At 46.6% G+C, this 72089-nt stretch overlaps 1 protein-coding gene across 1 annotated transcript; it reads left to right on the forward strand.

The window, feature by feature from the left end:
- The first annotated feature begins 19360 nt into the window (after positions 1 to 19360).
- On the forward strand, positions 19361 to 55582 carry efhd2 (EF-hand domain family, member D2). The gene is made up of 4 exons (XM_060851867.1): positions 19361 to 19702; positions 42574 to 42721; positions 46470 to 46604; positions 50394 to 55582. Exons 1-4 carry the CDS (start codon positions 19413 to 19415, stop codon positions 50523 to 50525), a joined length of 705 nt encoding a protein of 234 aa, XP_060707850.1. The 5' UTR covers positions 19361 to 19412; the 3' UTR covers positions 50526 to 55582.
- Positions 55583 to 72089: the final 16507 nt, after the last annotated feature.

Consider the following 72089-nt stretch of genomic DNA (forward strand, 5'->3'; position numbering starts at 1 on the left):
CTGCGACTCTACTTTCAAGGCACTGCAAGGACTCTTTGTTCAGTAACACTCCCTAGGACATTACCATTAAGTATATAAGCCTTGCTAAGATTTGCTTTCCCAAAATGCAGCACCTCGTATTTATCTAAATGAAACTCCATCTGCCACTCCTCAACCCATTGGCCCCTCCAATCAAAGTCCCATTGTAATCTGAGGTAACCTTCTTCGCTGTCCACTAAACCTCCAATTTTGGTGTCATCAGCAAACTTACTAACTATACCTCTTATGCTCACATCCAAATAAATTATGTAAATGACGAAAAGTAGTGGATCCAGCACTGATCCTTGTGGCACTCCACTGGTCACAGGCCTCCAGCCTGAAAAACTACCCTCCACCATCAGTTCTCCCACTATTCATAAGAACTAACCTTGCTAACCAGTCCCCCATGGGGAACCTTATCGAACACCTGATTGAAGTCTATATAGGTCACGTCCACTGCTCTGCCCTCATCAATTCTTTTTGTAACTTTTACAAAAAACTCAATCAAGTTTGTGAGACATGATTTCCCACGCACAAAGCCATGTTGACTATCCCTACTCAGTCCTTGCCTTTCCAAATACATGTACATCCTGTCCCTCAGCATTCCCTCCAACAACTTGCCCACCACCGACGTCAGGCTCACTGAATTACAGTTCCCTGGCTTATCCTTACCACCTTTCTGAAATAGTGGCACCACGTTAGCCAACCTCCAGTCTTCTGGCACCACATCTGTGACTATCAATGATACAAATATCTCAGCAAAGGGCCCAGCAATCACTTGCCTAGCTTCCCACAGAGTTCTAGAGTACATCTGATCAGGTCCTGGGGATTTATCCACCTTAATGCATTTCAAGACATCCAGCACTTCCTCCTCTGTAATCTGGACATTTTTCAAGATGTCACCGTCTATTATCTTCCATGTCCTTCTCCACAGTAAACACTGATGCAAAATACTCATTTAGTGTCTCCCCCAATCTCCTGCAGCTCCACACAAAGGTCACCTTGCCTATCCTTGAGGGGACCTATTCTGTCCCTAATTACCTCTTTGTTCTTAATATATTTGTAAATATCCTTTGGATTCTCCTTAACCCTATTTGCCAAAGCTATCTCATGTCCCCTTTTGCCCTCCTGATTTCCCTATTAAGTACACTCCTACTTCCTTTGTACTCTTCAAAGGATTCACTCAAACTCTCCTGTTATACCTGACATATGCTTCCTTCTTTTTCTTAACCAAACCCTCAATTTTCTAGTCATCCAGCATTTCCTATACCTACCAGCTTTTCCTTTCACCCTAACAGGAATATACTGTCTCTGGACTCTCATTATCTCATTTTTGAAGGCTTCCCACTTTCCAGCCGTCCCTTTACCTGGGAACATCTGCCCACAATCAGCTTTTGAAAGTTCATGCCTAATACCATCAAAATTAGCCTTCCTCCAATTTAGAACTTCAACGTTTAGATCTGGTCTATCCTTTTCCATCACTATTTTAAAATTAATAGAATTGTGGTTGCTGGCCCTAAAGTGCTCCCCCACTAACACCTCAGTCACCTGCCCTGCCTTATTTCCCAAGAGTAGGTCAGGTTTTGCACCTTCTCTAGTAGGTACATCCACATACTGAATCAGAAAATTTTCTTGTACACACTTAAGAAATTCCTCTCCATCTAAACCCTTAACACTATGGCAGTCCCAGTCTATGTTTGGAAAGTTAAAATTCCCTACTATAACCACTCTATTATTCATACAGATAACAGAAATCTCATAGAGTCACAGAGTCATAGAGATATACAGCACGGAAACAGACCCTTCAGTCCAACTCGTCCAAGCCAACCAAATATCCCAACCCAATCTAGTCCCACCTGCCAGCATCTGGCCCATGTCCTTCCAAACCCTTCCTATTCAGATACCCATCCAGATGCCTTTTAAATGTTGCAAGTGTACCAACCTCCGCCACTTCTTCTGGCAGTTCATTTCATACATGCACCACCCTCTGAATGATAAAGTTGCTCCTTAGGTCCCAATTATATCTTTCCCCTCAACCTAAACCTATGCCCTCCAGTTCTGGACTCCCTGACCCCAGGGAAAAGACTTTGTCTATATATCCTATCCTTGCCCCTCATGATTTTATAAACCTCTATAAGGTCACCCCTCAGCCTCTGACACTCCAGAGAAAACAGCCCCAGCCTGTTCAGCCTCTCCCTATAGCTCAAATCCTCCAACCCTGGCAACATCTTTGTAAATCTTTTCTGAACCCTTTCAGGTTTCACAACATCTTTCCAATAAGGAGGAGACCAGAATTGCACACAATATTCCAACTGTGGCCGTACCATTTGTTTCTCAATCTCCTGCTGACTGTTAGGGGTCTGTATCCAATCCCAATAAGGTGATCATCCCTTCCTTATTTCTCAGTTCCACCCAAATACCATCCCTGGATGTATTTCTGGGAATATCCTCCCTAAATGCAGCTGTAACGCTATCCCTTATCAAAAACGCCATTCCCCCCTCCTCTCTTGCCTCCCTTTCTATCCTGTGTGGCATTTGTATCCTGGAACATTAAGCTGCCAGTCCTGTCCATCCCTGAGCCATGTTTCTGTAATTGCTATGATATCCCAGTCCCATGTTCCTAACCATGCCCTCAGTTCATCTACCTTCCCTGTTAGGCCCCTTGCATTGAAATAAATGCAATTTAATTTATCAGTCCTACATTGTTCTCTGCTTTGTTCCTGCCTGCTCTGAGTGTTTGACTCACTCCTTTTCTCAACTGTACCAGTGTCAGATTGATCTCTTTTCTCTCTATCTCCCTGGGTTCCAACCCCCCACATTACTAGTTTAAATCCTCCCGAGCAGCTCTAGCAAATCTCCCTGTCAGTATATTAGTCCCCTTCAAATTCAGGTACAATACGTCCTTCTTGTACCGTCACTTCTGTCTCAGAACAGATTCCAATGATCAAAAATGTGAATCCTCCTCCCACACACCAGCTTCTCAGCCATGCATACATCTGCTCTATCCTCCTATTCCTACCCTCACTAGCTCGTAGTATCGGGAGCAATCCAGGTATTACTACCCTCGAGGACCTCCTTTTTAAATTCCTGCCTATCTCTCTATATTCCTTTCTATATCGTTGGTTCAAATGTTTACAATGACATCCTGATGCTCCCTCTCCCCTGTGAGAACACTCTGCACCCTCTCTGAGACATCCTTGATCCTGGCACCAGGGAAGCAATGCACAATTTTGATTTTTTGTTGCTGGCCACAGAAACATCTGTCTGTGCCTCTGATGAGAGAGTTCCTATCACAAGTGATCACTTGGAACCCGATGTACCCCTTACTCCATTAGAGCCTGCCTTGATGCATGATGCACGACTGTTCATGCTATATTCCCCTGAGAATCAATCACCCCGTACATTTTCCAAAACAGCATAGTTGTTTGAAATGGGGATAGCCACAGAAGACTCCTGCACTGCCTCCCTACCCCTCCTACCTTTCCTAGAGTTAACCCATCTTCCTGACTGTATCTGCAGCTTTTCTCCCTTCCTATAACTGCCATCCATCACACCCCCTAGCTCTTGTAAATTCTTCATTGCCTCTAACTGTCACTCTAACTAATCCATTCAAATTTGGTAGGATTCGCAACCAGTGACATTTATTGCAGATATAATCCCCAGTAACACATAAACTCTCTTGAAACTCCCACATCCAACAAGAAGAGCAAATGACTCTATTAAAGGCTATTTTTCTCCTTCCAATCTGCAGACCCAGAAAATAACACGGTCTTATTGCTCTACAAAACACTGCTCCAGGCTAACTTATGGCTTATATTTTTAAAATTTAATCAAGAGACAGATCTCAATAAAACATATAATCAATGAAGACCCCACTCTACTCACCATTGTAGATTTACAGCAAGGCTATACTTAAATTCATACACTTCTCCATTTCTGTGCTATGACCTCTCCCAAACAGGTTCCTCCAAGATCAGTTGTGAATTTTGCTGTTTGTTAAGTTTTCCTAGACCCACTCCAATGTCCAGCAGTATATGAATACAAACATAAAAGGCAGTAACTGTGCAGATCCCTTAACAGATTAACGTAAAAAAAAGTAAAAGTTTTTTTCTGGGTCTTATTTGGACAGCATTCATACGAAGGGGTGGTCCCTTTTATTTTTTATTAGATTACTTACAGTGTGGAAACAGGCCCTTCGGCCCAACAAGTCCACACCGACCTGTCACCCACCCAGATCCATTCCCTTACATTTACCCCTGCACCTAACACTATGGGCAATTTAACATGGTCAATTCACCTAACCTGCACATTTTTGGATTGTGGGATTGATAAGGAATTTGGAGAAAGATCTTTGTTAATGTGAAATGGTTCCACAGAAAGGGTGTGGACAGTGTCCCAGATGGATTTCCTCGTATTTCTGACTGTGATGTAGGAATTGTGTTGCCCCTTCCATATTAAGGGTTTTCATTTCTAATCTTTTTAATCTCTCTTTCATTCCCTGGCTGCTTTGTTGCCTTTGCTTTCGGTCCTATTCCCAAAGTTTCCAATGATCATTATTCCCGCTGTGCCCTGCAGCATTTTTTTGAATTCCAGAATGGCTCATGTTGAAGCATTCAATGTCCTAATTTAGTATCTGGAATACTTTCATCAGTAAAACTTGTTGATGTTCAACTCTCCTGATGAGTTGGTTATCTGCGCGTAATGATTGACTCTTTGGCCCCTGCAGTTCTTGTTGCCTGATTTATCCCTGTAAATGATAAAAGATTTATTTTAAACAAAATCTGAATGTCTCTGTGAAGTAGACACAGAAATTCCTCCTACCCAAAAGGGTACAGATTGCCCCAGTTTCACAGTGTACATTACAGAAAGGGATACTGGGCTCTGTGGTCCACGCACTTTCATGATTCAAGAGTTGCACTTTGAACCTGTCGAAGTGAAGGTGGTTCTCCGGAGACGAATGCAGGAGCTATTTTCAATCTTGCATGAGCTGCTACTTTAAAATCTGGGTTGTGTTGCAGAATGGCAGCTGGATGGGACATGTGCTGTCCAACCTGTGACACTAGCTTAATAGTTCCTTGTGATTAAAAATCTGGGTGCTCAAACTTTGCAGAACCATTTTCCCATGTTGATTTTTGTAAGCTGAAAACTCAACTGAATAACTTGGAAGGAATTGAAAGCGTGAATATTGCTGAATTGAATTTTACAGGGGATTTATTTTATTTCCTTTATACTTTGCATTATTTCTTGAAGTTATAAGGAGTATGAGTCATCAATGCGTTTTGGGGAGACAGTGGTTGAATGAATAATAATAGACAAAACTGTGTTCTTTGTGGTTTGTATATTAGTAGCATATATCTTTATTTGAGTAGAGCATTAGTAGAATATACTCAATTAAGAACTAATCTCTGAAGCTGAGCTGTCCTGGATACAGTGTTCATATCTTGCTGACATATTTGAATGTGCTTCATCCAAAAACCCTGGAGAAAACATGTTCCATTTCTGCATTTCATCTGATTTTCAAACTTTCTTTTAATGATGCTGGCTATTTATTTATTTTTATTCCTGCATAATTCTGGCATAATTTTTAAAAACTCACTTCATTTCGTAAAGAAATCGAACGCACAGCAATTATTTTATAGAAAGTTCTGGAAGCATTATGACAGCAAGTGGCTTCATAAGAAAGTGACCCCAGATTTCTGAGTGTGAAGATGTGTAGGCTGTGGTGGGGGGGAAGCATCCAACCCCACTCTCACTGCCATCCCTCCAAATAACCCCACTTTTCAAACCCCCTCCCGTGGAGGGCAAGGTGAAGGCATCCATCCAGAGTGGAGTCTGTCAGCATCAAATGTCCCTCTCCCAGAAACATAGAAGGTAGGAGCAGGAGGGGGCTATTTAGCCCATTGAGCCTGCACTGCCCTTCATTATGATCATTGATAACCTAATCCATCCCTCCCCCTTCATATCCCTTGATCCCTTTAACCACAAGAGAAAATCTAGCTCCTTCTCGAAAACAAACAATGTTTTGGCCACAACCATTTTCTGTGGCAATGAATTCCACAGGCTCATCAATGGTTGGGTGAAGAAATTTCTCTCATCTCAATCCTAAAAGGTTTACTCCTTATCCTTAAGTTATGATTCTTGGTCCTGGACTCTCCCCACCATTGGGTACATCTTTCCTACAACTAACCCATCTAGACCTGTTAGAATTTTATAGGTTTCTATCAGAACCCCCTCATTCTCCCAAACTGCAGTGAATACAATCTTAACTGACTCAATGTCTCCTCGTACATCAGCCCCACCATCCCAGGAATCAAACCTTCATTATATTCCCTCTCTGGCAAGAACATCCTTCCTCAGATAAGGAGCCCTGTATAATTGCAGTAAGACATCTCTGTTCCTGGACCTGAAACCTCTCACTACGGAGGACAACATACAGCTTGTCTTCTTTATTCACTTTCAGCAAATGGTACATCCAGGTCTCGTTGACCATTCCCCTCTCTCAATTTATAGCCATTCAATTAATAATCTGACTTCCTATTTTTTTCTACCAAAGTGGATAACCTCACATTTATCCACATTGTACTGCCTCTACCATGCATGGGCCCACTCACTCGACCTGCCCAAATCACACTGCAAAATCCTCCTCACAGCCCACACTTTGTGTCATCTGCAAATTTTGAGATATTACATTTAGTTCCATCATCTAAACCATTAACATATATTGTGAATAGCTGGGATCCTGGTACTGATCACTGCAGTACCCCACTAGTCACTACCTGCCATTAGGTTTAAGACCTATTTATTCCTAATCTTGGCTTCCTGTCCACTAACCAATTTTCTCTCCATCTCAGCACATTACACCCAATCTCAAGCACTTTAATTTCACACAATGGTCTCTTCTGTGGGACTTTGTTGAAAGCCCTATAGTGTTGAGAGATGTGAAGGCGAGGTGGATTAGCCATGGTAAATGTGGGGTTATGGTGATTGGGGGGAATGCTATTCAGAGGGTCGGTGCAAATTTAATTGGCTGAATGGCCTTTTTCCACACTGTAGGGATTCTGTGATTCTAAGTCCAAATAAACCACATCCACTGGCTCCCCTAATAAATTCCATTAGTTACAGAAGAATTCCAGTAGATTTGTCAAGCATGATTTCCCTTTTGTAAATCCATGCTGACTCTATATAATTCTAACATTGTTTTCTTGGTGCTGTGCTATAAAATCCTTGATAATGGACTCTAGCATTTTCCCCGCTATCGATGTCATATTCATGGTATTTAAATCCCTGTTTTCTCTCTACCTCCCTTTTAAAATAGTGGAGTTATTTTAGCTAACTCCAATCTGTAGGAGTTTGTAGAATAATAGACAGTGTGGAAACAGGCCATTTTGCCTGACAAGTCCACACTGACCCTCTGAAGAGTATCCCACCCAGACCCATTTGCCTACCTTATTACTTTTACATTTCCCCTGACTAATACACCTAACCTACACATTCCTGAACACCAGGGGCAATTTAGCATGGCCAATTGAACTAACCTGCATATCTTTGGGAGGAAACCGGAACACCTAGAGGAAACCCACGCAGACACAAGGACAATGTGCGAGCTTCACACAGACAGTCGCCCGAGACTGAAATCAAACCAGTATCCCTGGCGCTGTGAGGCAGCAGTGCTAACCACTGAGCCACCATGTTGCCCATGATTCCAGAATCTAAAGAATCTTGAAAGGTGAACAGCAATATATCCACTATTTCTAGGCCCATTCCTAAAGTACTCTAGAATATAGATTATCAGATCCTGAGGATTTATCAGCTTTCAATCCCATCAATTTCTCCAGCAGCTTTCCCCACTAACAGATTTTCTTCAGTTCCTCCCTCTCACTAAACCTTGAATTCCCCATCATTTCCAGTGCATTATCCATGTCCTCCTTTGTGAAGACAGAAGCAAAGTATGTGTTCAGACCATCAACCACTTCTTTGTTCCCAGTTATAAAATCTCCCATTACCGACTCCATTAGTATTCACCAATCTTTTTCTCTTTACATACTTATAGAAACATTTAGTCAGTTCTTAATTTGCACACAACTTACTCTCATACTCTAGTTTCTCCTTTATAATCAATCCCTTGGTCTGCTTTAACTGACCTCTACACTGTGCCCAAACATCAGCATTACTGTTTTCTTCTTGCCAATTTGTATATTTGATTTGCATCTATCTCTAATTTCCTTCATAAGCCATGATTTAGCCACTGTTCTCTTTGCACTCAAGCACCAGACAAAATCAAACAATTTGCCCTTGGAATATTTGCCATTGACACTGACATTCCTTTCAGTCCTTGACTTCCAATCTCTCACAGCCAACTGTTGAGAAGTTGTGTACCTTAAAGAAAGTTGAAAAGCTGGCAAGGATTTAGTGGACACACAGTGTACTGGAAAATTTAAAATGTTACATTTGATCAAACCAGCTAGCAGTAGCTGGGTTGCTATGAGACAAATATGAATTCAAATTCGGCCAATCAGTTTAAATTATGCCCCAAGATACCAAACTCCAATCAAGTTTGAATGTAGTATTTTGATAATATTAAAACCAATGAAACGATCCAATGTTTTGGGGTATACATATCAGGCATTTTGAACAGGTAGTGAGAGCAAAGAACTGCCAAGGCACCAACCAGTACAGACTGCCAGCAGGACAGCTCTCTGAGAAGTACCTGGCTAAACGTTTGTGCAGCAGAGCATCAAAGCCGACCTGGAGAGAGAATCTACAAAGGAACATCTATAGCAGACACTCGGCAAAGCTGACTGGGTTTGCAACGTTTTTTTTGTGTAAATCGTAATCGGGATTTTTTTATCAGATTAATATTGAAGAGTGGAAGGTAAAAGATAAGGTTAAGAGAAGGGAGTTGTTAATAGTTGTTAGTTAATATTTTCTCTTAGACTTAAAGAATAAAGTTCTTAAAATCTTTACTTTAAATGGTGACTTTTGGGATAGTTCATTGCCTCTCAAATTTTCACAGATTACAGCACGGGGTGAATCTTTTCTGTGTGGCTAGTTTAGATTAGCAGAGTGGTTTACCCTGTGCCATAACACGACTCATATTTCATACCATCACAGTTTCGCTTATTAAGATTCAGGACCCTAATCTGAGAATTAACTACCTCACTCTCCATCTTGATGAAGAATTATATCCTGTTATGATTGATCATCTCCAGGTGGCTTTCTTTTCTCGTTGTGTTATAGCTGAAAATGTGTTGCTGGAAAAGCGCAGCAGGTCAGGCAGCATCCAAAGAGCAGGAGAATCGACGTTTCAGACATCCTGAAGAAGGGCTCATGCCCGAAACGTCGATTCTCCTGCTCTTTGGATGCTGCCTGACCTGCTGCGCTTTTCCAGCAACACATTTTCAGCTCTGATCTCCAGCATCTGCAGTCCTCACTTTTTCCTCGTTGTATTATACCCAATCTAAGATGGTGTCTTCTCTAGATGGTTCAGAAAAACATTCTGTATATACTCTCAGAATTCCTTCTCTACAGTATTGTGATTGATTTGATTTTTGCAATCTATATACAGATTAAAGTTACCCACAATTACAGATGTTCCTGTTTAATGCTGTCCCCAAAATCACTAGTACAGTTTGGTGGTCTACACACCACTCCCACTAATATTTTTTTGCCTCATGGTATTTCTCAATTCAATCCACACAGATTCTACACAGCCTGAGCTGATACTTTTCCTCAATATTGTGTTTATATCCTCTTTAACCAGTAATGCTTTTCCTTTTTGTCTGTCCTTCCTAAATACTGAATACCTCTGGCTGTTTAGTTCCCTTCCCTGGTCACCCTGCAGCCATGTTTTCATAATCCCAACTATATCATTCCCACTCCCTGCATTAGAATACAAAGTTTTAATGTTTCTCTCTCTCTTTCTCTCCCTTTCTCTCTCTGCCACCATCAGCCAGAAGTTTGCCATTTTTATCCAGCACCAAAAACGATGGTGGTGAGCTGCTTCCTTGGGCTGTCCTTGTCATGTAGATACACCCATCGTGCTGTTAGGAAAGGGATTCTAGGAGTTTGACCCATTAACAGTGTTCTGCAGTTGCACCTCGCTGTTCTTGACCTGAAGTGTTTGATAGAGCAGCACAAAGAGTGCTTTCTTCAATATCTACTCATTTACCTTACCTGGACTGGAGAGTTCTGAATAGGGCAGCTTCAAGCAGGTTCCAGTCTAAGTTTTGCTGTACCTGAGCTGGGAATCCTTAATGTCTTAGAACCAAGGAAGCCCTCCTCCCTATTAACTATCTGAGTTCGCAATACTCAGTGCTGACATTAGGTATCCTTCTTCATTGACCTCTCTCTCTCTCTAATAAGCTTAGAGTGGTATTTAATGGAGGAAATGGGCATCTCGTCTAACAGCTGGAGTCTGTAAGATCCCTACATTGTGGGGGAAGGCCCACTGAATTAAGTCCCACTGTATACACTTACTGGTCACTGATGGACATAACCATAGGATCAACAACCCAGTCAAGAACCTACCTACCTCCATCTTAAATACACTCAGTGAGTAGGTCTCCATATCCTCCTGCAGCAATGAGTTCCACACACTCACTGTCCTCTGCTGAAGTACTTCCTCTTCACTGCGGTTCTAAAGGGCTATCCCTTCAGGTTCTAGTCTTCCTATTGGTCTCCTCCATATCCACTCTATTCAGGCCTCTCATTTGTATTCTGTAAGTTTCAATCAGATCCTCCCTCATCCGTCTAAAGTCCATCACGTCCAGACCCAGACTCCTGAACTGCTCCTCATTGACAAGTCCTTCATCCCCAGGGTCATTTTTGTAAACCTCCTCTGGATCCTCTCCAATGCCAGTGCGTCCTTTCTTAGATACGGGGCCCAGAAGTGCCCACAATATTCCCAATGCAGTCTGACCATAGCAGCATACAGCCTCAGCAGTGTGTCACGGCTGTTATACTCTAGTCCTCTTAAACCAAATGCTAACATGATATTTGACTTCCTAATTGCCAATTGAACCTGCATGTTAACCTTAAGAGAATCCTGACCTAGGAGTCCTAAGTCCTGTGGTGCTTCAGAAATCTAAAAGCTTTCCCCCCATTTAGAAATTAGTCTATACTCCAATCTTTCTACCAATGTGCATATCCTCACACTTTCCCACATTGTATTCTAGCTGCCATTTCTTTCCCACTCTCCTAGCCTGTGCAAGTTCTTCTGCAGCCTCCTCACTTCCTCAACACTACCTGCCCCTCCACCTGCAAATGTAGCAACAATGCCCTCAGTTCCTTCATCCAGGAATATATATATTTTTATACCCCCACACTACTGCCATACAGCAGTACTGCTTATTCCACACCCCTCCTCCCCACCATCATAACACCCATGTTGTGTGTGTTGTCCAGAGACCCAATGAAATCATCAGTTGTGTAAATAATTTTATTCAATATTCCAGGGAACCAGTGTCAGACAGAGCTTTATGTGAAAGTAAAAGTGAAAGGGGACGACAAGGATCAAATCAAAATAGAATTGGAGGGGGAAATAAAGCACTTCAATCCCTTCCCACCCCCATCCCATGGTGTCCACCTCTCTCCCTAAAGGCCTCGAGAGTGTTGATGGGCACCATCTGCTCCCTCTCCAGGGTCACCAGGGCTCAGACATAACCGAGAAGGGGGGCAGGCAATCAGCTGTAATGACCCTCTCCAAGGCCCATTCCCTGGAACAGTTTATGGCCAGTTTGGCCAGGCCCTGGAGCAGATCCACGAGTAGATCCTCAGACCTGCCCATTCCCCTCCGCACCAGGTGCCCAAAGATCAGGAGCATGGGACTGAAGTACAACCAAAAACATAAAAGAAGGTTCTTAAGGTAACTAAAAAGGGAGTGAAAATGCCCACACCCCATATATACATGGTCCACGGACTCCACAGCACCACAGAACAAGCAATTAGGCTGGGTATCCATGAAACACCGCAATCTGTGGTTACAGGGGACTGCTGCAGGCACCTCCCTCCACCCGAGACCCCCGAGGGAAAGGGGGAGGATCCACATGTAGAGAGCCCTCCACTGGGGATCCCCGCCACCAGGCAGTAAATAGATACACCAAGGTGTGTCTGGGCGATGGATTACAGAGAGGAGATGGAAGTTGTCCTGCAACAGTTTGTACAGGACCCATAGTTTAGCATCTTTAAAGGACACGCTGCACATATTTCAGAAGCAGATTCAGTTGTGGGGCACAGGCTCCCAGGGGAGGAATGGGATCCTGGGGCCGATGTGAAAGTCAGTCCAAGTAGGGGTACACACCGATGCAAAATTCAGACTGCGGCAATGAACTGCGACCAGAACAGGAATGCCCACAAGGTCCCGAGCAGATCCTTATGATCAACCCTGTCAAATACCTTCTCCTGATCGAGGGACAGGTAGGCGCTGGACAGAGCAATCCTCTGATGAAGGTGGATCAGGCCCTGGACCAGATGGACATTGTCATGAATCCTCCGGCCCTGGACATTACACAGCTGGTCGGGGTTGATCATGTGGTCCAGCACAGAGGCCAGTCGAGAAGCCAACTCCCTGGTGAAAACTATGCCGAGGATAGAGATCAGACACCAATTCTTGAGAGAACGAAGGTACCCTTTACTGGCATGATGACCGCCCTGCGCCAAGAAAGGGGCAGCTCTCCAGCCGAAGACAGGAATGAAGAATGTATAACATGAATCATTGCGCCCCAACATAGACTCCTGCAGAACTCCACTAGTCACCTGCTGACAACTGAAAAAGACCCCTTTATCCATACTAGCTGCCTTCTGCCAGTCAGCCAATTCTCTAGCCATGCCAACACCTTACCCCTAACACCATGGGGTACCCTCCTGTGTAGCACCTTGTCAAACGCTTTCAGGAAATCCAACTAGATCACGTCTACTGGCTCTCCTTTGTCTAACTTGCTCCTCAAAGAATTCTAACAAGTTTGTCAGGCAGGACCATCCTTGTCAATGCCATACTGACTCAGCCCTATTTGACCATACACTTCCAAATACTCAACAATCTCATCCTTAATAATGGACTCTCAAATCTTACCACCAGCCAAGGTCAGGCTAACTGGCCTATTGTTTCTTGCTTTCTGCCTCCCTCCCTTTATAAACAGGGGTGTTACGTTAGCCATTTTCAAATCCTCTGGCACCTCCCTGACTCCAGTGATTCCAGAAAGATTACCACCAATATCTCCACAAGCTCCTCAGTTATCCTCCTTCAGAACTCTGGGATGTAGTCCATCTGGTACAAATGATTCATCCACCTTCAGACCTTTCAGGTTCCCTGGCAGCTTGTCCTTAGTGATAACCACTACACTCAGCTCTGCCCCTGACTTCTCTTGAAGTTCTTGGTATGCTGCTGGTGTCTTCCATCAGACAAAGGAGAAGTCAGGCCTTTCAGCCCATTGAGTCTGCTCTGCCATTCAATCATAGCTGATAAGTTTCTCAACTCCATTCTCTCGCTTTCTCCCCTGGCCTCCACAGACTTTACCAGTCTCTGACTGAAGAAGTTTCTCCTTATTTCCATTCTGAAAGGTTTTTTCTTTTACTCCAAGACTGTATCGTCTGGTTCTAGCCTCTCCTACCAATGAAAACATTTTTCTAAAGTCCACTCTATCCAGGCCATTCAGTATTCTGTATGTTTCAACTGGATCCCCCTTCATCCTTCTGAACTCCATCAAGCATAGACCCAGAGTCCTCAAATTTTCCTGATATGATAAGATTTCCGTTCTTGGGATTATTCACCCGAGCCTCCTCTGAACGCAGTCCAGAGCCAGTACATCCTTCCTGAGATATGGGGCCCAAACCTGCACACTTTATTCCAAACATGGTCTGACTTAAGCCATGTAGATTTAAGCCATGAGCCTCAGAAGTAGATCCCTGCTTTTATATTCAAGTCCTCTCAAAATAAATGCCATCATTGCATTTGCCTTCCTAACTGCTGACTTAACCTGCAAGTTTACCTTGACAGAATCCTGAACTAGAACTCCCAAGTTTCCTTGCACTTCAGACTTCTGAATGTTCTCCCCATTTAGAAAACAGTCCATGTCTCTATTCTTCCTGTCAAAGTGCATGACCTCACACTTTCCCAAGTTGTACTCCATCTGCCATTTCTTTGCCCACTCTCCTAACCTGTCAAAATTCTTCTGCAGCCTCCCTGCCTCCTCAATGCTACCTGTCCCTCTACCTATTTTTGTATTGTTTGCAAACTTAGTCAGAATGCCCTCAGTTCCACTGTGAAAACTGATGCAAACTACCTATTCAGTTCTTGCGCCAATGCCCTCCTGAATGCTTAAATTGAATCTGCTTTCACCACATTTCCCAGTGTTGCATTCCATGCCCTAACTCCTCATGGACTATGTCACTCTATAGTGGCACAACCCCTGCCAATCCTGGGCCACCTAACCCTGCAGACAAACAATAACGGCAACTGCTCTTTCTCTCACTAGGCTGAGCATTCATTCCTGACCTGATACCTAATTTAGTGTCCTTGCATCATCAAACTCGCAATGTGGAATGGAATAAATTTCCACCCTCAAAATTCAGAAAACTGTTTGAATTTATTCAGCCAGGTCAGAATAATGAAGTGTGTGGGGTCCTACAGATTAGCAGCCATTGCTAATCAAGTGGGAAGCAGTAATACAAGAGTTAGAACAAGACCGTAAAGATCCATGCTGAGTACAGTGAACAGTTCTGATCCCCTGTTAAATCAATGGCTGGAAGGACTCTCATCGCTGCTCAATGTCCACACTGAATCTTCAGGACAAAATTAATTCTAAACTCTGACACATTTTTGATGAATTAGGTGTCACTGACAATTAGCATCCATGATAATGCTCGCTGAGTAGAGATTGGAGTTTAGTCGTTGAAAACCTAAATAAAAGGGGTTTGCATTGAACTCGATCAGATTGAAATAAATACATTGACCCAATCCTGTTACTGTGATTAATGTGCATAATTTAATCTCCTTGAGAAGCAGGACACTGCTACTATATATTGTTCTTCAAGGGATTGCGTGATTCCTTCTGTCACCTGTATCTCATGAGCAGTCTGAACACTAAATAGGTCAACATTTTGTTGCATAGCATCATAAATCTCCATAATGGCAGGACGTGGAAGTACACTATGTACCATGTTGTTTAATAACAAGTAAGTGTTCCTTATCCATTCCTAAAACAGACACTGTTGTGTACACATGCAAAATAGGAGCTTACTTCAAGTCCCCAACAGCATTTAAGACTCCCAGCACTAGCTGTCTCATAGATTACTGAATCATCCTGATCGCTGATGCTCTCAGTCCTCAGATCTCTGACATCTAATCTCCTGGTTCCTTGATTCTGTTCTGTTCCTTATCCAATGATCATGATACCACTGGCAACCTGAGGCCTCCCTAGTTCCCATCTCCTTCCTCCAAATGTGTGTCCAAGGACTACTGCTGTACCAAGGGATGCTCAAAGGTAGATGCTTGTAAATTTAGGCCCCCCTTTTCTCTAAAGAAGAAGATTAATGAAAAATCTGATGGTTAGACATCTGCTGGATTAATCTATATTAAACCTGTATTAAATTAACATAGATAATGGCTACTTTGAGCTCAGCACAGATGATGAGCTGCAGACAGCTCACTCTGCCCCTTGGGATGTGACTCTCCACTGTTCCAATATCTAATAAGACTCAGAGGTACTAGGGTAATTTTAATTTTACACAATGTCTAGATGTCAAGAATTAACACTTATAGAGACATCGAGTCAAAGAGCTGTACAGTCCAACTTGTCCATGCCGACCAGATATCCTAACCTAATCTAGTCCCATTTGCCAGTACCTGGCCCATGTCCCTCTATACCCTTCCTATGGGGAGAGCTATCGGGTGAAGCTAAATGGCCACATTTTCCCTGGCGTGTCAGAGGCTGAGTGGTGATCTTATAGAGGTTTATAAAACCATGAAGGGCATGGATAGGATAAATGGACAAGGCCTTTTTCCTGAGGTGGGGGAGTCCAGAACTAAGAGCATAGGTTTAGGGTGAGAGGGGAAAGATTTAAAAGGGATGTAAGGGACAACATTTTCACACAGAGGGTGGTGGGTGTGTGGAATGAGCTGCCAGAGGAAGTGGTGGAGGCTGGTACAATTACAACATTTAAAAAACATGTGAATGGGTACATGAATAGGAAGGGTTTCGAAGGATATGGGACATGTGCTGGCAAATAGGAGTAGATTAATTTAGAATATTTGTTTGGCATGGATGAGTTGGACCAGAAGATCTGTTTCTGTGCTGTATATCTGTATGAATCTTTGACTCTATCCAGCCTCAAACTTTGCATTCCCAGCAACATCCTGGTAAATCTCTTCTGAACCGTTTCCAGCTTAATAATATCCTTCCCATAACTGGACGACCAGAACTGGAATAATACTCCAGAAGAGGTCTCACCAACATCTTGCACAATCTCAGTATAATGTCCCACTCCTATACTCAAAGGTCTGAGCAATGGAGGAATATGCACTAAACATCTTCTTAATCACCCCGGAAGAAAGTGAGGACTGCAGATGCTGGAGGTCAGTCAAAAGGTGTGGCACTGGAGAAGCACAGCCAATGAGGCAGCATCCAAGGATCTGCCTGACCACCTTTAGATTAGATTAGATTAGATTACTTAGAGTGTGGAAACAGGCCCTTCGGCCCAACAAGTCCACACCGACCCGCCGAAGCACAACCCACCCATACCCCTACATTTACCCCTTACCCAACAGTACGGGCAATTTAGCATGGCCAATTCACCTGACCTGCACATCTTTGGACTGTGGGAGGAAACCGGAGCACCCGGAGGAAACCCACGCAGACACGGGGAGAACGTGCAAACTCCACACAGTCAGTCGCCTGAGTCGGGAATTGAACCCGGGTCTCAGGCGCTGTGAGGCAGCAGTGCTAACCACCGTGCCACCGTGCCACCCGCATGGCCCTGGATAACCTGTGCTTATCCAGGGCCATGCGTTTTGACTTCTTAATCACTCTGTCTACCTGTGAGGCAAATGCCAAATAATTATGTAGCTGAACCCCTCGGTCCCTCTGTTCTACAACAATAGCCAAGGTCCTACGATTAATTGCATAAATCCGACCTTTGTTTGTTTTACAGATCAACCACCAGATGAAGGAGCAATGCTCCAAAAGCCAGTGCTTCCAAATAAACCTGTCGGACTATAACCTGGTGCTGTGTAATTATTTTTAACATTCTGCACCAATATTGATATTCAGACAATCACTTTTACAGACGATTCAGTGGTGTACAATGGGCCAACTGCCCTCTCCCCCAACCCCTATGCAGCACTTTACCAGCCACATTTCCCTGAGGTGTGACCAGGGCCAGGTGAGGTGAGGCGGAGCCTGTAACCTGTAACCTGAGCTGTGAGGAGCTGCTGGGGAGGGTCAGGGTGAATGTGAGGTGGGCACTCCATGAACACACAGTGGATGGAGACAACCCAAGGACTGGACACGCTGTGGGCGGGGCCTGTGCGGATAGGCGGGGCCTGTGCGGATAGGCGGGGCCTGTGGGGATAGGCGGGGCCTGTGCGGATAGGCGGGGCCTGTGCGGATAGGCGGGGCCTGTGGGGATAGCGGGGCCTCTGGGGATAGCGGGGCCTGTGGGGATAGGCGGGGCCTGTGGGGACAGGCGGGGCCCTTGGGGACAGGCGGGGCCTGTGGGGATAGGCGGGGCCTGTGGGGATAGGCGGGGCCTGTGGAGTTAGGCGGGGCCCTTGGGGATAGGCGGGGCCTGTGGGGACAGGCGGGGCCCTTGGGGATAGGCGGGGCCTGTGGGGATAGGCGGGGCCTGTGTGGATAGGCGGGGCCTGTGGAGTTAGGCGGGGCCCTTGGGGATAGGCGGGGCCTGTGGGGACAGGCGGGGCCCTTGGGGATAGGCGGGGCCTGTGGGGACAGGCGGGGCCCTTGGGGATAGGCGGGGCCTGTGGGGATAGGCGGGGCCTGTGTGGATAGGCGGGGCCTGTGGAGTTAGGCGGGGCCTGTGGGGACAGGCGGGGCCTGTGGAGTTAGGCGGGGCCTGTGTGGATAGGCGGGGCCTGTGGAGTTAGGCGGGGCCCTTGGGGATAGGCGGGGCCTGTGGGGACAGGTGTGGCCGTTAGGTTATGTGTAGTGGGGTCTACTTTCATAGGCAGGGCCTACGGGAGAGGGCAGGGCTGCTTCAGAGGGCGGGTCCTTTGTGGGCGGGGACTGTAGGAGCAGACTGGGTTGCTATTGGCGAGACCAGGCCTGTGGTCGGGGTCGGGTCCGTGGGTGGGGACAGTGTTGGTCGGCGGGATGGGCGGAGACCGGCGGGGCTCTTATTGGCTGGGCCATGTTTGGTGGGGGACAGTGGAGGCAGGTGGAGCTAACCCGTCAGGGCGGAGGTGGGCAGGACTCGCCTTAGGCGCGGGGACCGTGTGTGGTTGATGGGGCCTGCTCGGTGGGTGGGGACAGTATGGGTGGGCCGGGCCTGCCCCATGGTGTGGATGGGCGGGTGTGCCCTGCGGTGGGGCGTGGTCTGTTGTGATGGGCGGGATCAGCCCGGTGGGTGTGGGGTGGGCGGGGTCTCTCCGGGGAGTGGGGCGGGCGGGATCTCCGGTGGGTGTGGGGCGGGCGGGATCTCCGGTGGGTGTGGGGTGGGCGCGGTTTACCAGATGAGTGAGTTGTGGGGTGGGCGGGGGCTCCGGTGGGTGGGGTGTAGGGTGGGCGGGGTCTCCCCAGGGAGTGGGCGTGGTCTCCGCGGAGTGAGTTGTGGAGTGGGCGGGGTCTCTCCGGTGTGTGGGGTGGGCGGGATCTCCGGTGGGTGTGGGGTGGGCGGGGTCTCTCCGGGGAGTGGGGTGGGCGGGATCTCCGGTGCGTGTGGGGTGGGCGGGGTCTCTCCGGGGAGTGGGGTGGGCGGGATCTCCGGTGGGTGTGGAGTGGGCGGGGTCTCTCCGTTGGGTGGGTGGGCGGGGTCTCCGGTGGGTGAGTTGTGGGGTGGGCGTGGTCTCTGTAGGTGGGGTATGGGGTGGGCGGGGTCTCTCCGGGGAGTGGGCGGGGTCTCTCCGTCGAGTGAGTCGTGGGGTGGGCGGGGCCTCTCCGGTGTGTGGGGTGGGCGGGGTCTCTCCGGGGAGTGGGTGAGTGGGCGGGGTTTCCGGTGGGTGAGTTGTGGGGGTGGGCGTGGTCTCTGTAGGTGGGGTAAGGGGTGGGCGGGGTCTCTCCGGTGTGAGGGGTGGGCGGGGTCCCCGGTGGGTGAGTTGTGTGGTGGGCGTGGTCTCTCCTGGGAGTGGGCGGGGTCTGTGGGGGTGGGCGGGTCCCCTGTCCCCCTCACTCCCTGCCTGAGCGCCGGGGAGATCAGAGCGGGGCAGGGCTGCGCTGTCACTGGGAATGGCTTCGGATGAATTAGCCGCGAAGCTGCAGCGGCGGCTGGATATCGGGGACCAGCCGCCCGGCTCTGAGCCCGAGTGCGGCTCCGGCTGTGAACAAGGCGCCGCCGAGGAGAAGCCGACGACCGCAGCGGCGGACAATGAGCTCTCGGCCAAGCTGCTCCGCCGCGGGGAGCTGAACGATGGCTCCGCCGAGCCGCAGCAACCGAGCCTCCGCATCTTTAACCCGTACACCGAGTTCAAGGAGTTCTCCCGCAAGCAGATCCGAGACATGGAGAGCATGTTCCGGCGGTGAGTGAGCGATCGGAGGGCAGTGTCCAGGTGGAGGGAGGCGACAAGCCGGGTCCTATCCCAGCTCCTCAGCACTGACCATGGGATCACATTCTCCACACCCTCCACCTTCAATCTCTCACCCCCTCAGCCCTCAATCCCTCCGCCCTCAATCTCTCAATCCCTCAGCCCTCAATCCCTCACTCACCCTCAATCCACCCCCCTCAATCTACTCCCCCAACCCTCAATCCACTCACCCAGCCCTCAATCCTTCCACCCCTCTCAGCCCTCAATCCATTCCCCCTCAGCCCTCACCTCCCACCCCCAGCACTCAATCCACCCCCCTCAGCTCTCAATCCCCTCACCCTAGCCCTCCATTCACCCCCCTCAGCCCTCAATCCACCCCGCTCAGCCCTCAATCCACCTCCCCTCAGCCCTCAATTCACCCCCCCATTCCTCAGTCCTAGGATCAAACCCCAATCCCAGGACCATCACCACCTCATCACAGGCTCATCCCTATCCCCAGATCACACCCACATCCAAGCATCATTACACCCTTCATTCCAGGATCATCACTGGCTTAACCTCATCCCGGGATCACTCTAAATCAAGGTCCTCCTTCCCCATCCCAGGATCACACTCATCCCAGCTTCACCCCTACAATCTCAGGATCGCCTCCACAATTCCTGGAATAACTAACCCTCCACTCCCAGATTCACCATTTCCAAATCTTGGGAATGCCCCCTACCCATTGCTGACCAACTCCCCCCCCGATTTCTCCCTCTCACCACCCTAACCCGCTGGGTATAGGGTCCTGGATGCATTATTTCCCCCGCCCCCCCCCCCCCTCACTATAAAAGGGAAGAAGGTGTAGGTCCCTTCTCTAATGAACTGCATTTTTTAAGGGGGGGTTTCCCTATAAACTGTGACACTCCAGGAACTCCTGTCGATTTCAGTGACAGTGAGACCCCTTAATAGTCCCCCTGGTCCCGGGTGTTAACTTTATGAATGGAAGCCTCATTCCCCACAGAGTGTCTGACACTATCATTTACAAACCCATTGACAGAAAGTGTTCATTGACAAAAACCAACAGTGAGTAAACTCACAAATATACTGAACCGACAGGACTGAGATCTCCTCCTTTTGGAGATTAATCTTTAAACTATGCAGCTGATGAGTTTGGTGACCTCTGCTGGGTTCTAGCACTCCACTGGTCTTCCTGGTGTAATTATTAGCAAAGTGTACACAGGCATTGGCTCAATGCCTTTCCTTTCCCCTTTCATCTTAAAAAACATTGTGTTTGCAGTGGATTATTCTTTGCTGCTACAAAATGGAAGCTCGCTGCCAACACGATGGGCTGCATTTGTTGGAAATGGGAGTCTGTCCTGTGGCTCCTTCTTCGACATCCCTTCATACAGTTTACCCCAAACTGTGCGTCCACTCAGACTGTGAACCACACCGAACTCTCGATTGTGCGCCATTCAAACTTGGGTTTGTGTTTCAAGGACCGTTTTGAGATCCCTAATCCCAAGGAGAGTCCCTGGTGGGCAACGCTCAGTGATTGACACTTGATATAACAAGGGGAATAAAAGGCAGTCCCATAAGGAGGCGGATGAGGGGTGTTCTAACAAACATACACAATACTGAACGGCCTGGGCAGAGTAGATGTCAGGAAGATGTTTCCATTGGTCAGAGACTAGGACCTGACGGAGCAAGACAGGGGAGAGCTTTCAGAACAGAGAGAAGGAGAAACTTCTTCAGCCAGAGGGTGGTGAATCCATGGAATTCATTGCCGCAGAGGGCTGTGAGGGCCAGGTGATTGAGTATATTTAAGAGTGAGATAGATAAATTTGTGAGTATTACGGGGAGAATGGGATTGCGAAACTGATCAGTCATGATTGAATGGTGGAGCAGATTCAGTGGGCTGAATGGCCTTATTTCTGCTCCCAGTGTATTATAGTTTTATGGTGGCCTTCTTGGCTATTGTTTCTGAACCAAAAGCTTGCAAGACAAAGTTGAGCCCATAATCCAGGCTAACACCTCAATGGAGTACCGCTGGATGGTGTGCTGCCAGCAGAACAGCTTTTCAAATGAGCTGTTGAGCTGACACTCCCATCGTCTGGTGGATATTAAAGACAGTTGTGGGAAGTAGACTGCCAGGATGGAATGGGGTTTATAAGACTAACTGAATTGCTGTACAGAGAGTTGGCATGGGTTTGATGGGCCAAATGGCATGATGTGTTAGATGTGCTGCAGTGGCCCCATTTTAAAGGCTGCAGTTCAGTCCATCAAAAGAAGCGACTTCTTGAATGTTGCAAACTGTTTGAAGTGCTGATTAAAATTAACATTTCATGCCAGCTCAAGTACAGCTTCGGAGCCTGGGAAGGCTCCCCCCGGTTGTGAGAAAATAATTATTTCACAGCATGAATAAAAGGAGCTGGGCCTTCAGAAGAACGTTCTTCAAAGTTGTCCTCCTCTGTCCCCGATTACCTGTGGACACTAGTTCCAAGAACAGGCAACTTGTGTGGGTGATTGAGTGAGTTCTGGTGGGATTTTATTTTAGATTTGTCCGGGTTTTTGTGCACAGAAGGCAATTAATGATTTTCGACCTGTTCTTGCAGAGTCCTCACTCCTTCAAATATTTGCTGAACGTGTTGTGTGATCAGCATGATCACTGCACCTTTACAGGTTCCACAGCTCCTGTTAGTCAGGACAGTGAGGTTTCAACAGTGCACAGTCTGAACTTGTTTTGAGGCTCACATTTCACATACAATTCATTCTTGACAACGATTGTACAACAGTTCTTAGAGTTGTGGGATGTTGGCACAGCAATGATGGAGAGAGTTAGGAGATCCTGTAAAGGGCAGTACAAAGAGACTTCGGTGTATAAGGGAAGAGAGTGACACAGGTAGAGGATAAAGACAGAGAGCAGATCCGTCACACTCCATTTTAACCGAGTTACATTTGGTACTTTCACATTATTGCTGCATCACAGTTGAATTCTCTCGGTATTTTGATCTTTGCAGTGTTCCGTGATGAGCAAGATTTGATGGTCCTTGTATTTGTGAGGGGGCTGCAGCGTCACAAGTAAATCATAGAATCCCTACAGTGTAGAAACAGCCCTTTCGGCCCAACAAGTCCACACCGACCCTCCAAAGAGTAACCCACCCAGACCCATTCCCCTACCGTATCACTCTACGTTTCCCCTGACTAATGCACCTAACTTACACACCCCTGTGTACTTTGGGCAATTTACCTAACCTGGCACATCTCTGGATTGTGGGAGGAAACCGGAGCACCCAGAGTACACAGGGAGAATGAGCAAACTCCACAGTTAGTCACCCGAGGTTGGGATCGAACCTGGGTCCCTGGCGCTGTGAGGCAGCAGTGCTAACCACTGAGCCACCGTGCTGTATAAAACTGACAGAAATGACTTTAAGTCAAGTATTGAAGACTCGGAAGGTCTGACTAACTCATCAGCTCTTTTATATTCATTCATGAGACATGGGCATTACTAGCTCAGTAGCATTTACTGTCCATCCTTAAATTGTCCAGAGGGCAGTTAAGAGTCATCTACATCGCTATGGGTCTGGAGTCACGTGCAGGCCAGACCAGGTAAGGGTGGCCATTTCTTTCCTTCTCTAAAGGGCATCAGTGAACCAGCTGGGGTAGATGGGGGGTAGGGTTCCACCATACCCTATCACAGGATTGGAACTCAGGTCCCCAGAACATTGATTAACAGCCCAGCGATGATACACTATTGCCTCCCCCTCGATGTAGTTCCCTGTAAGACACAGTAGACTTACCATCCACTTTGGACATGAGAAGAGGAAACTGCTGAGGGTTATTGCTTCTGGTTGCCCTCCAGTGGTCTCTGGTAGGAAGTGCGTCTGATTACATTGGGGTCACTGTTTAAAAATATTATTGAATTGCAGAGTACATAGAACAGTACAGCACAGAACAGGCCCTTCAGCCCACGGTGTTGTGCCAACCACTGATCCTCATGTATGCACCCTCAAATTTCTGTGACCATATGCATGTCCAGGAGTCTCTTAAATGTCCCCAGTGACCCTGCCTCCACAACTGCTGCTGGCAACACATTCCATGCTCTCAACTCTCTGTGTAAAGAACCTGCCTCTGACATCCCCTCTATACTTTCCTCCAACCAGCTTAAAACTATGACCCTTTGTGTTAGTCATTTCTGCCCTGGGAAATAGTCTCTGGCTATTGACTCTCAAGGGACAGAGTGGCCTACTTCTGCTCCTATTTTGTATGTTGGGATTATCCTTATATGTATAGCCTCCTGACACGCACTATGTAGGATCACTCTGAGGTGCTAAACAGCAAACAGCATCCATGGAACCCATATACCAGTGAGATTCAGGAGCAAAACAGTGTTTGATCATTCAGCATTCAGCACAAATTTTCCATCCACTCTCTTCACCTGTCCCCATCAACATGCACCATCCCTTTCTCGCCCGTGTACTTATTTAATTCACCCCCACCTCTACACTGTCCATTAGGACTTTACCAGGAGAGAGGGATTTTGGTCAGCCTCAAGATTGTAGACTGGGAGAGTGCACAGTGCCAACAGAGATTTGTAACAAATTATGATTCAATCAACAACTTTGCCTCAGCCTGTTTCAACGTAGCTCCTCGTTTCTGTTTGCAGAAACACGTTGCGGCAACATTTAATGATCAGTCCAGACTCAATTGTGGCTTTTGAACAAGATTAGATGATAATCTGAAAACGAGAAATTTATAGGACTGAAGTGAAAGGATAGGATAGTTGGACAAGCTGAATAGCAAAGAGCTAGGACAGACTTGCTAAGCTGAATGGCCTCTCTTTGTGCCATAACTATTCCCTGCTCCCATCAGCTGCACTATTTTCATGTTCAGCATAGACTATGTGGTCATACCCAGCTGCCAAGAGTAGGATACATTCCGCACCCTGTGTGAAATTATGGTGCACTTAATTTCTAAACTCCCACTTCCTGATGTTGGTCCTTGCCAAATCTGAGGGAAATGGACTTGGACCGAGTGAGTGTTTGCACTCTGATTAAACCGCCCCCCCCTCTCCTCGGTGACACGGAACACATAAGCGAGCCAACTTCTCCTGGGTGGTTCATGTGTGTCGGTACTGACTGGTGTACATAAACAATACACACAACTCATACGCAGTCCCTGGGGTCTTGTCCTGGGGACAGTTGGCCAGCCACAGTTACCTCTTTTGTTCAACATTGTGTTTTTTTTTATTCCAAAATATTTTCTTCTTTTGTGTTCACTTCTCTGTCCTTTTCCTTTCTGGCTCTTGCCTGGTTACAAGTTCAACAAGCATTCTGCACTTTCTCATCCACCTTTGTAAATCTGACCAGTGAAATATTCAACTCCAGGGGCTGTTGCTGAATCTGATAGTCTTTCTCCAGTGCCCTTATTCTCAGCACTGGTTGAGAACTAGAGCTGGGTACAGCACTAAGTAGCACGCCCAACTTAGCATAAAACAGGAACTGGCGTAACAGCTTGCAATGCAAACTCTCAGGTTTTAGGCAGTCTCTTTGATCTGACCGATTTTGCACTTTAAGCTCCTTCAACGTGACATTGAAACAGCTGCTAATACTCTGCTAAAGAGAAGCATTGAGATTGTAGTTATTACCCTCTAGAGCTGGACTTTACACAGTCCAGGCTGGCACACCATGGAGATCAAAGCTGTGTCCTTGAAGACTGTAATTCTATTAAAATGCTGGGGAGTGCATCAATCAGATAAGCCCCTCGATTAACTGGGAGAGGTTTCCATAAGGAGCAGTGCGGGCCACAGGTTTGCATCTGTGTTACAGCCTTGTTGTGTTTCATAGTCAGTGCCAGTTCACAAAGTGCTTGCATGTTGACACAAGCATTACTCTCCTAGACCTTGAATTCCTGTCTTCACATAGTTCTCTGAGCCTGTGATATGGATGGAATGCGTTTAGGGATTGGGTTAAATATCTGCAACTAAGCTGTTTGATTGTTGCTTGTCGCCACGATTCCAAGTCAATTTTGGTCCCCTTGAAGTGTTGATCTGCAGCAATTGTATGGAATGGACAGCGTACAGACAGGCCTTTCGGCCTATCTGCTCTATGCTGATGTTAATGCTCCTCATGAACCTTGAACTTCCCTGCTTTGACCTTCTCAATGTATCCTCCTATTCCTTTGACCTTCATAGAAATCTGGTTTACCCTTAAATACGTCAATGCTTTTTGTCTCTCTGTGGTATCGAGTTTCACCTTTGAACATCCACTGTGTACGGTAGTTTCTTGTAAATTCCTGACTAGAATTATTGGTGACGATCTTCTATTTTATACAGACCTGTGCAACAGCCCATTAGAAATATATTATCAAACCCTGAAATATTTCAATCAGGTCTCCTCTCAGTCTTCTCTGGATAAGCTATAACCCCTCAGTTCTGCACTCGTGTTTGTGAATTGTGTTTGTCTGCCAGTGCTAGCACATCCTGCTTGTAATGTGGAGACCAGACCTGTACAGTCTCCTAAATGTGGATATACTCTGTGATGTTGTTAAAATAGATTTTAAGGTTTTTAAAAGTCACTTTTACTTTGATTCCAGGCATCATAAAATACTGAGAGAAACAAGGCATGAGGTTAACAAGGTCCTAGATTTCCCATTTAGACATGAGGGTCCTACTGGAGGTTTGGTCAATTTGCAAATGTTACACCCTTATTTTGAAACCAACGAGAGAGGGATTAGATTAGATTAGATTACTTACAGTGTGGAAACAGGCCCTTCGGCCCAACAAGTCCACACCGACCCGCCGAAGTGCAACCCACCCATACCCCTACATTTACCCCTTTACCTAACACTACGGGCAATTTATCCTGGCCAATTCACCTGACCCGCACATCTTTGGACTGTGGGAGGAAACCGGAGCACCCGGAGGAAACCCACGCACACACGGGGAGAACGTGCAAACTCCACACAGTCAGTCGCCTGAGTCGGGAATTGAACCCGGGTCTCAGGCGCTGTGAGACAGCAGTGCTAACCACTGTGCCACCGTGCCGCAAACCCAGAAAACACAATCAGACTGATATCAGTGGTGGTTCTGGTAAGGGAATTGGATGTGGACTTCAGTGACTAGGCCAGTATTTATTGTCTCTCCCTAATTGCCCTGGGGAGATGCTTGTGAACCTGGCATCTTGTGGTGTTTAAGGCAGGGGTAGATAGATTCTTGAATAACAAGGGTCTTGAAGAGTATTGGGGGAAATGTGTAGGTGGGAATGTGGGGCTGAGGGTACAGCGATAGCAGCTGCAATGTGGTGAAATGGTGCTGCAGCCTTTCAGAGTCAAATGGCCCACTCCTGTTCCTGTTCGGCATGTTCTTGTGGATGTTCACCTACCGTATTGCTAAGGAAGGAATTCCTGGATCTATGCTTCAAAATTGTGTAGGAATAGTCGGTATAGTCCCCAGCCAGGATGGTGTGTGAGGCAAAATTGGAAAGGGTTGGGAGTGCGCATGAAAGACAGTAAAGATTTGGGTACGGCAGATGGTACATGACATTAACGCCTGGACGAAGGAACTGAGTGCATTGTTGTTAAGTTTGCAGATGGTTTAGACAGGTAGGTGATGGTTTAGACAGTGTCAATGAAACGAGGAAGCTGCAGACAGGAGAGGAGAGTGGGCAAAGTGGCAGATGGAATACAATGTGGGAAAGTGAGGGCTTATGTACTTTGGGAGGAAGAGCAGAGGTGCAGAGTATTTTCTAAAACGGGGAAAGGTTTCGGAAATTAGGAGCATGCAGGGACTTAGGAGTCTTCGTTTAGGATTCTAAACGTTAACATGCAGGTTCAGTTGACAGTTAGGGAGCCAAATGCAGTGCTATCATTTATTCCGAGAGAGCTAGAATACAAGAGCAAGGATGTACTGCGAGGCTGTATGAATTGCATTTGGAATATTGTGTGCAGTTTTGGACCCAGTATCTAAGGAAGGATGGGCTGGGGGTTGACAAGAATTCTGGAAATGAAGGGCTTGTCATCGGAGAAACGGTTGAAGACTCTGGGTCTCTCCTTGATGCAATTTAGAAAGATGAGGGGGATTTGATTGAAACTTACAGAATACTGAGAGGCCTGGATAGAGTGGACATGGAGGTGTTTCCACCAGTAGGAGAGACTGAGAGCATAGCCTCAGAGTGAAGGGGTGACCCTTTCGAACTACCATGAGGAGGAATTTCTTCAGCCACAGGATGGTTAATCTGTGGAACTCATTGCCACAGAAGGCTGTGGAGACCAATTCATTGAGTGTATTTAAGGCAGAGATAGATTAGTTCTTGGTGAGTAAGTAGATCAAGGGTTCTGAAAAGAAAGCAGGACAGTTGGGTTGAGAAATATACCAGCCATGATCGAATGGGGGCGCAGACTTGATGAACCAAATGGCCTAATTCTGCTCTTAAAATCATATGGTCTTATGGGCTGAGTTCTCTGCTTGGGGTGGATGGGGTGGGGGCAGCAGTGGGGGTGGTCCTGAGACTCCACATTGATACTTGTATGTTTGTGCACCTTCAAAGGAGAGTTGATAAAGTAGCCCATCAAAGACTTCCAACATCAAAACTATTAGATGTAAGAGGTGGGGCTTTATGGGTAGGAAATTGTCTATGGTTGGTAAAACAGGATTGTAGTGAATGGGTGTTTTTCTATCAGGTGGGCCAATGGGCTGAGGAGTGGCAGATGGAGTTTAATTTGGATAAATGTGAAGTGCTGTATTTTGGAAAGGCAAATCAGCGCAGGACTTGTACACTTAAGGTAAGGTCCTTGGGAGTGTGGCTGAACAAAGAGACTTTGGAGTGCAGGTTCATAGTTCCTTGAGAATGGAGTCATAGGTAAACAGGATAGTGAAGGCAGCATTTGGTACACTTGCCTTTACTGGTCAGAGCATTGAGTACAGGAGTTGGGAGGTCCAGCTCTGCAGGACATTGGTTAGACCACTTTTAGAATACTGTGTTCAATTCTGGTCAGCCTTCCAAAGGAACAATGTTGTGAGACTTGAGAGGGTTGAGAAAAGATTTACAAGGATGTTGCCAGGGTTGGAGGATTTGAGCTGAAGGGAGAGGCTGAATAGGCTGGGGCTGTTTTCCCTGGAGCATCGGAAGCTGAGGGGTGACCTTATAGAGGTTTATAAAATCCTGACAAGTTAGACCAAAGGGTCTGTATGACTCAATTCCCAAATGTATGAAGGGAGTAATATTGATATGTCTGCTCCATTGTGGTGCCCTGACTGTTTAATCCTGTTCACCTTAATTCTATTTGTTTTCAAGCAAATTAAATTTGATTTGGGTGAGAGATAGAGTGTGTGGGCAGCACTGCTGCCTCTAGGCTACAAGTTAACTATATATTGAAATTAAACTAAGTCAGCTGGAACAATGTTTTCCTTCGCTCAGTGAGTGGGGAGCCTAGTGGGTGGAACATGGATCGAATGCTGTTTGAGTACATCTTCTGGGCTTCCAGTGAAGTCTCATCTCTCAACATTAACTCTCCCCACAGCCATTTGACAAAAGAGAAGAAGAATTAATCTTTGCTTGGTTTTAGATGCTCTCACAGACCTGTAGTTTTAACTATTCCACTGACATTGCCACTATCTCCCCTCAGTGTCTATATATTCTTTTGTAAGATAGGTGCCCACGCACCTGTTCCTTTTTGGGAATTGTGGGAGGTTTTGTAATGATTCCCATATTGGTTACCAGCTCTTTGAGCTCGTTCCGTGGCCAACACATCCTGAAGTGCGGTTTTAAACTGGCACCTCTGATCCAGAGGTGGTGACACTACCCATTGAACCACAAGACATTCACCTTTACTGTTTGCAGAATTAGTGAAGTTATTCAACAACATTAATGAGCGACAGCCATTTTAAGGGACTCTAAATCTTCAATGGAGATGCACAAAAAGTAAATTATAAATTGATTTTGCTGGGAGATGATGCACTCCAGCCCCTGTGGTGCCCACTGGTCATGGACTACTTAATATGTACCAGGGGACACCAAGTGCTCCCTCTCCAGGGATACCTGCCACAGCACAGAGAGGGGCAGGCACTTTGGTCAATTGGCATAAGCTTTTCACTGTCCTACAATCAATCCTTCATGGCTTTGCTACCTGGGCCAGTTAAAGGCAAACTATGTGTGGATGAACTCCCCAACCCTGCGTACACGTGACCTTGATTCACACAGTTAGCATGTATCTGGGAGAGATGGGCACAGTGCAGGTGCAGTATGAGTTCAGGGAATACAATCCTCGAGAGCAGTCTCCCTGCATAAAAGTATTCTGTCCGGAGTTCGGGCAGTTGCTGAATAATGAGCTATATCTGTGCCGCCCTATTGCAGAGTGCCAGCAAAAAGGAGCAGTGAGCAGATTCGAAATTCTACCCCCTCCCAGGGTATTGCCTGGAGAACCATGGGGACAGTCTCTACCTCACTCACCTGGCCCCTCACCCAGCTTCAGCCCAGATAGCGGGGGCCTGCAGCATGTTCCAACGTGACAGTCTTCTAGCATCGCTATCCTCTCTCCCTCTCTCTCTCTCTCTCTCTCTCTCTCTCGCATTTTCTCCATCAGTCCCGCATTTTCTCCATCAGTCCCACATTCTCTCTCTCTCTCTCCCTTGTTCTCTTTCTCACATTCTGACTCTCTCTGTTTATTATGCTCTTTCTCTGAGTCTCTGTTCGCCTGTTTCTCTGTGTGTCTCTCTCTCTCGTACATCCACCTCTGTACGTGGTCTCTGGCAGGGGTAATGAAGTAGTATTTAGAAGCTGAAATTTAGCTGTTATCACCGGTCCCTCCATTCTAGCTGAGGAACCTGAGATCAGGTATTATTTATCTAGCTGTGCCCTGCATGTGATTCATTATCTGTGCAGACAGGGATCCATTCCATCTGTCGATTAGAAAGTGAGAAGTACCAGAACACCTCATGAGAACATGTCCCAGTCAGGACGGCTCTGTCCGCTGCTGTGGGGTAGGGCTGCTAACAGTGAGTCAACTCCTCCTTTATCTGCACTCATCATCTGCAGAGAGACTGAGCTGCAAGCACTTGGATGGTGTTCAAAGCCTGGGTTGTTTCACTGCTTCCGTATTTCTGTACTCTTGTGTCAAGCAGTAACTTGTTTATAACAGAGGCTTGCTTTATTTTATCCGTTTGCTGAGCTTAGTGGGTAGTGAGTGAGACAAGCCCCACATTCTGCACGCTCTACTCCTTGTGTGTGGCTGACTCTATGGTTAGATTCCAGAGTCCCGCACTCTGTGTACAACCCATATGCTATCTGTCACAGTTTGTCACCAATGCACTGCCCTCTCAGGGCATTGGTGAAGGGAAGAGACTCAGCCAGCACACTGAGTGGGAGGGCTGGACAGATCACTGTCCATAATGTGATCAGGAAAGAACAAGGAGCTGGGGGTCATTTCCAAAGCAGAAATAGTTAAAGGAACACAATCCAGAATCCCTTTATAACAAGGTTATGGGGGGGGGGTGGAATATTTGGCAAAGGAGCATTTTACAAGGGATGAGAGAACAGAGATGTGGGGTTAGCTGGAGAACTCTCTTAGGGAGCTGGTGGTGTTTGTTCTGTAAGGTTCTGGAACTGGAGAAAGGTGTACTGTTAATGAACCTGATGAAGACCAGAATCAAATGCAATTATAGCACAGAGGGAGGCCATTCCGCCTATAGGCCTGAACATTTCTGCCCTTCAGATGCAAATCCAATTCGCTGTTGAAGTCCTTCAACCCTTTACAGATTAAAAATCTGTCTTATCTCTTCCTCAAATTTATTCAGTGTCCCTGCATCCACCGCACTCTGGGGGAGTGAGTACCACAGGCTCATTTGAGGGAAGTAATTGTCTCTCATCTTTTGTTTAAAATCTGCCAGCCCTGAACCTAAACTAGTGATCTGGGTTGTCCCACAGCGGAAACTGTTTTATGTCTACTTTACCAATCCCCTTTAGCATCTTACACAGGCAGACCCTGGGTTGTGATTGAGTCCGTACAAAGTCGATTTGTATCCAGGTGGGAACACAGTGCAAGACAATATGGAATAGTTGGAGAGGTTTTCACTGAGTCGAAGTGTGACTGGTTGGGAACACAGTTACTCAGGCAAATAGGATGGTCCTGAGCATTAAAATAAAGTCATGATTTGGCAATGCCGGTGTTGGACTGGGGTGTACAAAGTTAAAAATCACACAACACCAGGGTATATTCCAACAGGTTTAATTGGAAGCACACTAGCTTTCGGAGCACCGCTCCTTGTGGACACAATCACCTGGTGAAGGGGCAGCACTCCGAAAGCTAGTGCTTCCAATTAAACCTGTTGGACTATACCCTGGTGTCGTGGGATTTTTAACATTAAAATAAAGAAAGTAGAGTTCAAAAACGAACAATTTCTGGTGATCTTCATTAAAAACCTGACTTGACTTGAACAAGAGAATTGCTCCCAAACCAGGCGTCATGCTCGAGGAGAGAAGTGAGAGTCAGAGTGAGGGTGTGGGCAAGATTGGTGAGCATTGTCCTCGGGATGGAACAGTGTCCTTTTGCGATGGAGGGAAGCAATGACCTCGTGGTATTGTCACTGGACTGTTAACCCAGATCATGTTCTGGGGACCCAGGTTCAAACTCTGCCATGGCAGATGGTGGAATTTGAATTCAATAAATATCTGGAATTAAGGATCTAACGATGACCATAAATCCATTGTTGTTTGTCGGGGGAAGACCCACCTGGTTCATTAATGTCCTTTAGGGAAGGAAACTGCCATCCTCACCTGGTGTGGCCTACACGTGACTCCACACCCACAGCAATGTGGTTGACTCTGAACTGCCCTCTGGGCAATTAGGGATGAGCAATAAATGCTGTCAAGTCAGTGATGCCCTGATCTTATGAATAAGTAAAAAAACTAGCTCTTTAAAATTACACCCCTGTATGGAATCACATTCATTAAATAGCAGTGTTCATTATTGGGATGTTTGTAAATTGGGAACCCCCTATGTACCTCAGTTACATTACCTATCATCCTTTTAAACTCTTGAGTATGAAGGCCCAAACTGCTCAATCTCTCTTCATTAGATAAGCCTTTTATCTCAGGAATTAATCGAGTGAGCTTTCTGTGAACTGCCTCCAATGCAGTTACATTCTTTCTCAAGTCAGAGCTGTAAAAAATGTATGCAGTGTTCGGGATGTGGTCTGACCAGTATCGTGTACAATGACACCCTGGTCACTCGCTGTGTGAAATGCTTTTCTCACCCTGACTTTTGGTCCTTTTGCTAATTCTGTGACCTGTGGTTCTCAGCCCTTATTCCAGTGTCTCCCTGTCTACTCTGTCTGGACCTCCAGCTGATTGTGGAAACCAGGAATACGTTTCCTCACAGCCTTACCTCCTGGAGCGAGGACGGTCCCAGTTTTTCCACTCTGTCCTCAGACTCAAATTCCCTCATCCCTGGAACGATGCTCACCAGTCTCACCATGGCCCTCACATCTCTCCTCGAGCATGATGCCCTCATGTGGAAAAACTCTCTTCAAGTCAAGCCAGGATTTTATGAAGTTCACCAGAAATTGTTCGCTTTTGAATGCTAAACCAGCAGGTCTGGCAGCACCTGTGGAGAGAGATCAGAGTTAACCTTTCCGATCGAGTGACCCTTCCTCAGAGCCCTAGACCCGAAACTTTAACTCTGATTTCTCTCCACAGATGCTACCTGACCTGAGCTTTTCCAACAATTTCTGTTTTTGTCTCTACACCTTCACTAACTAGTAGTCGCATTCCAAATCAGTCCTACACCTTCACTAACTAGTAACCGCATTCCAAATCAGTCCTACACCTTTACTAACTAGTATCCGCATTCCAAATCAGTCCTACACCTTCACTAACTAGTAACCGCATTCCAAATCAGTCCTACACCTTTACTAACTAGTATCCGCATTCCAAATCAGCCCTACACCTTCACTAACTAGTAACCGCATTCCAAATCAGTCCTACATCTTCACTAACTAGTAACCACATTCCAAATCAGTCCTACACCTTTACTAACTAGTAACCGCATTCCAAATCAGTCCTACACCTTTACTAACTAGTATCCGCATTCCAAATCAGCCCTACACCTTCACTAACTAGTAACCGCATTCCAAATCAGTCCTACATCTTCACTAACTAGTAACCACATTCCAAATCAGTCCTACACCTTTACTAACTAGTAACCGCATTCCAAATCAGTCCTACACCTTTACTAACTAGTATCCGCATTCCAAATCAGTCCTACACCTTCACTAACTAGTAACCACATTCCAAATCAGTCCTACATCTTCACTAACTAGTAACCACATTCCAAATCAGTCCTACACCTTTACTAACTAGTAACCGCATTCCAAATCAGTCCTACACCTTTACTAACTAGTATCCGCATTCCAAATCAGTCCTACACCTTCACTAACTAGTAACCACATTCCAAATCAGTCCTACATCTTCACTAACTAGTAACCACATTCCAAATCAGTCCTACACCTTTACTAACTAGTAACCGCATTCCAAATGAGTCCTACACCTTCACTAACTAGTAACCGCATTCCAAATCAGTCCTACACCTTTACTAACTAGTAATCGCATTCCAAATCAGTCCTACACCTTCACTAACTAGTAACCGCATTCCAAATCAGTCCTACATCTTCACTAACTAGTAACCACATTCCAAATCAGTCCTACACCTTTACTAACTAGTAACCGCATTCCAAATCAGTCCTACACCTTCACTAACTAGTAACCACATTCCAAATCAGTCCTACACCTTTACTAACTAGTAACCGCATTCCAAATCAGTCCTACACCTTTACTAACTAGTATCCGCATTCCAAATGAGTCCTACACCTTCACTAACTAGTAACCGCATTCCAAATCAGTCCTACACCTTTACTAACTAGTAATCGCATTCCAAATCAGTCCTACACCTTCACTAACTAGTAACCACATTCCAAATCAGTCCTACATCTTCACTAACTAGTAACCACATTCTCAAACAGACTTTCACCTTCACTGAAGGGGGTGGTGTTGGCAAATTAAAGACTAAAAGCTGCTGGAGCAGTTCACTTGCTCTCATTCACTCTCGCTTGGTCCGAGGTCAGACCTGCCTTTTAAACAGTTCCTTTGGCGGAGAGTGTAAAATTGCTGGTCAGTCCTTCTTTCATGAAGCTCAAACTCTTCAGTGTCCCTCAGTCTTTCTGAGAGTAAACAATACTCTCAAATGTTTTAATGTTTTGGGAATTTCAGAGATAATGGGAATTCTCTCTCTCTCTCCAACATTTCCAGAGGTTAAATGGAAATTTTTGGGTGACTGTCTGTGTGGAGTTTGCACATTCTCCCCGTGTCTGCGTGGGTTTCCTCTGGGTGCTCCAGTTTCCATCCCATAGTCCAAAGATGTGTAGGCAGGGTGAATTGGCCATGGGAAATTGCCTATCATGTTAGGTGCATTGGTAAGGGTAACATAAGGTAGGGGAATGGGTCTGGGTGGGTTACTCTTCAGAGGGTTGGTTTGGACTTGTGGGGCTGAAGGGTCTGTTTCCATACTGAAGGGAATCTAGTCCACTTCCCACCCCACCCCGACCCCCATTTTCTGGCGATTGACAGGAGGCAGTGGTCAGTCAGCGATGTCCCCTCTGAGATCAGGTTAGTGGAGCAGAGAGTTCACTGTTTAATGTCTCTCTGCACTTGGTTCCTGAAGGACCCTGTGACAGGAAGCTAAATGTTGACCCTTTGCCAGAGCCATGACTTTGGGGGATAGTGACAGTAATCCCCTTCCCTGACCCCCACCAACCATCTTGTGCATTGAATTCATGGCTCTGGGATCTGTCCTTGCGTTTGGCACCGGTGTCCATTCTCGCCCAGTGGACAGGGAGCATCAGCAGGCTGCTCGACCACATGAAGCAACATAGATCCTGCCTCTGTCTCATACACAGAAGCATATTCCGTCAACAGGGAGGAGAGGGGCTTCGCAGGAGGACAAACCAAACTGAGTGTCCTTTTATTCACTCATGGGACATGGGCATTACTGGCTTGGCTAGTGTCTATTGCCCACCCCAAGCTGTCCCTTGAGAAGGTGGTGGTGGTGAGCTGCTTTCTTGTACCATTTGGTCTAGGTAGACCCACAGTATTGTTAGGGAGGGAATTCCAGGATTTTGATTCAGGACACTGAGGGAACGGTGATATATTTCAGAATGGTGAGTACTTTGGAGGGGAAAACTTGCAGGGCACGGTATTCCCATGTATCTGTATCAAGATGTAAGTGGTCATGAATTTGGAGGGTGCTAGATCACAGCTGGTGCTGTTCACTCTCTCTGGCTGGGTGCCATACCTCTGGCCACTTGGATGTCAAGAGCTGGTTTAGGCAAAGGTGAGAGCAGGCAACAGGCCAGGGCTCATAGGGTCAAAGAGAAACAGACTCCTCAGTGCAAACCCCTCCATGCTGTACGTCTCTGTGACTCGTGACGAGCCGGGAGAATCTACAGTTTGGGATTCGGGCTGGCTCTGAGTGAGCTGGACAGCAGCATTCCAAACGGAAACAACAATCTCCTTTAAAACCATCAGCTTCCTGCTCTGCTCCACACCCATCCCCTGTTTATAATAACCAAGTCCTGCTTCGAATGGAGAATGAGTTCATGTCGAAAACTGTCTGGTGATGATGGCTGAAGAGCGAGAAATCTGGAGAAAGGCCTCATCGTTTCTTACATTAATGTGAGGTAAAGCCCCCCCTTTGTGAAAGAGGCAATATCCAATACATCTCTCACTTCAGGCCACCCGATCTCTACCCCCACAAGGAGGACACAGATCAGTGAGAAGGTGTGTGAGAGAGAGAGAGAGGATTTGAAGTGATTGTGTTGAGAGAATTAGTCAGTGCTCCCCCTTGCAGTAGGGTTTCAGAAATCTACAGTCTCAGACAAGGCCCCCATCTCTCCTCTCTGTAGCTGTCTAACACTTGCCAGGCCTTGTCCCCACGTTTACCGCTGCAAGTGGACACAGCTCTATGGGTTGTTCCTAAACCGCACGGACTGCAGTGGCTCCGGGAGGAGGCTCACCAACAGAAGACCACCATACACAGCAGCAGATTCGGGCCATTCAGCCCATCGAGTCTGCTCCACCACTTGACCACGGCTGATACATTTCTCAGCCCCCTTCTCCGTAACCCTTGATCCCCTTACTAATCAACAACCGATCGATCTCTATGAGAACCCATCCATCTCCGCCACCGCTTTCTCAAGGGCAGTTAGGGATGACAATAAATGCTGGCCCTGATGCCGCAAACAAATTTTTAAAAATGAACTCGCCCTGACTGCCATTTGTGGAGTGTGAACTTGGAGGTTGTCTAGGCTATCCCAGTGATGGGGGTGACTTGCTGGGTATAGCCAGGCTCTCTGTGTAGTGAGAGGCTAGATGTGTTCAGTGGCCTCCTGTCATGTGATGTGCAGAGATTGGGTAAGGGTGGAATCAGACTTGCCAGGGAATGAACCCACTCGGTAAACCTCCCGCTCTGTCAAGTGCTCGGCGCTCTATCTCGCTCACTCACTCACTCACTCACACATCATGGTCCTGAAGCATTGACCGTGCCTCATGAACACATTCCCTGTCAGTGGTGGGAGGAAGAAGGCTGACAAAATGATGCTTCCATTCATGCAAGAGCCGCTGGCTAGTTAGGCTCACAGATGAGGAAGGAGGTTAGTAAAGGAAGGATATCATTCAGAGTCCCAGGGAGACAGAGAGAAAAACTTGTTTACCGAAAAGGTGTCACGGTAACTGAACATCCCAGTTTGGCTGTCAGTCAACCAACGTTCCTCCATGTCCTCCCCTCCTCCAGCCTCACCATGAGGAACTAACATCGTGTGCTATCCACCAGCAGGAAAGAGGAACCTTCCAAAAGATGAACTCTCCCTCCTTCCTCTTTTTGACGTTGCCACACTTCCCCTCTAACTTTAAAGAGTTGATTGTGAAATCATTTTTTTTAGAAAAGCCTTCGTGTTAACTCGCCTCTGTCTGAGCTACCTGAAATTCTGCTTGATAAGCCTGACTGAGTAGGCCATGATATCTCCATAGCAACTACAGTCCAGTCCTTCATGGGACCCCAGGCTGTAACCTTCACTTACGCCGTGGTTTAGTGTGTTATAACACCTCGGGAATGTTAAGCAAACGCAGAGCCCATCTGCAGGATGAGGTGAGGGCTGGAGAGAGCAGACCCACGGGAGATGGCTGAGTGATGTCAAGACTGTCATAACCACAGCAGGCCAGAGATGACAAGTATAAGCCGTGGGTCAAAGATGCAAGTCCAAGATATGGAGTGAGGGTGATGTTGGTTGCAGAAACAGAAACGGTTAGCAGAACTCAGCAGGTGCGGCAGCATGACATTTGTAGATGGATTGACTGGGGCAGTGGTACGGGGTGAAGGATTGGCACTAGTACCACCCAATACCCTGGCAAAGATTAAAGGAAATATTGGGGAACAATGGTGTAAAGACCCCAACAGTCAGGAGGGTGTAGCACAAGCAGAGCTGCCTCAGACAGCAGGGTGATCTGGTTAATGTTGGCATCTCAGAGCTGCCCTCAAACTCACCCATCTCAAGTTTTAGGATCTGTCTCTCTGTCTGTGTCTCTTCCGTCTCTCTTCTTTTTCTCTCTTCCTCTCTCCCCGCCTTCCCTCCCTGCCTTCCTTCTCCCTTCATCTCTCACCTCCCTCATCCCATTGCATGCCTCCTGTACCCTGCCCTTCATCGGCCCTACCCTGGAGGACCCCTCCTTGTTAATTTTACTCCTTTGGGAATTAGGGCTTAATGACTCTAAAATGAGACGGTGAGTGCCTCTGGTGGTGTTTGGTCATTGTGAGGGAGCTTTGCTCGGAGCTGAGCTTCATATTGTGAACAGCTCGGTGTCTGTGGCTTTGTCTGACCTTGCTGAGTTTCTGTCAGGAAGCTGTGGCGACACTGAGTGAGAAGGACGCACCCAAACCTTCCGGGTTTTGGATCTCCCTCTGCACTGGGATGTGCTGGGAAACCCACCACCGTGTGTGTGACCAGATCACGTGGACAGCTCTTCACCCACTCTGGCCACGCTGCCCAGCCCCCTCACTCTGTCCAGTGTGCCCACACTGTCTGTTTGAGTCCAGGCACCACCCCCACCACCAAGGAATGGGCCAGAAGATGACCTTGCCTCTGTAACCACATCTCAGCAAGGTGTCCTCTCCCGAGGGAGTGAGGGTGCGTGTGTGAGAGAGTGTGAGTGGAGGTACTTGTCACTCTCTCCATGAGTGATTCTGCCGTGGACCCAGCCATTTCCCAACTCCCCTACCACTGGGCTGTTCACATCAAGGTGGGCCTACATTTATATAGCACCTCCTGCACTCTCAGGTTATCCCAAAGCATTTTGCAGTCAGTGAAGTGCAGTCACTGTTGTGGGAATCGCAGTGACTAACCTGTGCACAGCCAGCGATGAGACCAGCTGGCTTTATGATGCTGATTGTGGGAGAAATGGTGGCCAGGGTAACACCACTGACTTACTTCAAACAGTGCCATGGCTCTGGTACATTGTCCTGAGAGAGCACTGTCCCTCAGCACTGACCCCCCCCACCCCCCCAACAGTGTAACACTCCCTCAGCACTGACCCCCCTCTGATAGCGCGACGCTCCCTCAGCACTGACCCCCCCTCTGACAGCGCGACGCTCCCTCAGCACTGACCCCCCCTCTGACAGCGCGACGCTCCCTCAGCACTGACTCCCCTCTGACAGCGCGACGCTCCCTCAGCACTGACACCCCCCTCTGACAGCGCAGTCCTCCCTCAGCACTGACCCCCCCCTCTGACAGCGCAGTCCTCCCTCAGCACTGACCCCCCTCTGACAGCTTGACACTCCCTCAGCACTGACACCTCCCCCCCCCACCCCTAACAGCTCGACACTCCCTCAGCACTGACCCCCCTCTGACAGTGTGACGCTCCCTCAGCACTGACCCCACCCTCTGACAGCTCGACACTCCCTCAGCACTGACCCCCCCCTCTGACAGCACAGTCCTCCCTCAGTACTGACCCCCCTCTGACAGCGTGACGCTCCCTCAGCACTGACCTCCCCTAACAGCTCGACACTCCCTCAGCACTGACCCCACCCTCTGACAGCACGACGCTCCCTCAGTACTCACTGTGTTGGGTACATGTTTTTCCCGATAATAGGAATAACCAGGCACAGGAACTCAATGATGCCATCTTTAAGTCTCTATTGCAGAGGTGTGGCAGTTACATCGATGGTACAAAGATGTGACCCTCTTCACAGACAGTACAAGGGAGCAGCTCCCTGCCGGATCACAGCTCACATTCTCATACCCTTGTGGTTTTGGGTGTAACTGTGTTTGTTCTGTCTGTAGCAATGTCAGTTTCTACAAAAATGTCCATTTTTACAGCCGTTGTTCTTGCCCTGTAAGTAGCTGCTAAGATCTCAACCCTGATCTAATCAAGTCGGCTCAGTGGTTAGCCCTGCTGCCTCTCAGCACCAGGGACCCGGGTTCAATTCCACCCTCTGGCGACTGTCTGTGTGGAGTTTGCACACTGTCCCTGTGTCTGTGTGAGTTTCCTCCAGGTGCTCTGGTTTCCTCCCACAATCCAAAGATATCCAGGTTAGGTGGATTGGCCAGGTTACATTGCCCATAGTGTCCATGGATGTGTAGATAAGGTGCATTATTCATGGGAAATGTAGAGTAATAGGACAGTGGGTCTGGGTTGGATACTCTTCGGAGGGTCGATGTGGACTGTAGGGATTCTATGATTCTATCATGTCCCATAATGTTTTCCTTGATCTGATTCAGTCTAATTTCTTGTTCTGTGGGTTCCACTGAATCCCACACACCACCTGTCAGTCTGGTGCTCCCTCATCACTGACCCTCTGACAGTGAGGTGCTCCCTCAGCACTGACCCTCTGATTTTTCCGTCTTCCCTCAGCACTGACCCTCTGACAGTGCTGCGCTCCCTGAGCACTGACCCTCTGACAGTGCAGTCTTCCCTCAGCACTAACCCTCTGACAGTGCAGTCTTCCCTCAGCACTGACCCTCTGACGGTGCAGCGCTCCTTCAGCACTGACCCTCTGACGGTGCGGCGCTCCCTCAGCACTGACCCTCTGTCAGTGTGGTGTCTCTCTGGGTGTATGTTCCAATTTGTTTTGGCTCTCTTCCATGGTGGGAGCCTGTTGAGTTGAGAATACTGCACCTTCTCCCTTGCAAGTAGGGTAAGCCTCGGAGGGAGTCATGTCTGATAAGGAATGGATCGGGTTTGGCTGTTTTATTTCCTGTGGGTTGCTGCTATCCCCAGTCTACCCAGCAGCCAGTGTTGTGTGTCTGAGATACCTGCTTTCCCAACTTCTGTATAAGTCTCCCCTGCTATGGCATCACAACATCCAGTGTGCCCTGCCAAAGGGCATCTACCTGTTGTTGAAATATGTATATGTTTACAAATAGACCATCCTCACAGTACAAGTTGAGGCCTCCAGTGTAAGGTAAAACCAGAGCTGAATGGAGTAGGAGAGAAGCTGAGATAAGTTAGAGGGTTCAGTGACTTCACTGTTGGACAGAGCGGTTACGGGAGGCCAGGAAAACGAGCATTGCTGCTGCGTGAGCAATTAACAAATCCCAGGGATCTGCTCAGGCTGGTACAGGGACACAGTCCTTTATCCGAAATCCGAAATGTTTTTCGTGGAGCGTGATTTTGGCGTGTGGCACTCAGGTGTGACATGGCAGCGTGGCCCACCACTGGCAGGTATCAATTGTGTCTCAGCGTTCATACTATTCACACGTGAGTCTGCTGTTAGGTAATTTTTTTTATATCACTGTGAAAATATCATTTATTCCGAATTCCGAAAAACAACTGGCCCCAAGGATTTCGGATAAATGATTGTGTGTGTGTGTGTGTCTGTGTGTGTGTGTGTGTGTGTGTTCAGATTCACCCAGCTAAACATCTTAGACACATGGAGTGATGAGGATGTGAACACTGCAACAGCAGAGTCTTCTCAGACCCTAAAGGCTGGTTGACAAATAAGTACTGTGAGGAACGCCATCGTGACACAGGAGCTGGTCAAGAACTTCAACCTGATCAGACCCCTTCGTAACCCCTTCACCGGGGCAGCACAGTGGTTAGCACTACTGCCTGAAAGCACCAAGGACCCGGGTTCAATTCCCACCTCAGGCAACTGTCTATGTGGAGTTTGCACATTCTCCCCGTGTCTGCGTGGGTTTTCTCTGGGTGCTCCGGTTTCCTCCCACAGTCCAAAGATGTGCAGTTTAGGTGAATTAGCCATGCTAAATTGCCCGTAGTGTTGGTGAAGGGGTAAATGTAGGGGAATGGGTTTGGGTGGGTTACTCTTCAGAGGGTCAGTGTGGACTTGTTGGGCCGAAGGGCCTGTTTTCACACATTAGTAATCTAATCTAATCTAAGATAATTTTAATGTGGAGAAACTGTTTCCACTTTGTGATGGAATCATCAATTTAAGATAATATTAACAATTTCAACAGGAAATGTGGAAGAAACTTCAGGGGAGTGGGGGGGATGTGGAACTGATTACCACAGGGAGTGGTTGAGGTGAATCACACTGATGTACTGAAGAGAAAGAGCAGACCAGTAACTGACAGAGAAAGGGATTTTGGATAATGCTGAGCTGACGAAGGGAGGAAGCTAGTATAGGACATAAGCACCAGTATCCACCAGTGGGGCCGAATGGCCTGTTCCTCTGCTGGGAAATTCTAACTGAGCTTCAGCACAGAAAAGGCCATTCATTGGGCGAGGCTGTTCTATCCCCATAGCTCAGCCCCTCTGCCCTACAGCCAAACCTCGTTCCTGACTCTGTCTCTGTCCCTTTGTGACGTGTTGTGTCTTTAACTTGGTCAGGTACGATGCCGGCAAGGATGGGTTCATCGACTTGATGGAACTGAAGCTAATGATGGAGAAACTGGAGGCTCCACAAACTCACCTCAGTCTGAAGAATATGATCAAGGAGGTGGATGAGGACTTTGATGGAAAACTCAGCTTCCGGGAGGTAATCCTTTGTGTTGGGAACTCCAGCAGCTCTCACAGAGTCGTGCACGTGTCAGAGAGGGGGTGATACTAAGAGAAGTAAAATGTAAATGACCGAATATGTGACAGGGCAAAGTTTTCCTCTGGGTGGGTTACAGGGTTAGTGTAGTTACAGGCACAGGTTACTGAATGCACTCTACTTAGTTGCATGTCCTAACAGATACATAAACAGGCAGGGAGTAGTGGGATATGGACCATTTAAAGGCAAAAGGTTTCTAGTTTAGAAAGGCGCCCTGTGTCAGTGCAGGCTTGGTGGGCCAAAGGGCCTCTACTGCTCCCCATTGGCAAGAAACATCACAGGGAAGTCCAACCGGAGAAGGAGAGATTTGACCTGATTCCCTAAACTTGGCCAAAGCTGAGGGAAAGAGACTGACCTCTAGGTCCAGAGAGCTCTCAAACTGCAAGGCTCTTCCTGTTTCCTGAGTGATCCATTGCTGTTCAAAGAGGCTGAGCCAACCGCTGGGGAGGCGGCTACAATCTTGGCATAACTGGCATTCGTTGCCCATCCCCCATTGCTCTTGAGAAGGTGCCACCATGAACACCCGCAGTCCCGGGGGTAAATACCCCCACTGTGCTGTTAGGGAGGAAATGCCAGGCAATTGCCCGTTTTGTTTAGCGACGGCAATATTGCTGGAGCAGTCTGCTCCTTAAACCCTTGCAGGATTCTTCACAGTGCAAAGCTGCTGTTTGTTTAAAAATGGAGTAATTTTAAACAGGGGTAACAGTGCAGCTTTACCTTGAACACAATGACCCCTCACCCCGAGGGCACACCTGAGTGAGGCAGAGGAAGGAAAATAAAAGTCACTGTCTGTTCACTTGGGAAAGCATTGACTATTGGGACGAGCAGAGTCTGTGAAATGTAGCCAATGGACAGAGCTCCTGCAAAGGCAAGACCAGAGACAATTCCAGGGAATAGCTCCTATCCCCACACTGCGAGGCCAGTTGACCCCAAGATCTGTGGTACTGTCACCCTCTGCTGGTCACTCACAATATAGCAGTCACCTGTTCTAAACTTCAGCATTTTCGCATCATCCACTTAGAGTCATAGATTCATAGAGATGTACAACATGGAAACAGACCCTTCGGTCCAACCCGTCCATGCCAACCAGATATCCCAACACAATCTAGTTCCACCCGCCAGCACCCGGCCCATATCCCTCCAAACCCTTCCTGTTCATATAACCATCCAGATACCTTTTAAATGTTGCAATTGTACCAGCCTCCACCACATCCTCTGGCAGCTCATTCTATTCACGTACCATCCTCTGAGTGAAAAAGTTGCCTCTTAGGACTCTCTCATATCTTTCCCCTCTCACCCTAAACCTATGCCTTCTAGTTCTGGACTCCTCGATTCCAGGGAAAAGACTTTGTCTATTTATCCTATCATGTCCCTCATGATTTTGTAAACCTCTATAAGGTCACCCCTCAGCCTCCGATGCTCCAGGGAAAACAGCCCCAGCCTGTTCAGCCTCTCCCTGTAGCTCAGATCTTCCAACCCTGGCAATATCCTTGTAAATCTTTTCTGAACCCTTTCAAGTTTCACAACGCCCTTCCAATAGGAAGGAGACCAGAATTGCATGCAATATTCCAACAGTGGCCTAATCAATGTCATGTACAGACGCAATATGACCTCCCAACTCCTGTACTCAGTACTCTGACCAATAAAGGAAAGCATACCAAACGCCCTCTTCATTATCCTGTCTACCTGCGACTCCACTTTCAAGGAGCTATGAACCTGCACTCCAAGGTCTCTTTGTTCAGCAACACTCCCTTGGACCTTACCATTAAGTGTATAAGTCCTGCTAAGATTTGCTTTCCCAAAATGCAGCACTTCGCATTTATCTAAATTAAACTCCATCTGCCACTTCTCAGCCCATTGGCTCAACTGATCAAGATCCCATTGTAATCTGAAGTAACCCTCTTCGCTGTCCACTACACCTCCAAGTTTGGTGTCATCTGCAAACCTATTAACTGTACCTCTTACGCTCGCATCCAAATCATTTATGTAAATGAAAAAAAGGTACAGGGTCCAGCACTGATCCTTGTGACACTCTACTGGTCACAGGCCTCCAGTCTGAAAAACAACCCTCTACCATCACCATCTGTCTTCTACCTTTGAGCCAGTCCTGTATCCAAATGGCTAGTTCTCCCTGTATTCCATGTGATCTAACCTTGCTAATCAGTCTCCCATGGGAAACCTTGTCAAATGCCTTGCTGAAGTCCATATAGATCACATCTACCACTCTGCCCTCATCAATCCTCTTTGTTACTTCTTCAAAAAACTCAATCAAGTTTGTGAGACATAATTTCCCACGCACAAAGCCATGTTGACGATCCCTAATCAGTCCATGCCTTTCCAAGTACATGTCCCTCAAGATTCCCCCCAACAATCTGCCCACCATCGACATCAGGCTCACTGGTCTATAGTTCTCTGGCTTGTCCTTACCACCCTTCTTAAACAGTGGCACCACGTTAGCCAAACTCCAATCTTCTGGCACCACACCTGTGACTATTGATGATCCAAATATCTCAGCAAGAGGCCCAGCAATCACTACACCAGCTTCCCACAGAGTTCTCGGGTACACCTGATCAGGTCCTGAAAAAAGTAATTGAAATTACCTGATTATTTGAATTAGCTTCATCAACAGTGTAGGAAAATAGGAAATGAGCATTTAGGGTCTGAAATATCTGAGGATTTGAGTTAATCCAATTTGGAATGAGAGCAATGTACTTCAGTTCTGGTAATTTAGTGAATGTTGCAGTATTCTAAATGTAATCCAATTACCTCAGCTGCAAAGGAGACCTGGGGAAGTCAGCTTAGACAACAGCATTTCAAGGATGCTGTCTTATGATTAAATGGTGCTGTCGTACTGACGAGACAGGAGGAAAGAAAACGGACATATAGATAAACATGGACATACAGACTATTGACATCACCAGACTCTCACTGTCCCTCTCCCCAAACCGGGCCATCTCACTGTCCCCTCCCCACACAGACACCAGGCTGTCTCACTGTCCCCCTCCCCACAGACACTGGGCTGTCTGTCCCCCTCCCCCCACAGACATTGGGCTCTCTGTTTGTCCCCCTCCCCACAGACACTGGGCTTTCTGTCTGTCCCCCTCCCCACAGACACTGGGCTCTCTGTCTGTCCCCCTCCCCACAGACACTGGGCTCTTTGTCTATCCCCCTCCCCAGAGACAAGGGGCTGTCTGTCTGTCCCCCTCCCACAGACACCGTGCTGTCTATCTGTCCCCCTCCCCACACAGACACCGTGCTGTCGGTCTGTCCCCCTCCCCACAGACACCGTGCTGTCTATCTGTCCCCCTCCCCACACAGACACCGTGCTGTCGGTCTGTCCCCCTCCCCACAGACATGGGGCTGTCTGTCTGTCCCCCTCCCCACACAGACACCGTGCTGTCTGTCTGTCCCCCTCCCCACACAGACACCGTGCTGTCTGTCTGTCCCCCTCCCCACACAGACACCGTGCTGTCTATCTGTCCCCCTCCCCACACAGACACCGTGCTGTCGGTCTGTCCCCCTCCCCACAGACACCGTGCAGTCTGTCTGTCGCCCTCCCCACACAGACACCGTGCTGTCTGTCTGTCCCCCTCCCCACAGACACTGGGCCACCTCACGGTCACTCACGCTCCCCCATAAACCCCGCTGCTCCTGAGCACTCAGCTCCTGTTTCTCTGTTGCCTTTCTCTAGTTCCTGCTGATTTTCCGGAAGGCAGCTGCGGGAGAGTTAGCCGAAGACAGTGGGTTGCACGTTCTGGCCCAGTTGTCTGAGATCGATGTCGCCATAGAGGGTGTGAAAGGAGCAAAAACCTTCTTTGAAGCTAAAGTAAGTACTGTCACAATTTGCTTTAGTCCTCCATTATCCTGTTCAGCTCTTGAATTGTATTTAAGTTTCCAGCTCAGATGCAGGCCATTCGGTCCAGTTGGTCTATGCTAGCGTATGTTCTATGCGCTACATATATCTACTTGTCCACCTTAACATTATCTCACCCTGTCCATATATCCTTCTATTGTATCTCCGACATGTATCCAGTTAGACATCCATTCAATGCTGATTGCCTCACTTAATCCCACGCTGTTAGCTTTCCTCGCTTTAACCTTGTGGAAGGCTAGGGACTTCTCAGTTATGGCTGTATGGTTCCTTTCTCCTGTATTCAGAGCTGGGAATTGTAACTGGTGCGAGTCCCAGCCAACTCTTTGTACATTGCAGTGCTCTATCCAGCTGAAGACGAGGGGTTTCCGTGACTTCGGTGCGGTATCGACTTGAGGATTGCGGGTGCTGTGAATCAAACAGTTTTCCAGTGTAGCTCCTTCACTGATGGGGACAGGTTACAGCTGCACTCTGAGCCTGCACCAACAAAGTATTCCAGTTCTAGCTTCACACTGCCCACTCAGTGTAATGGCCTTCCAACTCCCCCACTTGCTGTAACCATGGTCTAAGAAGCGTCTGTGTGAAAAATGCCATTCAGCCCATCAACTCCATTCCGTCCAATGTGTAATTCCTGTTTTGGTCCCAACTGGGGCAAGTCTGATCCCAGATTGAAATCTGACCTGATGGACCATATTTCATTCCATTTGGATTTTACCAAAGTGGTTTTTCACTGGAACATGGGTATGCAATGTTGCAACTTTTGTTCTAACAACAAAACTAATGTGTATCAAGCAAAAGAAATAAAGGTAAAACCGAAATCAAACTGTTCATGCACTTTTAAAGATTTTGGAATGTACGGCTGAAATATAATCGCAAATCCCAATAGCAATTTGACAGTATCCAAAAGCACCTGTTTTACAGAACTGTCACCAGAGGAAACACTTTCACCTCGATAGGCTTCAGTCACCCTCTCCACCTAAAACATCTGAACAGTCCGGAGGTATTATACCCCTGAGATTAACTTCCTCAGCTTTAAATAATCTCTTCAGGGATTTGTCCAAACTCTTTCCAGGCTGGGCCGATGAATGAGCTCTTCCAGGTAATTTCTAATATTACCGTCTTCTCCCCTTCCCAAGAGCACTGCTTTAAACATCCATCTTTATCCAATGATTTCTGTGCAATCGCCCCAAATCGAAACTTTAAAAAGAAAACTTTTTCCAAGCCATGGTTGTTTTAAGCTTAAAAAATTCCAGAATTTTCTAACCGAAACCCTGACACACAAATGGGGTGGTGATGAAGAGTGGCATTATCATTGGACTGTTAATCCAGAGACCCCGACAATGTTCTGGGGACCCAGGTTCAAATCCTGCCATGGCAGATGGTGGAATTTGAATTCAATAAGTATCTGGAATTAAGAATCTAATGATTACTTTAAATACATTGCCAATTATCAGAAAAAATCCATCTGATTCACTTGGCGGTATGGTGGCACAGTGGTTCTGGGCGGCACGGTGGCACAGTGGTTAGCACTGCTGCCTCACAGCGCCAGAGACCCGGGTTCAATTCCCGCCTCAGGCGACTGACTGTGTGGAGTTTGCACGTTCTCCCCGTGTCTGCGTGGGTTTCCTCCGGGTGCTCCAGTTTCCTCCCACAGTCCAAAGATGTGTGGGTCAGGTGAATTGGCCATGCTAAATTGCCCGTAGTGTTAGGTAAGGGGTAAATGTAGGGGTATGGGTGGGTTGCGCTTCGGCAGGTCAGTGTGGACTTGTTGGGCCGAAGGGCCTGTTTCCACACTGTAAGTAATCTAATCTAATCTAATGTCCTTTAGGGAAGGAAGTCTGCCATTCTTACGCCATTCTTACCTGGTGTGGCCCACATATGACTCCAGACCCACAAAAGTGGTTGGTTCTCAACTGCTCCCCAGGCAATTAGAGATGGGCAATAAACAGTGCCTCGCCAGCAATGGCCTCATCTGTTAAAGAATAAAACAATTATTTACCTTGTTCACTTGTAAACCATCTGAATATAAATGAAAAACCTACTAGATGTAGGAGGAAGTGAGGACTGCAGATGCTGGAGATTAGAGTAGAGAGTGTGGTGCTGGAAATGCACCCAGCAGGTCAGGCAGCATCTGAGGAGCAGGAGAATCGACGTTTCGGGCATAAGCCATTCATCAGGAATGAGGCTTGTGGGCCAAGGGGGCTGAGAGGTAAATGGGAGGGGGGTTGGGCTAGGGGGAAGGTAGCTGGGAAAGTGATAGGTAGATGAAAGTGGGGGTGAAAGTGATAGGTCGGAGAGGAGGGTGAAGCAGATAGGTGGGAAGGAAGATGGACAGGTAGGACCATTCAAAAGGGTGGTGCCAAGTTGGAAGGTTGGGACTGAAATAAGGTGGGGGAAGGGGAAATGAGGAATCTAGTGCAAACCACATTGATCCCGAGTGTTTGGAGGGTCCCAAGGCGCAAGATGAGGTGTTCTTCCTCCAGGCGTCGGGTGGTTAGGGTTTGGCGATGGAGGAGGCCCAGGATTTGCATGTCCCTGGTGGAGTAGGAGGGGGAGTTAGTGTTCGGCCACAGAGCAGTGGGGTTGCTTAGTGGCTATGTCCCGGAGATATTCTCTGAAATGATCTACAAGTTGGCGTCCTGTCTCCCCAATGTAGGGGAGACTACATCGGGTGCAACGGATACAGTAGATGACGTGTGTGGGAGTGCAGGTAAATTACTGGCGGATGTGGAAGGATCCTTTGGGGCCTTGGACGGAGGTGAGGAGGGAGGTGTTGGTGCAGGTATTTCCCTTCTGACAAAGCTGTTTACTCAAGCTGCTAGAAAATGAATCATCGTGGCTATAGATGTGCCTTCAAGTTAATCATTAACTCTTTAGACACTCAAAAAAACCCACACGTCAGCCATTAAAGCAAATTATATTAAAAATATACATGAATCCCCATCTATATTACACTTTCTATCCCTCTTCTCGGAGTCTCCCCAAATTGATCCAGGAGCTCTGCAAAGTGGAGAGATGTTATTGTAAATGTCTACCTCTCTGATTATGAGGCCTGTGCATGTTGTTAGAAATTGGAAGGATGTATGAGCAGGGTTTGATGAAGAGATACAGGAGGAAGTTCACAATGAGGCACCACGTGGGAAGGTGGGCCCAGCGGTCTGTTCGTGAGAGTCTTTACCTTAGGGCTTGCAGGCTATGTTCACTCGGAGCTCGCTGTTTTTATATTCATTCACAGGACGTAGGTCTCGCTGGCTGGGCCATCATTTATTGCCCCCTCTGAATGCCCAAAGTCAGCCATATTGCTGTGGGTCTGGAGTCACAGAACCTGGTAAAGTCAGAAGTTCCATTCCCTACGGGACACGAATGAACCAGATGGATTTTTGCTGACAATCAATAATCGTTTCATGGTCATTATTGGCCTTTTAAACTCCAGATTTTTTTCTTAAATTACATTCAAGTTCCACCAGAATATTAAGTGTCTCTGGATTGGTCCAGCAGTAAAACCGCAGGGCCAAAGCCTTCCCATCAGACCATTGAATTAGATTTTCTTGTCATGGGTGCTCAAGTATGAATACAGTGAAAAGTGTACAAAGTCCCCATTCTTTGGCGCTATCTTGGTTACAAAACCAGAATCTCAACAATAAAACAGCAGCAATAAAAGAAAACCGAAACGTAAGATCTAGATCTCACTGGGAAGGATCACTGTGCTTTGACCTAATCATAAAGGGTGCATTTCCTTTGCAGCTTCAGGCGATCAACAGCGCAAATCGATTTGAGCAGGAGATCAAGGAGGAGCAGGAGGAGAAGAAGAAACAGGCCGAGCAGAAAAGGCAGAAGCAAGCGGCCTTCAAGGAGCTACAGTCGGCATTCAAGTGAAGGCCGCACTCCCACCAGCAATGGCAGGCAATGCAGAGCTGGTGGGAAAGGAGGAGGTGTGGGCATCAGAGGATCTGGCCTCAAATCCTGTCAAACCTCCACAAAGACAGAGACTGACTACTTTTATTTTTAATGAATAGGATGTTGGGAGGGGGGAGGGATGTGGGGGGAGCTGCTGGAGTACACCCTTAAATAATCTTCCACAGTGACCAACTGAGGAGGATCGAGCGATCACTCGATCACTTCCTGCTGTGTCCTTAGGATCATACTCCACCAGTGAAGCCTACTGTTTAAGACCAGGTTTGGGCTCTGTGTGGGACGGGGCATGCTGCTGTAAGGGATGAACCCAAACTGTGCTTTTGTAATTGCAGGGATTTATCAGCTTGTTGCTTTCCTCCTGCTCCTGATCTTTGACATCATTTTTGCCAATGTGGGCCTGGGATATAGGGGGTGAAATCCATGTGGTTGGAGCTCCCAGTTCACATTTTATATGGAACATCTTGCTTGGCACATTCACCGGTTTCTGTTTTACCTGTGTTTGGAGTGGGGGAGAATAGGGCGGGCGTACCAATTTATCTCCACAGTCAGGCCTAGGGAAGAGGCTGAACCAGGAAGCCATGTTGATTTTATCCCCCAATAAAGGCTGATGTGCCTCCACCAGAGACGGAGGGGACATTTCCAGCCACATCTGCCCAATGGGAATAATCAGAGGAAGTGGTCAAGCAAAATAGTCCTGGGATCCACTCAGTTGTTTGTGATACTCTTACAATCAGGGCCTTGAATCAGGCTTGAGATTATTTTTAAACAGCGCAATTCTTTGCGAAATCTATGTTTTTAAAATTGCTGGTGTGGGGGAAGGGTGTGGGAAGATCAAAAGTAAACAATTGAGCTGCTTGGGGATTATGTTTTACGCTAGTTTACTGATTAACTCTGGGAATGGCTCCAAGGTGCAGTCAAGGTGAGGGTGCATTTCCTTGTTGCACCGCTGTTCCTCCCTGACACTTTCTCAGTGGTTGGGTCTGGATGCCCTGGCATTGAGCACTGTTCTTGAAGGGATTGTGCCCCTTCATGTGACCCTGGTCTAGCGTGGAGCTTGTCTTCAGGGTTCAAACATGTCTGAATGGCATCCACGATGTGGTCTCATTCCCTGTCATGCCCGACTCCTTGACCCCCCCCACCCTACTCTCACTACCTCACTCATTCATTCCGAGCAGACTCTCAGGTTGAGGTGGGTAGTTTTAGTCATCAACACTGTTCAAACCAAACTTTATTTTTACCTCAAGATCAAATCATCAGAAATCAGCAGCCTGCAGCCGAACGGTTTAACTGATCTGTATTCGGTGCCACAGCTGTACCATTCTGGTCGTGGGGTTGGCGGTGGGCACAGGGAGGGTCCTTCTGATCCTGACAGCAACAGCTGATTGTCCATGCTGTCTGGGCAGAGATTCCCACCCCCCCTCTCAAAATCTCTGGCAATCCTAGGCAGGACCTGGGCTTCCTCCAGATTCCTGACGAGTGGGTGAGGTGGTGGAAGCAGGGAGACGTTGGGCTCAACAGTCAGCATGGTGGCTCAGTAGTTAGCACCGCTGCCTCTCAGCGCTGGGCACCTGGGTTCAATTCCAGCCTTGGGTGACTGTCTGTGTGGAGTTTGCACATTCCTGCATGGTGTACTCCGGATGCTCCGGTTTCCTCCCAGGTTACGTGAACTGGCCATGCTAAATCGCCCGTAGTGTTCAGGGATGTGCAGGCTAGATGGATTAGCCATGGGAAATGTAGGGAGAGGGTGGGAGGGAGTGGGTTTGAGTGGGATGCTCTTGGGTGGGTCATTGTGGACCCGATGTGCCAAATGGCCTCTTCTGCACTGTAGGGGTTCTATGATTCAATGTTGGATGTTGTATGCAGGACCCCCTTGCCCTCCCCCTCCCCACTCGAGTTCAGTCCCTGGGGGTATAGGGGTTGGGGGTGGGTTGGGTACAGGTTATTTGAGGCCCTGAGAGTGCTGCTGATGAACACTGATCTCTGACAGGTCACCCTCCACGTCAGGGACAGCAGGAATGGAGTTCTGTTTTAGCGATAACATCCTTAGTGATTAGCATTTTCAAATGGACTTCTTGACCAGTTCCCTTTCCAGGCCCTTGCTCTTGACAATGAAGGCAATCAGTGCCTTTAATGTAGCTGTCTGTATATAGCACGTAAGTGTCGTGTAGTGAGGAACACAAAAGTCTGGGAGGCCAGTTTAGTGTTTCTGCAGGGGTCATGGTTTGGGGTAAATGTGCCAAACTTGTTGCTTTGGGTTATTTCTCTCTCTCTCTCTCTCTCTCGAGGATTATCACTGTGATGAGTTTTCCGAAGAGCTGTGCAATATGTGACCACAGTCAGTCAAAGCGATCTCTAATCTGTGCTGCGTCTTCCTTCAGGCTCTCGGGAGCAGAGTAGTGACTGCTTAACATTAGTCCCTGCTTTTCTGACCACCCCACTCTTGTCTGACATTAAAAAAAACAGGAACCTGGTTTTCTTCGCTGAACTTGCCACTGCACTGACTCGATGGTTGTCTTTAACCTTGTGGGTGTCTGGCCAGTCCATGTTCAAGGCCCCCGCTCCTGCCCTGGTCTCCTTGAACAGAACGCAGGAATGCCTATTGCCTTTTATGCATGTTGCAGTGACAGAGCAGTGCTCAGCAATGATAAACCTTAAGGGCTTCCTGTGACCTTTTAAGTTTGAACCAGGAGCTGTACTATCCTGGATCAGATAGGGGGCAATCTGAGTTGGGGAGGGGAGGGGGCTGCTGATAAAAATTGAGAGAGGCCATTTGGCCCATCAGATCCACGGTGGCTGATTGAAAGAGCGTTTCATCTGGTCCTGTGAGTTGGGCCAGTTCCCACATTGGTTCGCCACAGAAATCCCAGGTGTGTATTTAAAAGCAAAACTATCAAAGTGCCTTTTGCAAAGAAGCGTGTGTTAGTGACACTGTGACACGAGGCCCTGTTCCTGGAACAGGGTTTTGTTTCATTGCGACAAAGCCGTCTTGTTCTGCTCCTTAAAACATTTAAGTAAAACCTGGGCCATTTACCAAAAAATATTTTTTAAAAAATCAAAGTCAATGATTCAGTTACTTCTGAGTAGCAGGGAATATTTCATGTTCCTGGTTCCCAAACAGCCTCTGCCTGTTCCTTTGGGAATCTGGGATTGCGAGTATTCACTCGGCTAAGGTGGAATAACTCTCTTTGCAAAGCCCTGTTTGTTGGAAGTACATTGTTTGAGAAGCACCTGTTTTATTTGTATAGTAAAGGGAGGGAGGTGTTGGATGGTAGGTAAATATACAGCTCACGGTGAGACTGCCATACACCAGGGAAATGAATGAGATTGTAAGATATTGGAAGTCTGAAACAAAATAGGAAATCTGGGAAACACGCAGGGTCAGGGAGTTTCACCCATGAGAGATACTCATATCTGACCCTCTGTCAGAAGAGGATTATACCTGAATTTGTTTCTTCTCCTTTCCCTGGTGTTTTCAGTATTTTCAGTTTTTACACCGAAAGTGTAAAGTGAGTGTATTCCAGCTGCAAAACTCTATGGAAATGGGCTGGGTTCAGCCTATAGTTGGGGCTGGTCGATACCACCTACTCTATCGAAACGCTCCTGCATGCTTTACATTGTCTTATCCACTGCCATATTAATCTATCGTGTTGAATGCTGTTTTGTGTGGGATGTCCATTTTCTTTTTGTATGTGTTATGAAGGCAGTCACAGAGTGGGGGGACTAAACTCCACAGTCCCTTGGGGTGAGTCTGTCACCTTCTGTTCGTGAACTGGGGATTGTGTCTTGGCTCAGCTAGCCTGAGCCCAGGTCTGGTACACTCTGTTCTGGGGAACGCTTACAATTCTTGTACAGCTGTTATTTCTTTCCCTCAGTTACTTGTGCACAGTACACTGACTGTAACCAGCCAGCTTGGAGTCAGTCCCTTGAACTGAGGAGATTCTAAATCCCCTGTGTATATTTTTGTCCCCCCACTACTTCTGCACAACAGTAGTGCTTATTTTTCCCCAGCAGCTCTCATGTGCCTGTCAGTACAGGGTCTCAGTGAAGACCCTGTTGTGCAAATAATTGTCCCACCACCATGCGACTCGGGAACCAGTAACAAGCAAAGCCCAATAAGAAGAATGCTGACAGCTCGATTATACACTTGGCTGCCCACTCCATGCGCTTCTGTGACCAAGTACACATTGTCATCTGTAGGGACTTGGCTATGTTAGGCTGACTCTGATGTACACTCTCTACCCCAACATCACCCATGCACCCCATCCATACCTGCAATTGTGCTCCGTTCCCTCACACTGAGCTAGGTCTGTCTCCCCTCTTCAATGTTTCAGTTTGGAACCATTGTGGGTTCCATCCACTGCCTGCCTTGAGTTGGAGGGTGGTGGGCTTTACCTACATCATGAGGTGTTTCCTCCCACTCCTTGCCTTTAGTTGTGTCTGTCCTTGCATGATTGACTTTCACTGTATCTAGAGGACGGGGAGTGTATTTAGGCTGTGTATGTGTCTGACTGTTTGTTTATGTGGAGCATGTCTCTGTTTTATCTCTCGTTGTGTGTGCGTGTGTGTGTTACCATTTGGAGAATCCAAGTTTTCCCTATGGAATTTTGCTTGCGTTCTGTCTTGGAATAGGACCTGAATAAAGCTCCCAGAGCAACTGGTGGGGGTGGGACAATAAAGCAGGACTTGAAGTCTGGAAGCGGAAGGCTCTGTCCCCCGACACTGGGGAAGGAAGTAAGAGAGTTCAGGAGCCAGAGGGAAGACTGCAGCTCACTGACTTACTCCAGCACCAAGGAATGAATCTGGATACAATGTCCATTTTGAATGTTGCAGCCATCTTTTGTACATTTCACTCGCGTGAAAACTGAAAAAATGCTGTATTTTCTATAATGTACTGTCAATGTCTGAAATATCTTCACTCGAGGACGAAACAGAAGTTGTGTGAAAGAAACTATTTTTGATTTTCTTACCAAAAAGAATTCTAATTATACATATGTTCTAATAAATAAAATGCATCTCAAGTTTTAATGTGTTTATCTAATTTGGGTTGGCATGTTGGCTCAGTGGTTAACACTGCTCCCTAACAGCGCCAGGGTCCCAGGTTTGATTCCAGCCTCAGACGACTGTCTGTGTGGAGTTTGCACATTCTCCCTGTGTCAGAGTGGGTTTCCTCCGGGTGCTCCGGTTTCCTCCCACAGTCCAAAGATGTGCAGGTCAGGTTAATTGGCCATGCTAAATTGCCCATAGTGTTAGGCGCATTAGTCAGAGGGAAATGGGTTTGGATTTGTTACTCTTCGGAGAGTCGGTGTGGACTGGTTGGGCCGAAGGGCCTGTTTCCACACTGTAGGGAATCTAATTTAATCACAAGGATGTGACCAATCTCTTAAAAGAAATGGAATTCATTCTGGGTTACATCAATGAATGAGTACAAAAATGTATTTATTATAAAAAAAACTATCCTTCAACGTGTGGCAAAAATGAGTTATGAATCACTAAGATGCACATTTAAACTATAAATCGAGGTGCACAGACATACAGTAACAAGTAGGATGGACAAGGCAGGTGAGATAAACAGGTTTGCAGGAATGTGGGTGGATGGAAGGAAATAGCTGTAAAGGAATAAATTCCCTGGATCAAGAGTTCAAACTACAAGGAGGACTGAGGTGAGTTCCTCAGTGTTATTTTGGTGGTGATATCGCTGATGTGCAGCCATCATCACAGGCTGAGTTCTCCTCCTGAGAGATAGTTTGTTCTGAATAACTTCTTATTGCTTCAGATGCACCTCGGATAAAGAGGGGAAGGGAAAGGAGGAGGAGAAGACAGGCTTAGGCAGCAGACTCCGAATAGGAAACACACAGACTGTCTCAGCACATTGTCCTGAGGCAGCTTCAGCCCCAAAACAGAGGTGTGACTTTTTCAGTGTGATCGGAGTTTGAATCGAGCTCCTGACCAATCTGTGTCTTAACCCAGTCCCCCAAACCTTGCAGAGCATATTCAAGACTTCTTCTCTCATGCACCAGTGTTTAGTTAAGTTGTTGACAGAGGTAAATTGTCCAACAGGTGGAATGATGAATTGATATAATGTTTAATTCCGTAAAAAAAAGTTGGAAAATTGATTTAAAAAGCAGATTGTACTAGTGCTGCAGACTCCTCGTCCTTCCTTTGGTTCGCTATTTGAAAACTTGAGTTTGAAGACCAAGGACTTTGTACAAAAAAAGGTGTGGTTTTCATAAAACATCTGCATAAAAAATAAATTATTAATAAATCATACTTCTACAGAGAAAAAAAACACTATCAGCCACTGCTTATAACAGACAATAATAGTTCCTTTTATTGGGAATGTGTGCTTTCTTAGACAGTGTTGTGGAGATGACCCACAGTATTTCACAGTAAGTGGAGTGATGCAGGCGTGTCCCTGGTTTATAACTGCATGTATGTGTGTGTGTGTGTGTGTGTGTGCGCGCGCGCGCGCGCGCGTGCGTACATGCATGCAATGTGTGTATCTGTGTGTCTGTATACATGCATGCATATGTCTGCACGTGTGTGTCTGTGGAGGGGGAGTGGTGCCTACATTGTGCTACTTCAGGAATTGTATGTTCACCATTCCTCGGAATGAGAGGTTGACAAACATTTCCTTTGTCACTTTCTTGTCTACCTCAAACAGACCTCCATCTGCTCAAACTCTAAAGAGAGGGGGAATTACAAGAACCAGTTAAATTGAAAAACAAAATTCAATATGTAGAGACTTTCATGTCTCAGTGCCTTATACAGCCAATTAAATAGTTTTGATTTGCACTGATCTGAGGAAGGTCCATGAAAGACCTTTGACGTAATGTGTGCCTTAAAAACACAACCAGGTGAGACCGCTAAGATACATTTGAACATAAGAACTTGGAGCAGGAGTCGGCCATTCAGTCCCTTGTGCCTGCTCCACCATTTAATATAATCGTGGCTGATCTCATCTCAGAGGTAAAAACAATGACTGCAGATGCTGGAAACCAGATTCTAGATTGGTGGTGCTGGAAGAGCACAGCAGTTCAGGCAGCATCCAACGAGCAGCGAAGTCGATGTTTCGGGCAAAAGCCATCTCGTCTCAGCCTCACCTCCATTTTCCTACCCGCTGTCTATAACCCTTCAACTGTTCCTAATGAAGTCTGTCTTTTTCTTTGAACGTGATGTCCTAACATCCACCACACTCTGGGATAGTGAATTCCACAAATTCATGACCTTTTGAGAGCAGTAATTTCTCCTCATCTTTGTTTTAAATCCCCATTCCTTTATCTTAAAGCTATGATCTCTCATTTAAAAATGGCCAGCATGGAAGAACCATCCTCTCTGTGAATACTTTGTCAATTCACTTTTGTATCTTATTTACTTTAAATAGATCCCCTCTTTCTTCCAGACACTCAAATAACTAGGCCTAACTTGATTAATGTTATGACAAACCCTTCATCTCTGGAATCAATGAGTGAACCTCCTCTGAACTGACTCCAATCACACTACTTTCCTCCTTAGGTAAGTGGACCACAATTGGATGCAATACTCCAAGTACAGCCTTGTACAGTTGCAACAACACTTCCCTACTTCTATTCTCTATTCCAAATGTAGGTTTGCTCGCTGAGTTGGAAGGTTGGTATTTAAACGTTTTGTCACCATACAAGGTAACATCATCAGTGAGCCTCCGGATGAAGCACTTGATGGTATGACCCACTTTCTGTTTAGGTCTCCTTGGGTTAGTGATGTCATTTCCTGCAGTGATGTCATTTCCTGAAGTGATGTCATTTCCTGCAGTGATGTCATTTCATGTGGTGATGTCATTTCTGTTCTTTTTCACAGGAGGTGGTAAATGGGATCCAAGTCAATGTATTTGTTGATAGAGTTCTGGTGTAGCGTTCTACACCAAACACCACTAACTTCATCAGCAAAGATAATATTGTCAAGCTTGTGGACCTATGCCTTACCACCCACTTCACCTTCAACAACTAAACCTATAGACAAACCAACGGAACACCCATGGGATCTCCAATATCAGGGTTCTTAGCAGAGGCGGTATTGCAGAGACTCGCACATATAGCTGTGCCAACCATCCAACCCAAACTTTGGGTCCACTACATGGGATGATACCTTTGTCATCACTAAACAAAACAAATTAGAGGAAACCTTCAAAACCATCAATTATGCCCTTAATGGCATAAAGTTCACTAAAGAGGAGGAAAACAACAACAAACTGCCATTCTTCAATGTCACAGTAGAGTGAACAGCCAGTGGGGAGCTTCAAACCAGCGTCTACAGGAAAACAAAACATACACACCAAATACTGAACTACAGAAGCAATCATCCCAACACCCACAAATGAAGCTGCATTAGCACATTATTTCAACGAGCCACCACACACTGCAGCACAGAGGGACTACGTAGAGCAGAGGAAAATTAGCTATTAAGTGTATTCAAAAAGAGCAGGTACCCAATGAACACAGTCCGCTGATTTCTCAGCAACAAACCCAAACAAGCAGACAAAACATCTCGAGAAATCCTCGCCACTCTCCCCCACATCAAAGACATCATGGAAATGACTGCCAGACAACTCAGACCCCTTGGCATCATGGTAGCCTACAAACCCACCAATACACTAAAACAGCAGCTAATAAACTTGAAAGACCCTAGACAGACAACAAACAAAGCTAATGTCATTTACAAAATACCTTGCAAGAACTGTAACAAACACTAGATTGGACAAACAGGCAGAAAACTAGCTACCATGATATATGAACATCAACTAGACACAAAACGACATGACCCATTCTGAGTAGTATCCTCACATACAGATAAGGAAGGACACCACTTCAACTGGGACAACACATCCATCCTAGGACAAGCCAAACAGAGACACGCATGAGAATTCCGAGAAGCATGGCATTCTAACCGAAACTCTATCAACAAACACATTGAATTGAATCCCCTTTACCGCCCCTGAGAAAAAGAGCGGGAAACGACATCACCACAGGAAATGATGTCACCACGGGAAATTACATCACCAACCCAAGGAAACTTAAACACATAAATAGAAAGTGGGCCATACCACCAGTGCTTCATCTGGAGGCTCACTGATGATGTTACATAGTACGGTGATGAAATGTCTGAAAACGGACCTTCTAGCTCAGCAAGCAAACTTACATCCAGAACCTCAACCTGAGCTACAAATCTTCTCAACACTCACTGCAGTCTATTCTTTTAGCAATAAATTCCAAAATTCCATTAGCCTTCCTATTACCAGCTTTATTTGCATACTAGTTTTCTGCAATTCATGAGAAGGACACCCAGATCCCACTGCACCAAAGCTCTCTGAAGTTTCTCTCCATTTCAAGAATCAATTGCCATTCTAATCCGCTGACTAAAATGGATAATGTCACACTTGTCCATTTTCAAGTTCATCTGCCAAACTTTGACCCATTCACTTAACCTATAGAGAGCAGTGGTTAGCACTGCTGCCTCACAGCACCAGGGACTCAGATTGAATTCCACCCTCTGGTGACTATCTGTGTGGAGTTTGCACATTTTCCCCATGGATTTCCTCTGGGTGTTTCAGTTTCCTGCCACAGTCCCAAAGATATGCAGGTCGAGTGGATTAACCATAGTGTCCAGGGATGTGCAAGCTAGGTGGATTAGCCATAGGAGATACAGGGTTACAAGGAAAGGGTGGGGGTGTGGGTATGCTCTTGGAAGGGCTGGTATGGAATCGATGGGCTGAATGGCCTGATTTCATACTGCGTGCATTCTACCTATATCCAATTGTAACTTTCTGATTTCAACTCACTGTTCCACCTATTTTAGTGTCACCTGCAACTTTGGCTGTAGTATTTTCTATCCTTTCACCCCCGTCATTGGTATCGATTGCAAATTGTTGGGACCTGAGTACTGGACCCTGTGGGCTGCTCCTCGGATGCTGCCTGAACAGCTGTGCTCTTCCAGCACCACTAATCCAAAAACTAGCCATATCTTGCCAACCAGAAAAAGACCTATTTTTCCTGACTCTGCTTACTGCTGGTTAACCAGTCCTCTAATCAAGCTGTTAAATTATTCCTAATTCCATGTGATCTCACCTTGTGCACTAACCTTCTGTGTGGGACCTTATCAAATTCCTTCTGGAAGTCCAGATATATCGACAGAGTCCCCACTGATGGGGAAAGGCCTGCATTGAGCTGAAGAGTTGTTACTATATGCTCTAGAATACTTGGAATAAGGATGAGGTAGAATCAGCGTAGGGCACCTAACCACTTGAGATACAGAGAGGTCAATGGTGCCTGAACCTGTTCTCCAGCAAGAGACAGGCTGGGGGAAGACAAAACAAACATGGTTCCATTTTTACCCTCTGTTCTTCAGCTCGGGAGCAACAAGCAGAGGTCGGGACAGTACTGAGCGAGAGCTTTGTGGAAAAGGTAACAGGTGTAGCATGCTTTCCTCCTCATTCCTGTTCAAGTGCTGAAAATACGTAGAATTAAAATTGGTTATTTTTGGTGTACTTTATAAATAATCGAGATACAGTCTCTGCAATTTCCAACTCAAAACCTGCTGTTACCAGAATTTAAAGAAATGCACTCACTCTAAATTGTCATGTCACAACCATTTACTGTAATGGATGGAGGTTATTTGTTTCTCCCTGGCTGTCAGAAAGAGCCTGGTCTCAATCTCTGTCACTTACTGATAGGAAAACACAAGTCTATGCTCCATTCAAGCCTCCTTCCATCTTTCCTCTGTTATCTATCATTGGTACCATTTATTTCCTCTCCCTCATATACTTGTCTAGCTTCCCCTATCTATGCTGTGCACTTCATACACTTCCTGTGGAGCGAGGTCACATTCTCACTACTCTATAGATAAAGATGCTTCTTCTCAATTCTCTGTTGGATTTGTTTACCCGTCAGTGGCTCAGGGATTGACACTGGTGCCTCACAGTGCCAGGGACCTGGGTTGATCCCACCCTCAGACTGTGGAGTTTGCATGTTCTCCCACTGTCTGTATGGGTTTCCTCTGAACGCTCTGGTTTCTCCCACACTCCAAAGATGTGCAGGTTTGGTGGATTGGCCATACTAAATTGCTCTGTGGTGTCTGGGGCTGTGAGGATTAGGAAGATTAGACAGGGTAACTCTGGGGATAGGGTGGGGGCTGGGGCTGGGGCTGGGCTTGGGGTGGGATGTTCATTGGAAGGCTAATACAGACTCAATGGATCAAATGCCCTCTTTCCATTCTGTAGGGATCCTATTCTATGATTCCAACTTTATATTGGTGGTCTCCAGTTACACCCATTCCCATGAGAGGATACATTCTATCAAAACCTTCATGGCTGTAATGATCTTCACTGGGAGACTCATTAGTCTTCCTTTCTTAAGAGAAAACGGTTTTGCCTATCATCCTTTACTGATACCTGTATCCATGCATTTCTGATAACCTCAGAATAAATGTCTACAACTTGCCTCTACATCGTTTTTATAATATGATAATCAGAACTACATGCAGTTCTGTAAGTATGTCTGAACAAAGTTTAACACAGATTTAGTTTAACGTCACTACTTTTCAATTGTAGCCCACTGGGAAAATTCAACAAGGTCAGTTTGGCAAGAAATCCATCCTAATAATATTATTCCTGGCATTTAACTGTCTTCATCAATGTTTCTCAGTCTGTTTGTCTATAACAGTTTATCACAAAACCAATAGATTGGTTTCATCAAAGCTTGACAAATGGATAAGGGTAGAGAGAGCTGATTGTTTATTTAGGGAAGACACTGATATGGATTAGGAGTCTGGAATCTTTTAGAAGTATTTGTGATATTGAGAAGTGGGGAAAATTGACTTCTGGAAAAAACGCTTTGGAATATTTTATTTAGAATGTTGGTGATTACTTTAGAATTTTCGAGACTGTCTCAGCTGAGGGAATGGAATTTGTCATAGCTGTCAAAGTATCAGCAGAGTTTTCAGAGCAAGTCGTTGGGCTTTTGTTAACCTATAGCCTTCTCAATCAGATGAAAGCTATTGATTAAAAGAATTTGAATGTTCAGGTTTGTAGCTACAGGATGTAAACCAGACAAGGAAAACCACTAAGGAAGAGCTATGTATTATAACAACATTAAGTTACCAATATCGTAGTCCCCTCTTCACTTCTACTTTTTTTTAATACTTGTTCTTTTTTCTCTCCTACAGTTTTTTTCCTAGCACTGACATTATGTGAATTAGTTTGTAATCCCCTGGGAATGCTCTGACCCTAACTCACTATACCATTCATAACATACAGCGTGTACAGTAATATTCCTTACCAAGGTTCTTTCAAAATGCATAGATGTAATCCACCTTAACAGAGGCTTTCATTCTGCACATTTATTCAATGCACTCCTTTTTTTATTCTAAATATACTTTTTTCACTGTTCATCTCAATATTCAAAGTCAAGTCTATCTCTTCTATCTCCTAATTAAAGCAATGTAATCTTGTAATAATTCTGATACCTTCCTATTGTTAGTTGCAACACTATCTTGTATATCTCTTAATGATTGTGCTCCTATCAGCGCCATCCCTTTTTTTTGGTATGCCTTTAACACGTCTTACATTTTTGTTTAGTGTACCAGGATAATTCACCTCCCTGATTCTTTTTACATCTCTCCATATTTTCTTTATCATCCACTGTTTGGCTATCTATGTTCTTGATGCTTATTCACTCAATTGTTCCCTAATGTCTTTATTCACTTGTATTTAGTTCATTCCTTTTCATTGGTGAAGTACATCTTCCTGTCCTGAATAATTTGCTACTCTCCGACCTGTTCAAAGAGTAGGTCTGTTAAAGTGTTTCCTACTTTAGGTTACTCCTCTGCTTCATATGGGTAGCACGGTGGCTCATTGGTTAGCAATGCTTCCTCATAGCGACAAGGACCCAGGTTGGGTGACTATGCAAACTCCCCACAGACATTCTCCCCGCGTCTGTGCGGGCTTCCTCCGGGTGCTCCGGTTTCCACCCACAATCCAAAGATGTGCAGGTTAGGTGAACTGGCTGTGACAAATTGCCCATAGTGCTCAGGGATGTGTACGGTAGGTGCATCAGCCAGGGGTAAATATAGGATAGGGGGAATGGGTGTGAGTGGGTTACTCTTCGGAGGGTTAACAATAAGATTCTACTTATTGTTGTTTTATATTGTAACACCTGCAAATCCTTTCCGTAATAGTGTGGTGGGTGTGCACCATATAGACCCCTTTCCATAATAGTGTGGTGGGTGTGCACCATATAGACTCCTTTCCGTAATCGTGTGGTGGGTGTCCAACATATAGACCCCTTTCCGTAATAGTGTGGTGGGTGTGGACCATATAGACTCCTTTCCGAAATCGTGTGGTGGGTGTGCACCATATAGACACCTTTCCGTAATAGTGTGGTGGGTGTGCACCATATTGACCCCTTTCTGTAAAGGTGTGGTGGGTCTGCACCATATAGTCCCCTTTCCGTAATAGTGTGGTGGGTGTACACCATATAGACCCCTTTCCATAATAGTGTGGTGGGTGTACACCATATAGACCCCTTTCCGTAATAGTGTGGTGGGTGTGGACCATGTAAACCCCTTCCGTAATAGTATGGTGGCTATACACCATATAGACCCCTTTCCGTAATAGTGTGGTGGGTGTGCACCATATAGACTTCTTTCCGTAATAGTGTGGTGGGTGTGCACCATATAGACTCCTTTCCGTAATAGTGTGGTGGGTGTGAACAATATAGACCCCTTTCCGTAATAATGTGGTGGGTGTGCACCATATAGACTCCTTTCCGTAATAGTGTGGTGGGTGTGCACCATATAGACCCCTTTGCGTAATATTGTGGTGGGTGTGCACCATATAGACTCCTTTCCATAATAATGTGGTGGGTGTGCACCATAGAGACCCCTTTCCATAATAGCGTGGTGGGTACACACCATATAGACCCATTTCCGTAATAGTGTGGTGGGTGTGCACCATATAGACTCCTTTCCGTAATAGCGTGGTGGGTACACACCATATAGACCCATTTCCGTAATAGTGTGGTGGGTGTGCACCATATAGACTCCTTCCCATAGTAGTGTGGTGGGTGTGCACCATATAGACCCCTTTCCATAATAGTGTGGTGGGTGTGCACCATATAGACTCCTTTCCGTAATAGCGTGGTGGGTACACACCAAATAGACCACCTTCCCATAATAGTGTGGTGGGTGTGCAACATATAGACCTCTTTCTGTAATAGTGTGGTAGGTTGGACCATATAGACCACTTTCCGTAATACTGTGGTGGGTGTGCACCATATAGACCCCTTTCTATAATACTGTGGTGGGTGTGCACCATATAGACCCCTTTCCGTAATAGTGTGGTGGGTGCGCACCATATAGACCCCTTTCCGGAATAGCGTGGTGGGTGTACACCATATAGACTCCTTTCAGTAATAGTGTGGTGGATGTTCACCATATAGACTCCTTTCCGTAATAGTGTGGTGGGTGTGCACCATATAGACTCCTTTCCGTAATAGTGTGGTGGGTGTGGACCATATAGACACCTTTCCGTAATAGTGTGGTGGGTGTGCACCATATAGAATCCTTTCCGTAATAGCGTGGTGGGTGTACACCATATAGACTCCTTTCAGTAATAGTGTGGTGGATGTTCACCATATAGACTCCTTTCCGTAATAGTGTGGTGGGTGTGCACCATATAGACTCCTTTCCGTAATAGTGTGGTGGGTGTGGACCATATAGACACCTTTCCGTAAGAGTGTGGTGGGTGTGCACCATATAGAATCCTTTCCGTAATATTGAGGTAGGTGTGCACCATATAGACCCATTCCGTAATAGTGTGGTGGTTGTACACCATATAGACCCCTTTCCGTAATAGTGTGGTGGTTGTACACAATATAGACCCCTTTCCGTAATAGTGTGGTGGGTGTACATCATATAGACCCTTTTCCGTAATAGTGTGGTGGGTGTGCACCATATAGACACCTTTCTGTAATAGTGTGATGGGTGTGGACCATATAGACCCCTTTCTGTAATACTGTGGTGGGTGTGCGCCATATAGATCCCTTTCTGTAATAGTGTGGTGGGTGTGCAACACATAGACCCCTTTCCGTAATAGGGTGGTAGGTGTGCACCATCTAGACTCCTTTCCGTAATAGTGTGGTGGGTGTGCACCATATAGACCCCTTTCCGTAATAGTGTGGTGGGTGTACACCATATAGACTCCTTTCCGAAATAGTGTGGTGGGTGTGCACCATATAGACATCATTCCGTAATAGTGTGGTGGGTGTGCACCATATAGACCCCTTTCTGTATTAGTGCGGTGGGTGGACACCATATAGACTCCTTTCCGAAATAGTGTGGTGGGTGTGCACCATATAGACACCTTTCCGTAATAGTGTGGTGGGTGTGCACCATATAGACACCTTTCCGTAATAGTGTGGTGGGTGTGCACCGTATAGACTCCTTTCTGAAATAGTGTGGGGTGTGTGCAAAATATAAACCCCTTTCCGTAATAGTGTATTGGGTGTGCACCATATAGACCCATTTCCGTAATAGTGTGGTGGGTGTACACCATATAGACCCCTTTCCGTAATAGTGTGGTGGGTGTGCACCATATAGACCCCTTTCCGTAATAGTGTATTGGGTGTGCACCATATAAACTCCTTTCCGTAATAGTGTGGTGGGTGTGCACCATCTAGACTCCTTTCCGTAATAGTGTGGTGGGTATGCACCATATAGACTCCTTTCCGTAATATTGTAGTGGGTGTACACCATAAACTCCTTTCCGTAATAGTGTGGTGGGTGTGCACCATATAGACTCCTTTCCATAATAGTGTGGTGGGAGTGCACCATATAGACACCTTTCCGTAATAGTGTGCTGGGTGTGCACCATATAGGCTCCTTTCTGTAATAGTGTGGTGGGTCTGCACCATATAGTCCCCTTTCCGTAATAGTGTGGTGGGTGTACACCATATAGACCCCTTTCCATAATAGTGTGGTGGGTGTGCATCATGTAGACTCCTTTCCGTAATAGTGTGGTGGTTGTACACCATATAGACCCATTTCCGTAATAGTGTGGTGGGTGTGCACCATATAGACTCCTTTCCATAATAGTGTGGTGGGTGTGCACCATATAGACCCCTTTCCATAGTAGTGTGGTGGGTGTGCACCATATAGACCCCTTTCCGTGATAGCGTGGTGGGTACACACCATATAGACCCATTTCCGTAATAGTGTATTGGGTGTGCACCATATAGACTCCTTTCCGTAATAGTGTGGTGGGTGTGCACCATATAGACCCCTTTCCGTAATAGTGTGGTGGGTGTGCACCATATAGACCCCATTCCATATTAGTGTGGTGGGTGTGCACCATATAGACTCCTTTCCGTAATAGTGTGGTGGGTATGCACCATATAGACTCCTTTCCGTAATAGTATGGTGGTTGTACACCATATAGACCCCTTTCTGTAATAGTGTGGTGGGTGTACATCATATAGACCCCTTTCTGTAATAATGTGGTGGGTGTACATCATATAGACACCTTTCCGTAATAGTGTGGTGTGTGTGCACCATATAGACCCCTTTCCGTAATAGTATGGTGGGTGTGCACCATATAGACCCCATTCCGTAATAGTGTGGTGGGTGTGCACCATATAGACTCCTTTGCGTAATAGTGTGGTGGGTATGCACCATATAGACTCCTTTCCATAATAGTGTATTGGGTGTGCACCATATAGACTCCTTTCCGTAATAGTGTGGTGGGTGTGCACCATACAGACTCCTTTCCGTAATAGTGTGGTGGGTGTGCACCATATAGACCCCTTTCTATAATAGTGTGGTGGGTGTGCATCATATAGACCCATTTCTGTAATAGTGTGGTGGGTGTGCACCATATAGACCCCTTTCCGTAATAGTGTGGTGGGTGTACACCATATAGACTCCTTTCCGTAATAGTGTGGTGGGTGTGCACCATATAGACCCCTTTCTATAATAGTGTGGTGGGTGTGCATCATATAGACCCATTTCTGTAATAGTGTGGTGGGTGTGCACCATATAGACTCCTTTCCATAATAGTGTGGTGGGTGTACACCATATAGACCCCTTTCCGTAATAGTGTGGTGGGTGTGGACCATGTAAACCACTTTCCGTAATAGTATGGTGGCTATACACCATATAGACACCTTTCCGTAATAGTGTGGTGGGTGTGCACCATATAGACTCCTTTCCGTCATAGTGTGGTGGGTGTGAACCATATAGACGCCTTTCCATAATAGTGTGGTGGGTGTGCACCATATAGACTCCTTTCCGTAATAGTGTGGTGGGTGTGCACCATATAGACCCCTTTGCGTAATAGTGTGGTGGGTGTGCACCATATAGACCCCATTCCGTAAAAGTGTGGTGGGTGTGGACCATATAGACCCATTTCTGTAATATGTGGTGGGTGTGCACCATATAGACCCCTTTCCGTAATAGTGTGGTGGGTGTGCACCATATAGACCCCTTTCTGTAAAAGTGTATTGGGTGTGCACCATATAGACGCCTTTCCGTAATAGCGTGGTGGGTGTGCACCATATAGATCCCTTTCTGTAATAGTGTGGTGGGTGTGCACCATATAGACTCCTTTCCGTAATATTGTGGTGGGTGTGCACCATATAGACTCCTTTCCGTAATAGTGTGGTGGGTGTGCACCATACAGATCCCTTTCTGTGATAGTGTGGTGGGAGTGCACCATATACACTCCTTTCCATAATAGTTTGGTATGTGTGCACCATATAGACCCCTTTCTGTAATAGTGTGGTGGGTGTGCACCATATAGACTCCTTTCCGTAATAGTGTGGTGGGTGTACACCATATAGACCCCTTTCTGTAATAGTGTGGTGGGTGTGCACCATATAGACTCCTTTCCGTAATAGTGTGGTGGGTGTGCACCATATAGACCCCTTTGCGTAATATTGTGGTGGGTGTGCACCATATAGACCCCTTTCTGTAATAGTGTGGTGGGTGTGCAACATATAGACTCCTTTCCATAATAGTGTGGTGGGTGTGCACCATATAGACCCCTTTCCATAATAGTGTGGTGGGTGTGCATCATATAGACTCCTTTCCGTAATAGCATGGTGGGTACACACCATATAGACCCATTTCCGTAATAGTGTGGTGGGTGTGTACCATATAGACTCCTTTCCATAATAGTGTGGTGGGTGTGCACCATATAGACCCCTTTCCATAATAGTGTGGTGGGTGTGCACCATATAGACCCCTTTCCGTAATAGCGTGGTGGGTACGCACCATATAGACCCATTTCCGTAATAGTGTGGTGGGTGTGCACCATATAGACCGCTTTCTGTAATAGTGTGGTGGGTGTGCACCATATAGACCCCTTTCCGTAATACTGTGGTGGGTGTGCACCAAATAGACCCCTTTCTATAATACTGTGGTGGGTGTGCACCATATAGACCCCTTTCCGTAATCGTGTGGTGGGTGTGCACCATATAGACTCCTTTCCGTATTAGCATGGTGGGTGTACACCATATAGACTCCTTTCCGTAATAGTGTGGTGGATGTTCACCATATAGACTCCTTTCCGTAATAGTGTGGTGGGTGTGCACCATAAAGACTCTTTCCGTAATAGTGTGGTGGGTGTGCACCATATAGACTTCTTTCCGTAATAGTGTGGTGGGTGTGCACCATATAGACACCTTTCCGTAATAGTGTGGTGGGTGTGCACCATATAGACTCCTTTCTGTAATATTCTGGTGGGTGTGCACCATAGAGACACCTTTCCGTAATAGTGTGGTGGGTGTGCACCATATAGAATCCTTTCCGTAATATTGAGGTAGGTGTGCACCATATAGACCCATTCCGTAATAGTGTGGTGGTTGTACCCCATATAGACCCCTTTCCGTAATAGTGTGGTGGGTGTACATCATATAGACCCTTTTCCGTAATAGTGTGGTGGGTGTGCACCATATAGACCCCTTTCTGTAATAGTGTGATGGGTGTGGACCATATATCCCCTTTCTGTAATACTGTGGTGGGTGTGCGCCATATAGATCCCTTTCTGTAATAGTGTGGTGGGTGTGCAACACATAGACCCCTTTCCGTAATAGGGTGGTAGGTGTGCACCATCTAGACTCCTTTCCGTAATAGTGTGGTGGGTGTGCACCATATAGACCCCTCTCCGTAATAGTGTGGTGGGTGTACACCATATAGACTCCTTTCCGAAATAGTGTGGTGGGTGTGCACCATATAGACATCATTCCGTAATAGTGTGGTGGGTGTGCACCATATAGACCCCTTTCTGTATTAGTGCGGTGGGTGGACACCATATAGACTCCTTTCCGAAATAGTGTGGTGGGTGTGCACCATATAGACACCTTTCCGTAATAGTGTGGTGGGTGTGCACCATATAGACACCTTTCCGTAATAGTGTGGTGGGTGTGCACCGTATAGACTCCTTTCTGTAATAGTGTGGGGTGTGTGCAAAATATAAACCCCTTTCCGTAATAGTGTATTGGGTGTGCACCATATAGACCCCTTTCCGTAATAGTGTGGTGGGTGTACACCATATAGACCCCTTTCCGTAATAGTGTGGTGGGTGTGCACCATATAGACCCCTTTCCGTAATAGTGTATTGGGTGTGCACCATATAAACTCCTTTCCGTAATAGTGTGGTGGGTGTGCACCATATAGACTCCTTTCCGTAATAGTGTGGTGGGTATGCACCATATAGACTCCTTTCCGTAATATTGTAGTGGGTGTACACCATAAACTCCTTTCCGTAATAGTGTGGTGGGTGTGCACCATATAGACTCCTTTCCATAATAGTGTGGTGGGAGTGCACCATATAGACACCTTTCCGTAATAGTGTGCTGGGTGTGCACCATATAGGCTCCTTTCTGTAATAGTGTGGTGGGTCTGCACCATATAGTCCCCTTTCCGTAATAGTGTGGTGGGTGTACACCATATAGACCCCTTTCCATAATAGTGTGGTGGGTGTGCATCATGTAGACTCCTTTCCGTAATAGTGTGGTGGTTGTACACCATATAGACCCATTTCCGTAATAGTGTGGTGGGTGTGCACCATATAGACTCCTTTCCATAATAGTGTGGTGGGTGTGCACCATATAGACCCCTTTCCATAGTAGTGTGGTGGGTGTGCACCATATAGACCCCTTTCCGTGATAGCGTGGTGGGTACACACCATATAGACCCATTTCCGTAATAGTGTGGTGGGTGTGCACCATATAGACTCCTTTCCGTAATAGTGTGGTGGGTGTGCACCATATAGACCCCTTTCCGTAATAGTGTGGTGGGTGTGCACCATATAGACCCCATTCCATATTAGTGTGGTGGGTGTGCACCATATAGACTCCTTTCCGTAATAGTGTGGTGGGTATGCACCATATAGACTCCTTTCCGTAATAGTATGGTGGTTGTACACCATATAGACCCCTTTCTGTAATAGTGTGGTGGGTGTACATCATATAGACCCCTTTCTGTAATAATGTGGTGGGTGTACATCATATAGACACCTTTCCGTAATAGTGTGGTGTGTGTGCACCATATAGACCCCTTTCCGTAATAGTATGGTGGGTGTGCACCATATAGACCCCATTCCGTAATAGTGTGGTGGGTGTGCACCATATAGACTCCTTTGCGTAATAGTGTGGTGGGTATGCACCATATAGACTCCTTTCCATAATAGTGTATTGGGTGTGCACCATATAGACTCCTTTCCGTAATAGTGTGGTGGGTGTGCACCATACAGACTCCTTTCCGTAATAGTGTGGTGGGTGTGCACGATATAGACCCCTTTCTATAATAGTGTGGTGGGTGTGCATCATATAGACCCATTTCTGTAATAGTGTGGTGGGTGTGCACCATATAGACCCCTTTCCGTAATAGTGTGGTGGGTGTACACCATATAGACTCCTTTCCGTAATAGTGTGGTGGGTGTGCACCATATAGACCCCTTTCTATAATAGTGTGGTGGGTGTGCATCATATAGACCCATTTCTGTAATAGTGTGGTGGGTGTGCACCATATAGACTCCTTTCCATAATAGTGTGGTGGGTGTACACCATATAGACCCCTTTCCGTAATAGTGTGGTGGGTGTGGACCATGTAAACCACTTTCCGTAATAGTATGGTGGCTATACACCATATAGACACCTTTCCGTAATAGTGTGGTGGGTGTGCACCATATAGACTCCTTTCCGTCATAGTGTGGTGGGTGTGAACCATATAGACGCCTTTCCATAATAGTGTGGTGGGTGTGCACCATATAGACTCCTTTCCGTAATAGTGTGGTGGGTGTGCACCATATAGACCCCTTTGCGTAATAGTGTGGTGGGTGTGCACCATATAGACCCCATTCCGTAAAAGTGTGGTGGGTGTGGACCATATAGACCCATTTCTGTAATATGTGGTGGGTGTGCACCATATAGACCCCTTTCCGTAATAGTGTGGTGGGTGTGCACCATATAGACCCCTTTCTGTAAAAGTGTATTGGGTGTG

The sequence above is a fragment of the Hemiscyllium ocellatum genome, chromosome 37 (genome assembly GCF_020745735.1).
Source record: "Hemiscyllium ocellatum isolate sHemOce1 chromosome 37, sHemOce1.pat.X.cur, whole genome shotgun sequence".
NCBI lineage: Eukaryota > Metazoa > Chordata > Chondrichthyes > Orectolobiformes > Hemiscylliidae > Hemiscyllium > Hemiscyllium ocellatum.

What these genes read in the sequence shown, in the direction of transcription:
- efhd2 (XM_060851867.1), top strand. Translation starts at nt 19,413, where the DNA reads ATGGCTTCGGATGAATTAGCCGCGAAGCTGCAGCGGCGGCTGGATATC. An exon ending in ATGGAGAGCATGTTCCGGCG is followed by an intron (nt 19,703 to 42,573) that starts GTGAGTGAGCGA and finishes TAACTTGGTCAG; the next exon opens with GTACGATGCCGGCAAGGATG. An exon ending in GAAAACTCAGCTTCCGGGAG is followed by an intron (nt 42,722 to 46,469) that starts GTAATCCTTTGT and finishes GCCTTTCTCTAG; the next exon opens with TTCCTGCTGATTTTCCGGAA.